Genomic DNA, 72089 nt, shown 5'->3' with positions numbered 1-72089 from the left:
CCTCCGATGCTGCCACTATACCTTTACCAAATTAAGGTACCTCCTTGCAGAACCTTTACCTTCCTTTTTAGAATAGCTATCGGCCTCTCAACATAGTTCATGTGCTCATCAACCTAAATATCATCCAATGATACCACTGCATCCTCGTCTGAAACTCATTTCCGCAACTACAAAATGTGGAAAGTGGTATGAATCTGACTTAGCTCTTCCGGAAGATCCAATCTATAAGCTACCTTGCCAACCCTGGCAATAACTCGAAATGGTCCAATAAATTGGGGACCCAAATTCTCCCTCTTATTGAAGCGAATCACACCTTTCCAAGGTGAGACCTGCAGCAACACCATGTCACCGACCTGAAACTCCAACTCAGATCATCGTTGGTCGACATAGCTCTTCTGCCGAGTCTGTGTAGTTTGGAATCTCTGCCTGATCTGCTAGATCATCTTTGTAGTCTTCAGAATCACCTCGGTTCGACCCATGACCCTGTGGCCAACCTTTCCCCAACAGACTCGGGTGCGACATCTCCGCCCACATAAGAGCTCAAAAGGCGGAGCATCGATGATGGAGTAAAAATTGTTGTTGTAGGAGAACTCAACAAGGGGTATGTAGGAGTCCCAACTCCCACTAAAATCTATAACGCATGATGAAAGCATATCCTTGAGGGTTTGAATGGTCAGCTCACTCTAGTTGTCGGTCTGTGGATGATAAGCCGTGCTGAAATGTAGCCTCGTGCCTAGTTCCTCATGAAACTTCTGCCATAATCGGGAGGTGAACCAAACATCACAATCTGAAACAATAGAGACCACAACCCCATGGAAAGCAACGATCTCGCAAATATACACACTAGCCAACTTCTCGTCCAACGAGCTCTCCCAAATTGCCATAAAATGGGCACTCTTGGTCAATCGATCCATGATGACCCAAATAACATCAAAATCCTTTGTCGTCTTCAGCAACTTGGTGATAAAGTCCATCGAAATATGCTCCCATTTCCACATGGGAACCTGCAGAGGATGCAACTTGCCATGCGGCCTCTAATGCTTGGCCTTGACCATCCTACAATTTAAGCACCTCTTGACGTAGCAGACAATCTCCCTCTTCATGCACGACCACCAATAACTCAACCTCAAATCCTGATACATCTTGGTGGCCCCCAGATGAATAAAAAATGAGACTTATGAGCCTCCTCCAACATAATTGGTCTGACTCCACCAGACACAAGAACCCACACCCACCCGCAACGGGTCAACAAACGATGATTGTCCGACACAAATCTAGTGATCTCACCCCTGATCCTCTTAATCTTCCAATTCTCCTCTTGAACACCCTCAGTCTAAGCCTCCATAATTAAACCCACTAGTGGAGAATCCACAAATATCCTTATACATGACACCGAAACAAAAAATCCAGCCGACTTGCGGATCAGGGCATCCGCCACCACGTTCGCTTTACTTGGATGGTAAAGCATCTTACCATCACAATCCTTGACTACGTCCATCCACCAGCGTTGCCTCATGTTCAGGTTCGACTGATCCATAAGATTCCTCAAACTCTTGTGATCCGTGTAGATAATACAGTGGACCCCATAAAGGTAATGCCTCCAAATCTTGAGAGCGAAAAACACCGCTCCCAACTGAAGATCATGTGTGGGATATCTCGTCTCATACGACTTCAGCTGCCTCAAAGCATAAGCTATCTCTCGTCATCTCTGTATAAGGATTACTCCCAACCCAGTGATGGACGCATCACAAAAAACTACAAAATCTTCGATTCCCTCGAGGAAGGTTAAAACTGTGGCCTCGCAAAGTCTCTGCCGAAGGGTCTCGAATGTTGATTGCTGATCAAGTCCCCGCCTGAAATCCACCTCCTTCCTCGTAAGACAAACGAGGGGTACTGCAATCTTGTAGCAATCCTGAATGATTCTCCGGTAGTACACTGCCAAAGCTAAGAAACTCCTAATACCCAAGGGAGACTTCAGAACCTCCCAATGCATCACGACCTTGATTTTATCCGGATTTACTAAAATCTCATCCTGGTTAACGAGGTATCCAAGGAACTAAACCTCTCACAACCAAAACTTGCATTTCAAGAACTTGGCATAAAGTCGCTCTCACCTCAAAACCCCCAAAATCTCACAAAGATGCTCCTCATGCTGCTCTCTGGTCTTGGAATACACCAAGATATCATCAATAAACATGATGATTGAGCGATCGGGCATCAGTCTGCATACCCGATTCATCAAATCCATAAATATTGCAGGCGCATTGGTGAGCCCAAATGGCATCACTACGAACTCGTAATGTCCATAAGTAGTCCGGAACACGGTCTTCTCCATGTCCTTCTCCGTCAATATGACCTGATGGTACCTAGACCACATATAAATCTTGGAGAACCAAGATGCTCCCTAGACTTGATCAATGATATCATCAATCCATGGGAGGGGATAACGCTTCTTCTCTTGATGAATTAAATTGGTGCACCCCACGGAGAACTACTCGGATGGATGAACTGCTTGCCTAGCAGCTCCTACAACTAGACGATAGCTCCTGCATCTCAGGCGGTGCCAATCGATACGACGCCTTGGAAATTAGGGCCGCACCTGGCACAAGGTTGATCCTGAACTCAACCTGCCTCACATGAGGCACACCGGGTAACTCCTCAGGGAAAACATCAACGAACTCCCTAACAATAGGATCATCAGCAATCGACACCTAATCCCCAACCCGCATATCCACTACATAAGCCAAATAAGCTACACACTTGTGCTGAATATACTGCCTAACCTAGGTTGCCGAACAAAACCCTGAAGCCGACCTGGTGCCCTCTCAATAAATAACCAGTTCTCCCCCACTTGGGGTTAGAACTACCACACATTGGCCATCGCAGTCGATCATGGCACCGAAACAGCTCATCCAGTCCATGCCCACAATCACACAGACATCCCCCATGGGAATCAAAATCAAATCGATCGGAAAGGATACCCCGAAGATCTCTAGAACGCAACCTTGATAAATTGAAGACGTAGAAACCATGTGTTTGTTGGCGATAGAAACTCGCATAGGACACTCCAACTCCCCTATAGGCAAAACAAACTCCCTACTGAGAATTGAGAAATAAAAGACCGACTCACACCTGAGTCAAACGACACTAAAGCAAGAAAGGAGTTCACTAGGAACGTAACTAACAAAATTACAAACATATGAGCATAAAATAATCATAATCAATAAGATAAGAGATAGAAATGTACCAATCACAACATCTGGTACCGCCCTGGCCTCCTTGGTAGTGAGTTGGAATGTGGGAACTTGAACCCTCGGGGGCTCCTCCCTGCCCTGAATCCCATCAGTGATTCTTAATGTAGATGGTGTGGGAGTCTGCATCGACTTGACGACGAGCAACAAACAGTTGACCTTCACATGGCCAACTTGATAACAATGATAACAAATCGACATACTCTAAACTGGGGCGGACTGGCGGCAGTACCTCATATCATGTCCCTCCTTTCCACACTTGTGGCACACACCAAGAGTTCGAAAAGCTCCAACATAAACCTTCTCGTACTTCCTACAAGTGCAGCTTTGCTGACCTATAGACCTAGAATCGGCAGCTTTGAACCGCTTTGGCACCGACTACGACTGTGTCGGGGCATGCCTTTGCTCCCCCAACTGAAGCTCTATCTCATGCTCATGCCGCCTGGCGACCTCTTGTAACTCCAACAAAGTTTCACACCACTGAGTAGAAACAAACTCAGGGCAAAACATCACCCTCTTAGTAAATATCTAGGTGATCTCCATCACTAACTCCGATCCCTGCCTCAGGTGTAAAAAACTCCTGAGCCAACATCTCCCGCTTAACGCAAGGAATGTAGCGAGTATGAAACACCTCTCTAAACTGATCCTTAGATACTGCAGCTCTCTACTCATTAGATTACGATCCCGTAACAAGTCTCCACCAATCTTACACTATGGACCTCAAAATGTTCAAAGTGCACCTAACCTTCTGGTCAGTAGGGCATGGACACTTGAAGAAACACCCCTCCAAATCAGATAGCCACCTCATGGCTACGATCAGGTCTTGGACTCCATCAAAACCCGCTCTGTCCCAACGCCTACAATTATCATGGTTGCGGAGGCTGCAACAACAGCCATCTCAGCAATGGCTGTGTAGCGATCATCAAAGAACTCCATCATTGCGGTCTTGATAGACTCGGACATCTCCGTAATCTGATCTTGGATGATGGCCATAACCTCCTCATGGAGGATCCTCCTGATCCTGGCATCCAACTCATCTGACTGTCAGACCCTGATCTTGACCCGAATCCAATCTCAACTCGCCTCGTAGTCACCATACTGAAAATAAACTAGGAAGATATTAGATAATCCACATAAATAATGGGGAACCAACTCCCAACAAAGCCCTAGGGGTTGTCATTTACTTGCTACACGTACGGGTCTTGTGCTTCAAGTAGTACGGGACCATACTACTTTCCACTCCTACCTGTATTTCTCTCACGGATCATCACCTCGCCCTAACAATACTCTTATGCAGAGACAAACACTCATTCCTGACTCTTTAGAGGAAAGGATAAGCATCCCACAACTAGCCGATCGACCCCTCACGACTCATCCATGAAACTTCTACCAATCCTACAACACTCGTGTATGCTAGCCATACATAACACTGGACCCTATATTCATTCGAATATCTGATCCTACCTTAAGCCCTTCATCAAACAAGAACAGGAAATAAGTCCAAACCAAACATTCTCAGGCTATAACATATTAGTTATATATAACCATGATGCATGCACTATGAAACTATAGTAATGATGTCAATTTCATAAAAAAGGCCCTAGGCTTTTAGGCATCATATAATCAAGAAATTTTATCATGCAATTCCTGAAGATCCCTAACCTATGACTAGCATGCTGTTCTAGCATATCACAAAAACAGTATGGTATTTTGGGGTCTACTTACTGGCTCCGACTGATCGTACACATCGCATCCTCCTTGAGTATTTTGAAAACCATTTAAAATCATTTTGAAAATCTTTTCCTTAGTTTAATACTGGATTCACATGAGGGTTCCTCCAATTCACTCAAACCAAGGCTCTAATACCAACCTGTAACATCCATAAAAGTTTGAAAATTTTAAAATGTTTACATAAATAAAAAAACCATCATTGTGTAAAAATTGTTTTCAAAATAAGTTCGACATCAGAGAAATCCCAGAAATCATGAAACAAAATATGAGGAGGTGCACGATCACACCTTCTCCTTCCCGTGATCCTTTGAGGTACCTAAAACATAATCCAAAAATGTAAGCCTGAAGCTTAGTGAGTTCCCCTAAAATACCAAAACAAATATAAAACTAGAATAATATCACAAACAACAAGCATTTAAGCCTTCAGTCTGACTGGAACGCCCTACCAGCCTACAGTCTACCTGATACACTCACAGGGACCTACAACATGATTGGTACGCCACCTCGGCCCTTCAGCCTATCTGGAACATTCTCAGGGCTTCTGCCTGATTGGTATGCCCCATTGGCCTTCAGTCTATCCAGGACGCCCTGTGTCTGTTGGCCTTTAGCACAAAGCAGGTCCGCCTCAACCCAACCACACATATCATGTTGCATGTACATAACAATTAAACATATAACTGGTCAATAGACAAATAGCCAGATCTTACAGATCACTAAGCATAACATCATCCTATTACTAGGATACAGATCTAACAGATCACTACAATACTCAATCATGCAATAATCAGGATAACAATCCAAAAGGGTCGGCCTTGGTGCCTACGACCCAACAAGTTCAGTGAGGAATACTCACCTCACAAGTAGTGCTGAAATGGTAAGATCTAACTCCAAATCTCATCTTCGTACTCAAATGCCTACAACCACCATGTGACCATTTCTATCAAAACTCCGAAATACCCAAAAATGCCCTCAAGAGTCAAACTTAGTCAGCCATAGTCAAAGTCAAAGTCAACAGTCAAGTTCAACAGTCTATGTTGACTTAACTAGTCGAGTGCACCTACCAACTCCTTGAGTTCCTACTGTATTCCGAGAATTGGGAAAACCCTAGCCAAATTGCCAAGTTTTCTATAAAACTCACCAAGTTTTCCCAGCTTAACTCATTCAGTCCTTTTTCATCAAGTATAACGCCTTAAAATATAGATATGATACCCAAGGGAGGCTTAATAAGGGACCTAAAGCATGAAGGAGGCCTAGAACTTGATTAAGCTTGAAACTTTAAGTCCAATGAGGCCATAAAACGACAAGATCTAAAGTGACAACTTCATGAAATGCTCAACCCATGAAAAATCCCAAAAATGAGCCAAATATGACAATACACTTCCAAGGAAGCGATGTAAGCAATAGATAAGCAACGTGTCGAATTTATATCTCAAAATGACTGCAAAAAAATAGCAGGTTCTGGATGTATAGAGTCCCTTTCAAACAAGCCACCTCAAACTTCAAGCTCCTTAAAAAAAATCACTCTTCAAGCTCTCACACACAAACATAGGAGAGGATGCACGAACTAGGGTTTTCTGGATATAGGAGACTGATAAGGAGACCACCCAAAGGGTATAAGGGATTTAAATAGGGTGCAACACCCTAAAAAGTAGGGTTTCTTAATCAGTCACCAACTCGTCTAGTTGTTCCAAAAATATCCGCGACCCAACAGTCTTCAACACGTCGATTCGAGGCCGTCAACTCAACGCGTTCCAAGGGCAATTTTCCTTTTAAGGAATAAATATCTTACCTGGAATCCAGGATGTTATAGTACCTAGTTTCAGGATCTAGTAAACTTTTACTTACATAGCAACTTAGGTGTTGATCGCCGTCAATATCCTTAGCCATGACTGCGCTAACAACATTTGATGATACTAAAAGATAAAGGACGAGTGGTTTCCATTTAATGGTTTCACAATAAAGGTTATGAACTTAAATATCTTTTACGTTCTTGGAAGGCATCTTCATGTTCTTTGGAGCACTTAAATCTCTTGTTCTTCAAGATATCATAGAAAATTTTACACTTCTCTAAGGATCTTGAGATGAACCTATTTAGAGCTACCACTCTTCCTATCTATCTTTGGATATCCTTGGCTGCAGTTGGGGATTTTAGATCGATTATGACTTTGATATGCTTCGATCTTGCTTCTATTTCGCTCTTTGTGAACATGTAGCCAAGGAACTTGCCTGCCTTCATTCTAAAGTTGCATTAGATGGATTTAGCTCCATGTTGTATTCATCTAATGTGTCGAAGGCTTCTTTAAGATACCTACAGTAATCTTCAACTCTTTTGGATTTGACCATCATGTTATCAATATATACTTCCATGGTGTCCCCTATTTTGTCTTTAAACATTCTATTTACCAATATTTAGTACGTTGCACTTGCATTTTTAGACCAAAAGGCATAATAACATAGAAATATATACTTGAGGGGGTTATAAAGGCAATATCTTCTTGGTTGGATGTTCCATCTATATTTTTTGGAATCAATCTGATACATCCATGAATGTTATTAATTCATTGCTAGTTATGGCATCTACCATAGAGTCAATATGTGGAAAATGGAAAGGATCCTTAGAAAAAGCCTTATTAAGATTTGTGCAGTCAACACATACTCTCCATTTACCATTTTTCTTTTGCACCACCACCACCTTGGCCAACCACCTTGGTAATTTGACTTATTCAATCATTCCTATCATAAAAAGTTTTTCACCTTCCTCTTGGATGATTTGGTTCCTCTAAGGTACAAAATTTCTTCTTTTTTAAGGTATAGGTCTAAAAGAAGGATCTATATTAAGCTTGTTAGTTATAATTTCGTTGCTTCTAACTATCATATCTTCATGTTTCCATGTGAAAGTTTTTCTTCTACCCTTTAAGAACTTTACTAGGTTTTGTTCAATTTCTTCGGATATTAAGGATCGTATAAGTACTTTGGCATCAGGATCCTCAATATCAAAAGGCACTTCTTTTACATCTTTTTCTTTTGTTTCTAATGTGTCTCGTGCCCGTTTCTTTAATTTTTATGCTTTTCTTGGTATTGTGGAGGGCTTCATCAAAGTTTTATAACATTCTTTGGACTCTTGTTGATCACCGCTGATCTTCATTATCCCCCAATGGGTAGGCATCTTGACGTATTGGTGGCATGTCGATGGTACTACTTTCATCTCATGGTTCTAGGGCCTACCTAATATGATATTTTAGGAAGTTAGAGCATCGATAACACAAAATCGTTTCATATAGTTTACCCCTTCAATGTTGATAGGTAGTTTTATCTCTCTAACTATGCACTTTGTTTCTTTGTTGAATCCTATCAACATTGAGCATATTTTGATAATATCAGATTTTGGTATGTTCATCCGGGTTAAACCATCTAAGAGTATGATGTTTACTGAGGATCCTCCATCCACCAGGATCCTTCTAACATAGTGATTGGTGATGCAAAGAGTTATCCCCAGTTCGTCATAGTGAGGATCTTAGATGTTCTCTCTATCTTGTTCACCGAAGGTAATTTCTTTCTCGTTTGTAATATATGTGTTCTTCTGGGGTTTTTATTTCTTTTCCGCTTTGGACACCTGAGTGTGTCTTTTTGCTGCAGAGTAAGAAGTTCCACAAATGTCAGAACCCCAAAAATAATGTTAATTACCTTGGCGTTTGAAGGAGGGGATCCTGGTTTTTCCAGGATCTTCACATGATCTTTCTCCTTTTCTTTGGATATTTCTTTCATTCTTCCTACGATTTCTTTAAGATATCCTTTATTCAGGAGATAACTAATTTCCTTCTTGAGGGCTATATATTCCTTAGTGTTGTGGCCAAAATCTTCATGGAACACACACCACTTAGATTTGTATTTCCAGTCACTTGATTATTCTCCTTTCCTTGGCCACCTTTCTTTCTCACCAAGATCATGCGTAGTGAACATCAACCCTAGAACATCCACAGAAAAATAATAGTCAGTGACCATGGGGAACTCGTCCTCCTCCCTTTCATTGTCAAGGGAATTAAATATATGATGAACAGGTTTGGAGTATAATTTGTAGGATCTTTAGGTCGAGGAGTCAGCCTTCGTATTAGGGTTTTCATAATAATTCAGAGTACCGCCCCTCTTCTGAATTTCTTTGTCATCTTCTAATCTGACAAATCTCAGTGCTCTACTTCTGATTACATCCATTCTCTTGAATAGGGTTGTCATTAGAATCGACTAAGTGGATTTCAACCAAATTGCATGAGAGGTTGTGGTGTTGTAGGTGAAGTGATTAATGAAATTAGAACAATATTGCACAAGAGATTTACGAGTAAAGCCATTGATCCTTGTTAGGATCACCGACATAAAACCTTGAGAGGTGATAATCATCAGTTGCGTTGTCTGATTTTAATGATTAAATAAAGAATTACAGAGATAAGCATGATAATACGATTACAAATGGTAATGTGATACTAAATGAGTAAGGTGTAAGAGAATTGTCTCCATTATGTGTGTGTTTTACATGGGTATTTATAGTCTAGATTAAGTAACTAAATGCATGATATTTTTGGGATCCCGTTGAACTGGTATTTAAAATGTTCTTTGACTTGGTATTTCCGGGTCTTAGGCTTCGTTGGACTGATTCTTCATTGTGAATGAGTCCTATGTTGACAATTTCTGCACATGTGACAAATAAATAAGAAATATAGTCATTAAACTTGTTAGGGAATAATAATGGCGTTGTTTAGTATCCTGATGTATGTTTGGGATCCTAAGACTCCTTTAAGACCTGAGATATTGGATAGGTTTAAGGTTCCTTAGATATCCTTTAGATTCTGGATCCTAGGAAGGATTAAGGATCTTGGCCATAACAATTGCCACAAAATTATTCCTACAAAATATTTGAATTTATTTCAAGTATTTAAAGTGTATAATTTAATTAATTGGAAATAATGGATTCTAAATTCAAACTCTAATAGATAGAGTTGTATCCATTAAAAAGATATGATTATATTGTCAAATCACTTTTCTCTCCTTCGTTTGAAGGTTAATTTGTATATCCTTTCTGTTTATTTTTCTTATTTGTTGATTATGGGTAAAGAGGCACTCCATTCTCGCTCGAGCATCCTTAATTTTCCGACAAGGACTTCATCGATCATCGGAACCTGTCTTGTTAAGGGACCTACTTTTTTGGTGATGACAACATTGAGTCCTTAAAGTCAATCAGGGCTTTTTCTTCTGATGTTATTTTCAAGCCTTTTGTTGCTAATGTTGGGTTTTGAGCATTATAACACTCTTATGGTACACATTCAACCCTAAATACTTTGGATCTATGTTTTCTCTAACTATACATGCATTTTGCTTTTCCAAAGCATTTACCCTAGCTAGCATACAATTGAAGCTATATAATAAAAAATTAGTTTGGATGCTTACCTCTTGAGTGTGGTAGAGATCTTGACCTTTGAAAGCTTGAGCACCTCAAGTGTGATGCCTCTAATGGTTCATAAACACCAATATGCAAGAGGAGGCTTAAGAGAATAAGTTACTTATCTCAAAAGATGGTGTAACCGATTTTGGTTCATGAGGGTTCTATTTATAGTGCTAGGGTTACATCTTTGCAAACCCTAATGACCTTTCACGTTCTTATGCTCCATGGGTTAACCTCCATGGACTATCCATGGATTATTTTATTGGTTTAGCTCATCTACATAATCATGGATCATTGGCCTACACTATAAGAATCATTGATTTACATAATCAATCCCTATATATTTAATTAGTCTCTTTTGACCACAAAATTAATTCCAAATTAATTCTTGATCAATAACCTTAAATAATTAGTCTCTTTTGACCACAAAATTAATTAAATAATTTCATATTAATATATTATACTTGTAATATATTAATAAACCATAAATAACCTTATTCTCAAAAATCTATCCTATCAAATTGTTGTGGTGAAGGCAACCCAAAAGGACCATGCTACAATCGGGTCAAGTACATCCTAGTTATAGTTATGGGCTTAGACACTAAATCCAACAGTATCCTACTTAGATAAGGCTAATAACTATAGCTGCCAATGTGACTTTAGGATCCGACTTAGCAATTGTAAGCTTTCAAAAGCCGCTGTCAACTTTGACCCAGTCAGTGACACATCCTTTAGATAAGGGATCATATAATTCTCTGTTCTCAAGATATCATCTGGAAAAATACATGGAACAATGTCATACTTATTGTCCATCAGTTTGCTTCCCGATTTCCAATTCGTCTGATATAGAACATAAATGAACACATCAATTTAGATCTAACCCGGCCCATTACATAAGTCAAAAAAGAATTATTGAGGGTCCCAAGATATCACTTTTAATCCTCTTAGGATAAAAGGGGACATATAAACATCGACATTATATGCTTGTACTAACTACTCATTAAATCATGCACAACGATACGTTTTATAACATTAAGTTACTGATGCATTTTCTTATCAGCAATGCATAACTAATTCATAGTCAACAACTCATATATCTAGGTTTGAAGACTTATATGATATTATCGTCTTACGATCACTCGTGATAAATTCCATGAAGTGATTCAAGCGAGAGCGTGTTGATCCAATACTTAAATATTATTTTAGAAGTACTCAAGAATGGTGTAGCAAACTGTTGCTATGCCTAATGCTTTAGACAATCTACAAGCCAACTCATGACAATCTTATTTCATACTTACTTCCAATGTATGATCAACTGTGGATGGTTTGAATAATCTTATTATTCAGGAAGTCAAAACATGCAAAGTGAAACACAAGAATAATACTAATCCTATATGGTTCCAAAACTTTTGAGTGTAAATAAATCACCTTTTATTTAATCACCATATTGATTACTCATTATTTATTGTATAATGTTTCAAGTAATAAACATAATACTTGAATTAAAATAATAGTTATCCCATGCTCCAAGTGAAATAAATCAATTGTAAACATTTCTGACAATACTCATTTCACAATTCCAAATCCTCATCGTAAGTGCAGGAATACCAAGTTCTTGCCACTTACTGTAAATTGTTAGATTCTAAACTTATATGCAGTGATCCTTTTGTAATGACTATGCACACAAGTCACAGAGACTTTGTCAATTTCAAAACTTTCCATTTGAGATTGTTACAAGACAATTCCATAGATCCGAAGTCTCATATTCAAAGCACATTCCTTTAAACATCCTTCTTGCATAAAAGTTTCTAACGTTCTCATAGATTCTTGATATCTAACTCCCATTAAGGAAACATTTACATATTTTCCATATGACAACTTATTGTTAATAGAATCCTGTCTATTCATAATAATGTTAATATGACCCATCCATTACTATACTTCTAACTATCCATATGCAACCAATCTTTGACGAACCTTGGATTGTTCTTAGCAGTTGTTTAATAACTTTAGTCATATCCAGTTCTAGTCCTTTTCCTTCTTAATGCCTTAGGCATTTGGAAAATTAGAGCACATGAATATTATAGCATATACAAATGATCCTCTACCTGAAGCATATGAGATACGATTCACAATGTCTTACATAAAGACCTGATACTTTACCAGTTTCTTGCTATAACATTTCAATAGAATTTCCTTATGTCGAATCTTTTCAATATAATAATATTCATATATATATATATATATATATATATATATATATATATATATATATATATATATATATATATCATTGACTAAATTTGAGTAAAATTATATATATATATATATATATATATATATATATATATATATATATATATATATCATTGACTAAATTTTAGTAAAATCTCAATCTAAACTTTTAGAATTGAAATGAAGTATAAGTTCTTCTCCCTTAATTATAGAAAAACAACTTTTCATCCATGCAACTTTACGAATTAAAACCTTTGTTTTCTATAATCAACACTGCTAACTTGCAACACTTACCATAATAATTATGCTCCCACTAGCATAACAGTTATTTTTGTTACTTGTATAAAATTTATGCTACTACTAGTTGTGACATAGATCCAGAAATCAACTGGACTTCTAGAAATCTATACTTTATTGACTTTCTTACAAAAGTTCATATTTCTGACACGAGATGCTTCAATAAACCTTTATCTAAGCTCACAAACCTTTTATTAGAAAGCTCATAAGTGTGTCTAAACACTTTTAGAACTTACAACAATAAGTCTCAAATGTTTAGACCTTTTGCCATTTCTCATAATTCGAACTATGAAGAGGGATGATGTAGTCATAATCGAATTTTGAGAATGCAAATATCACAATTGCTAACTCTTTAAAATCTACTTAGTGAAAGCATTTCCTCACAATCATTTTCATTAATTAGAGAGAAACCTTATGACACTTAGATTTTTATGGTGTATGTGTTCCTATCCATGTGAATTTTTCATAACCATAATCTTAAGACAAAGTTAGTGACAAGTCCAAACTCATATGTATTGAACTTGTTCAATCTTAATTCCATGCCACGTAGAAGCACATGGGCCTCCCATTGCTTCAAGGTTGTAATTCAATCAATTGAGAACTATAGAACCCACATGCATAGTCAACTAGGTGGAATGGGCACAAAAAATAAGAATATGTCAACACGATAGGTTACAAACCTCGAGTCGTGTGCTAGTGATTAACAATAGGTTTAATCTTGATTATTCCTTAAAATGTTTCAAGATCTTTAAGACTCCCACTGACCTTTTGACATATAAATTTCTCTTTGCTAAGAAACATTGCTTGACAAAAAAATATTTAAGAGTTAGTGTGATTTCTTATCAATACAAACACTTTTGACAATCGGTCTTAGTTGATCTTTGTTTTATCCAAAACATTACAACTTACCAATTTCAAATGCACAAGAGTAGAAAACATTTTACTCTACATTTGCTGACATGTCACTCAATATACAATCTTGGAGTATGACTCTAAGATTTTATTTTGGAATGAAGTATGATTCATCTTACTTGATTTAACCATTTCAATAATTCCTAATCTATCTTCTTAGACAAACAAATGCAGTAAGTCATCCTTAGATGATCATATTCTGATATGGTTTTCATGATCATTAAGATGATCATAAAACACGATACTCAAGTACTCTCCCATTTTTTTCAGATTGGAGAAACTTTTATCTTTCTCCCGACTTTGATTCTTCTTATTTGTTCTGCTATACATTGAGACTTTTCAATGACTCTGAATTATACTTAATCTTGTAAGCATAACCATATTTACTAACTTTAGTAAACTATAACGAATAGTCTTATCGTTCTTTGCGGTGGACTTGACCATCGCATAACTAAGTGTACCCGATCACCTAGTCCTTCACTTGACTTACATATACATGTGAACAAGGTATTGACTCACATACAATACAAGGTGCATGATCCAAGTTTCTGTCCAATTGAAACCTGGGTGATGAGAAACTTTCCTTATTTGGTGAATTAGACACTATCACAAACGAAAGAATCAAATCCATGTTGCTTACAAATAGAAACAATAGTTTTCACATATGTCATTGAAAGGATAGATAAAATAAGATAAAAATCAAAATTTTATTTATTTATAAAATGCGGAAAACATTTCCTTACATTGCAATTACAAACGAAAACTATGTTATTACAAATTTCTAAGCAATCTATCATAACTCTTAAGCAGCAGCTCAAAAATCTAATCATCGAACCATGTGATTGAAATCCATCTCTTTGCAATCTGAATATGTAGGCCTTTCCTTTAAGCTTACTTTGATCCTAAAATACATAAAAAATATAATCTTATCACATCATGTATTAATAATCTACAAACAGGAACTTAATAGAGTTAGATAGCGGACTTACCTAAAGTAAAGTCAAACTTTTGAATTTAACATCCTTATGATCCTTCAGGTAGACACGACAACTTCGCTACCAATATCCCCTCTTTTGGCAATAGAAACATATGGACTCCTTGGGTATGGTAGATGGGAAAATCTCAGACTTAGCCTTTCCCTTTCCCTTGGAAAGAGAAATCTTTTCTGGACTTCCACTGTTTCCATTGTCATTGTCCATGGAAGTTTGGGAAGTAGATCTTTCAATCAACTTTGCATTACCAGTGCACCAAATCATTGCTGATTCAACAAAAATTAGCAAATATGTGAGATTGATAAGGGACATGTCTAAATCTATCATATAGTAGTTTTTAATGAACTGAATATACGACTCGGGAAGTGACGAAAGAACCAAGTCAACATCCAACTTCCTTGACACAATGACTCCTAACATTACCAACTTGTCAATGTGTGACTTCATCTCCAAGACATGTGCACACATAGACCTTCCATCTTGGTGTTGGCTTGCCAATAGGGTTTGAGTAACCTTGAAATTTTGAAGTCTTTGAACTTGTTTGTTAGGGAGAATAATTGGAGGAGGTGGAGGAAGTGAAGTATGATATTGTGGAATATCATCTTCATGTGGAAATCCTTTTCCAACAGATTTGGGAAGACCATAGTTATCTAACCTAGACATCTATAAAGGGAGAAATTCAAGTTAGTTGATTTAGGTCCTTAATATAACACCCAAAACGAAATATTAAAACTAGTACCCAACACAATATTTTACAATTGCGAAGAGGGATGTCGTAATCCAATTGTAAAAGATTTGAAGGTAGGTAAATGAAGATTTACCAATTTCCACCATGAAAAATGAAATAGATTATTAAGTTTTAATTGGTTTGAAATTCCTAGATCTTTGAGATTCATTGAACTTTTCAATGGCATGTTTAAATCTCTATTGTGCCATTCAAGTTTGTGACTGGGATGCCGATGATCACAAACAAGGTATGAATAAACATTCAAGTTAGCTTGGCACACCCAATGTTATAGATCACCTAATTAATGTGCCGATTAACCACACACGCTCCATTGATCTATGATTAACATCAAGTTAACCCTTCCACACATTGTCAGTCCCAAAACAGTGTGCTGGTTAACCACACACGCTCCACTAACGACTTAACAAATGTGAAAAGTGTAATTTCATGGATTAGCACCATTTTCACATTTTTCCTAAAGTAACTAAGATTGGAAATTTAATAAAAGTTTAGTTACTTTATATTTATTATTATACTTTTAAGAGTAAATTACTGAAATCATCCCTATGGTTTGGTTAAAATTGCATACTTGGTCCGTAACTTTTATTTTGCATTCGGATCGTCCATGTGGTTTGATTTTGTTGCATTATTCGTCCCTGTGGTTTGGTCAAAGTTGCATGTTTTCTGCCTAACTGTATGTATCTAAGGGACAAAACACGCAAAAAAAAATAAACCACAGGGACGAAAAATGCAACAAAATCAAACCACAGGGACGATCCGAGTGCAAAAGAAAAGTTAGGGACCAAACATGCAGTTTCAACCAAACCGTAGGGACGATTTCAGTAATTTACTCTACTTTTAATGAGGGAGAATTAATGTCCTATCCTACCTGTTCGGCTAATGACCCTCCACCAGTCAAGGAAGCGGTGGGTGAGAGTGGACACCTATTAAACTGCCATTTTTTAGGCAGTAACCTTATACCCCCCCTATAGACCGCTTCGTGAATGACGCCTACTAACGGTAAGACTGACTTGTCTTATACACACACATACACATAAACACACACACACACACACACACACACACATATATATATATATATATATATATATACTTATAACATTATAAAGTATAATGGTTGAATTTTAACTTTTAAAACTCTAGGGTTTGGAATTAATGTTTCATTAGTGAGACTTTACAAATTCCAAAACTCAAGGGCAAGTTTTGAAACTTGTCAAAACTCTTCACATTCATAACTTATGAGTTAATGTTGGGTTTTATGAAAAGAATCTTGATTTCCATAACTTGATGACAAGTTATGGAGTTCATAAAAAATATTTATGATAAAACTGTTCAAGTTCCATAACTTGAGGACAAGTTATGGAACTCATTAAAACATCTAGATCAATTCTAACAAGGAAAAATTATCATATCATATTTTATTGATCTAATCAAACTCATATAGCAAGGCAATTCATATCAAATAATACAAATAACTAACCAATTATCTTAATATTTTACAAATGTCCTTTCATTTCCATAACTTATGAGTTTAATAGGATTTTTAATGTATGAGACCTTTCATTTTTCATAACTTGAGGACAAGTTATGAAGGTCATTAAAATTCATTTAGATAATTTTCTAACAACTAAAATTATAACATAATTTATGATCCTACTAAACTCATAATCAATATAATTTCAAGTCAACACTTTGAAAGCAATTTTGTTTATCATATAAAAAAGAATATTCTTAAAAATTTGAGAATTATGTTGTGGTTGGATAAGTACAAGCACTACCATATCATAAAAAACATTTCCAATGATCCAAAACTGTTTGTGGTAGTGTTCATAATCCAAACCAGGCCAAGAAACTCGAAATTATGCAAACAGAGCCTCCAATTCGTCGAGTGCATTATCTGGACTCGACGAGTTGCTATGTTACTGAGTGGACTCATCGAGTCTGTTCATGGATTAGGTGAGTTCACTAGTAAGAGGCCAAAAATTCGACATTTTTAGCTTTGAAAAACTAGTAAGCATCAAATATAACAAAAAAAAAAAAAAACAATCATAGGCTCTGATACCAGTGTTGGGTTTTGAGCACTATAACACTCCTATGGTGCACATGCAACCCTAAATGCTTTGGATCTATGTTTTCTCTAATTATACATGCATTTTTTTTCCTAAGAATTCACCCTAGCTAGCATATAATTGAAGCTTAATAATAAAAACTTAGTTTGGATGCTTACCTCTTGAGTAGAGTAGAGTTCTTGACATTTGAAAGCTTGAGCACCTCAAGTGTGATGCCTCTAATGGTTCGCAAACACCAATATGCAAGAGGAGGCTTAAGAGAATAAGTTACTTATCTCAAAAGATGGTGTAACCAATTTTGGTTCATGAGGGTTCTATTTATAGTGCTAAGGTTACATCTTTGCAAACTCTAATGACCTTTCACATTCTTATGCTCCATGGATTAACCGCCATGGACTATCAATGGATTATTTCATTGGTTTAGCTCACCTACATAATCATGGATCATTGGCTCACACTATAAGAATAATTGATTTACATGATCAATCCCCATATATTTAATTAATCTCTTTTGACAACAAATTTAATTCCAAATTAATTCTTGATCAATACTAATTAAATAATTTCATATTAATATATTATACTTTTAATATATTAATAAAACATAAATAACCTTATTTTCAAAAGTTCATCCTATCAAATTGCACTGGTGAAGGAAACCCAAAAGAACCTTGCTACAATCGGGTCAAGTACATCCCAACTATAGTTATGGGCTTAGACACCAAATCCAACAACTAAGACACAACTTGACTTCATATCTCCTACTTAGGTTTGGTCCTATCTAAACTACGCTCATGATATGGAGGCTCCTGCTTTAGGTTAATCGATTGAATCAATCTAAGGATCCGGACATGGGATTTAGCTAAGTTGGCTTATGTGTGTGATCTCCAAACTTTTAGGCCTTTTCGTTTCCTACTTAGAGTCAAAACAAGTAAATCATATCTTATTTTGAAATCAAAACAAAACAAAGGTTCTTGGAAAGAGAAATATGTCTTTGTGAAACGTGAATCCATTCCGCCGGTGAGCTGCTGCCAAGAAATCGAGTTAGAAAAGGTAGGATTTTATTTTATTTCATTGAGGATATAAAACTCACACTTTCTTGTTTTATTTTTTTATGCAAATTTCAAGCTCGAGCATCTCGTCCCTACTGTTGAAGATACCTCAGAGAGCATTGGGAGTTTCCTTGCTTCGCCTGAGACTGAAAGATCCTTTAGTTTCGAACAACCCAACTTTTAAGAGAGTAGATCTACTATTGACCCCATGTCGAAAGGTAAAAATCCTTTATTTGTCTATTTTTTATTCTCCATGATGGATCCCGAACTTATTGAGTTCCTTTGTTATGTTTAGGATCCAAGGCTAAACACTCTAGTGCTTGGTTCACCCTTCTTAATACTGACTCCACCATGTCTGGTGGCTAACTTGTGGTGAAGAAGGAGAAGAACTCATATTCTCTTCCTCTAGAGAGAACCTCAATAAATCTGACCGTCAATACGCCAGGATCCCGAAAGAGGAAGTCAGTTGAGAGCCTTGCGGCGAACGAGGCATTAAGGAAGCTGCTTTCTTTCTGAAAATCGGTAAGGATCTTTATGCCTTTTTTTGTTTGATTTCAATCCTCTTACCTTGGTCCTTTATAGGTCGATGCTCATGTTTCCTGATCCACTGAAGATCTAAAGGTTAAGCTTGACTAGATGGAGCATGCCTTGAAGGAGTAAAAAGGGATCAACTAGGAGCTTTTGAAGAGGGTAGAGAAACTAAGTAAGGAGGGAGTCGAGAAAGAGAAGGAGCATGAGTCGAAGATTGAGGAGGTGATTATAGAGAAAGAAGGATCCTAGAATATGGCTGTTTGGCATGAAAACTTGGCTAAGTTGATTGAAAAGCTTATAAACGTTGGTCAGGATACTGCAGAGAATAAAAGAAGAAAGAGACAGAGTATATTCCAGCTGGGGTGATCAAACATTGAATTAAGTTTGATAAATTTAAATTTTTTGTTTTATAAAATAATATTTTTCTTTTGTAGGATAGGAGTGTAATCCCTTTTAATAATGATGCTTTGGTTTATCTCTTTTCTTGTGTGGTTGATTTGGTTGTAAAAATAGGGTTAAAATAGGTTTTTCCAAGTGTTCTCAAATGATCAGGATCCTAATGAGTTTAGAATTTACATAAAACTTTTTAGGATCCTAAAGATCTAAGATAAAAAAATTACTTGATCATGATCTAGTAATAGTCAGGATCCCGAGGTTTTAGAAAAGGTATGTTTTGTTTTGAAAAGTAGGAAAACCATTATTAGAAAACCATATATATATATATAGATAGATAGTTTTAGGAACAACTTCGGTTGTAGTAAGCATAGAAGATAAATATAGATAAAATCTATAGAGAGATTTAGGTTTAGTTTTGATCTTCTGAAGACTTTCGACTTAGGATAAGTTTTGCGTTATAAGTGTTTCAAATCCATGTGATTTTGAAGCTTGTATCCATATGATTCTTGCTTTAGGATTTCATCATGGAAGATCCTTGTTCGGATTTTACATAGTGAACTGGGGAGGATTCCATCTTAGAAATAAATTGGAGATAACTCTAGCTTGGTAAATAACTAAGAAAACTCTTGTTTCTAACATAGTAATGCTACAAGTCTATCACATTTATGAGGGAGTGTCCCAATATTAGTAATTATTGGGAAAATCCCAAACCGTATGATAACACAAAAATGTTATAAACCTTAGGTATTTTATGGCGAAAATCCCAACATAAGATAACGCATTAATGTCATAAACTTTAGAAAAAAAATCCATATATAGCTTTTGCTGGAAAAAATCCCAACTTAAGAAATACTGGGGAAGATCTCAACTTAAGACATACTGGGGAAGATCCCAACTTAGGTAATATTAGGATAAACCCACATAGGTGATACTGGGGAAGATCCCAACTTAGGTAATATCAGGAAATTTCCCACATAGGTAATAACTAGGGAAATCCCAACTTTAGATAATAACTGGGGATAAATCCAACTTCATATAATAACTAGGGATAAACCTAACTTCAGATCATAACTAGGGATAAACCCATTTCGTAAGATAACATGATAATGTTATAAACTTTATAAATTTACTTCTGGATCTGAACGTATGTTTTTCATAATAAAACAAGTATAAAAGAATATGTTAAGAACTAATTTTCGTAAATCTAATCATTTTGAAATAGTAAATGATTTTGAAGTGATGAAAGTTTATAAATCAGCAATTAGTTTAGGATCCTGAAAACTTTAAGATCCTTAGTTTTACTTAAAAATTTTCAAAGTAAAGAACAAGGAAAAGTGGAACCTGATTGTCTTCGAGTTTTTCCTTAAGCTTCAAAAGTTCTTCAATCTTAGAATTTACTGAGGATAAATCTCAACTTAGGAAAGAACTTAGGATCGTTGTTGACTTATGATCATAAGATTCTTACTGATCAGGATCCTTACCGATGAGGATCCTTAATGACGACGATCTTTAAGGATGAGGATCATAAGACCATATGGTGGAATTCCCTTCTTGATATAACATGTTTAGGTTATAAACCTTGACAAAATTCTTGGGTAACACCATAAGTTCAATTGATAACATACTAATGTTATATACTAGGGAGGATCCCAACTTAAGAAATACTGGGGAGGATCCCAACTTGTGACATATTTCATGGGAAAGATACCCACTTATGATAACATGAAAATGTTATGATTCATATGTATTTTCTGGGGAAAAGTCCCAACGTGTAATAACATGAAGATGTTATAAACCTTATGTAATTTCTTGGGTAGGATCCCGATTTTTGATAACATGAAAATGTTATAAATCTTAAGGATCTCAACTTATGTTTAAAGATAAGAGGGTTGCCAAACCACCGAAGCGTGAAATGATCCCCTTATCTACATCCCATAGTTTGATATGTTGGATTATGTGTCTAAGCTCATAACTATAATTGGTATGTACTTGACCCGAGAGTAGCATGGTCCATTTCGGGTTGCCTTCACCAGAACAATTTGACAGGATGGATATCTGAGAAAGAGGTTATTTTTGATTTATTAATATATTATAAGAATAATATATTAATTGAGAAATCATATTATTTAATTGGTATTGATCAAGAACTTATTTGGAATTAAATTTGTGATCAAAAGAGACTGATTAAATTTATGGGGACTGATTAGGTAAATCCGTAATACTTTTAGTTTGGGCTAAAGATCCATGTTGATTAGGATTGGACTAAATCTTTGTGAGAGTCCATGAAGAACTGGTCCAAAAGGCTAATGCGTTATTGTATTAAAAGCCCGAGTGAATTTGGGTTTACAAGTTGAAACCCTAGGAATTCCAAACTATAAAATGAAATCCTAGCTTGCTAAAATCGGCCCCTAAGACTCCTAAGGTGAATGCATAGCCTATTTTAGGTTCATAACCTCTCTCTCATATTCATCTAATTATTATTGGTGTCTGTGACTTGTTTGAGGCATCACACTTGAGGTGTTAAGCTCTTGAAAGGCCAACAACTACAAGCTATAAATAAGAAGTATTCTTCTTACTAGTTTTATGATTCATGTACCAAATTTGTATTCTAGATAGGTTTCATGATTTGGATAATTTTTGTTGCATGTATAACTAGAGAAAACTTAGATCCAAAGTATTAGGGCTGTATGTTCTCCATAGGATTGTTATAGTACACAAAACCCAACAGTGGTATCAGAGCCTAGGGTAGTTTTCTGTTATATTGATGCATTGGTATTATTTTCAAAGTTGGAAAATTTGTCAATTTTGATTCTACATGATCACCACGATGTGGCAATGCTTGCCACAACGTGGTGATGCATCTGATGACAGATTTTGGATTTCATGGCTTAATTTGGATTTGGATAATTACTATAAGTTGTTTTGTTGATAAAAAAACATTCGATTTTTATGTTATGAAAATAATTATCCTCATCTTAATTAAAAGATACTTGTCAAACATTTTAAGATAATTGATAGTTTATATGAAAAACTAACTATTTGTAAAATTTAAAATTATCTTACTACACAAGTATTAGGTCAAATTGGTAAATGATAAATTATATGATAATTGCATTAGTTAATTTGATCTAAATGTTTTTTTTAAAGAATTTTATAATTTGTACTCAAGTTATGGAACTTGAAAAGTCTCATTCATGAAACAAATTAACTCGTTAAGTTATGGAATTCAAGAGTCTTGAAAGGTTACAAAACTTATCATCAAGTTTTGTAATCCAAATGGTTTTGAAGAGTTACAAAAATTGTTCTCAAGTTTTAGAATTTAAAATTTGATTAAAAAGGTTTTAAATGTGAAATATTAAATATTAAACCTTTTGACTTCATAACTTAAGTTTAGAATTAAAAGTTTTTTTTAGTTATGGTTTTGTTGATAAGTAATTAAAAGATTAATTAAAAGAGTATTAATAAATCAATAATTATATGGTTTAAGTTTAATTAAATTAAAAGTCTAGTTTAGTTAATTGATTAAACCACCTAGTATTTTAAATGTTTAAAATACACCCTTATATTATATAAATTTAAAAGTTTAATATATTATATATGTATAAGTAACAAAGTCAATCTTACCATTAGTAGGCCGCATTCACAAAGCTGGTCTATAAGGGGTGTTTAAGGAAGCGGCCTATAAAATGACCGCCATTGGGTATCCACTCTTACCTACCAACTCTTGACCAGTGGAGGGTTGTTAGCTGAATGGGTTAGATAGGACACTTAAATCCTCATTAAAAGTGTAATGAAATACCAAGTAACTAAATGTTTTATAAATTCCCAATCTTAGCTACTTAGGAAAAATGTGAATTTGATGCTAACCCATGAAATTGCACATTGCACCTTATTAGTCGTTAGTGAAACGTGTGCGGTTAATTGGCACAATAATATGGGACTAATGAAGGATGGAAATGGGTAGCTTGTAGTTTGTTATAGATCAATGGAGCGTGTGTGGTTAACCGGCACATTGATTAGGTGATAAATGACTTCGAGAGTACCAAGCTAATTTGCATGGTTATTCACACCTTGTTTGTGATCCTCAGTATCCCAGTCACAAACTTGAAGGGCATAATTGAGATTAAACATGCCATTAAAAAGTTCAATGAATCTCAAAAGATCTAGGAGTTTCATTTAAAACCTAATTCGTTTAAAAATTTTCGTTTTTGTGGTGGAATTGGTAAATCGTCCTTTACCTACTGACAAATAGTTTACAATTGGATTACGACATCCCTCTTCTGAATTGTAAGTTATTGTGTTGGGTCCTAGCCTTAATATTTCATTTGGGTGTTATATTAAGGACTTAAATAAACTAAACTTGAATTTCTCCCTTGTAGATGTCTAGTGCAGACAACTATGGTCTTCTTGAATCTTTTGGAAAAAGCTTTCCTCATAAAGATGATGTTCCACGATTGGATTGTGGAAATGGAAATCATACTTCACTTCCTCCACCTCCTCTAAGTATAAGATTGTCTCATGTGCCAATCCAAAAGAGCCTGTTTGTTCCTATCGCCAAGATAAGGGACATTGGATGCGAAGTTGTCGTATCTACCTGAAGGACCATAAGGATGGTAAAGTCACAATGTATGACTCTACTTCAGGTAAGTCCACTATCTAACTATATTAATTACTATTTGAAGATTCTTAATACATGATCTGCTGAGATCACATCTTGATGTTTTGTAGGATCGAAGATGAGAAAGTAAGCTTAAAGAAAGAGCAGGCTTAGTCTGCTCGCAAAGAGATGGATTTTTAATCGCATGATTCGATGATCAGAGTTTTGAGTTGCTGCTTAGGAGTTATGATAGATTTCTTAGGAATATTTAGAAACATATTTTTAATATGTACTTGCATTGTAAGGAAAAGTTTTCCACATTTTGTATATAAAAAATAAATTTGATTTTATCTTATTTTACATTTCCTTGCAATGGCGTTTGTGAAAATTGATGTTTGTATATTTCTATTTTTAGCAATATGGATTTGAGTCTTTCGTTTGTGATAGTGTCTAAATTTACCAAATAAGGAAAGGTTCTCATCACAAAGTTTCAATTGGACAGAAACTTGGAATCATGCAACTTGTATTGTATGATGAGTGAGAACCTTCATCTTTGGGAAATTAAGACTAGTTCCTTGTTCACATATAGATGTGAGTCACGTGAAGAATTAGGGGGTCTAGTACACTTTGTTATGCACTCATCAGGTCCACCACAAAGATCAAAAAGACTATTTGTCATGATTTAGTAAATATGATTATGCTTACAAGTTTAAGTATAATTCTGAAGCATTGAAAAAAGTTTCAAGGTATAGCAGAACGAATAAAAAGAATCAAACTAGGCAGAAAGATAAAACGTTTCTCCAATCTGAATGGAAAGGAGAGTACTTATGTATCGTGTTTTATGATCATCTTAGTGATTATGGAACCATATCACAATTGATCCTCTAAGGACACCTTGGTGCATTTGTGTGACTAAGAAGAGGAATCGTGAATTGTTGAAATGGTTAAATCAAGAAGATAAATCATACTTCATTCGATAATTTAGTCTTAGAGTCATACTCCAAGATTATACATTGAGTGACATATCTTAAGTAGGTTTAGAACACATCATGAAATGTGGAGTAAGAAATGGTTCTTGCTCATGCACATTTGGAATTGGTAGTTGGATAAGAGAAAGACCAACTAAGACCAATTGAGTGAAATGTTAATTTTGATAAGAAACCGCACTAATTCTTGAATATGTGTTTTTCAATGAATGTTTATTGACAGAGAATATTATATGTCAAGATGTCAGTGGGAGTCTTAAAGGCCTTGAAAAGCTTCAAGAACTAATCAAGAGTAAACCTATTGTTAATCACTAGCACACGACTTGAGGTTTGTAACATATCGTGTTGATATATTCTTGTTTCTGTGCCCATTATAGTTAAAGTTGACTATGCATGTGAGTTCTATGAGTTCTCAATTGTTTACTTAAGGCAAAACACCTTGATCAGTGAAAGTTCATTAATCAGTAAGGGTGATATGCTTAACAACTTGGAAGACATGGTAGGCTCTTATGCTGCCAAGTGGCAAGAGATTAAGATTGAACAAGTTCAGTCCATCTGAGTTTGAATTTGTCATAGACCTTCTCTTATGATAATGGTTGGGAATGACAGATTCACATGGATAGGAAAACATACACCATAAAATCTAAGTGTGATAAGGTTTCTCTCCAATTCATTAAAATTATTATGAGGAAACGCTTTCACTAAGTAGATTTTAAGGAGATAGCAGTTGTGTTAATTGCGATCTCAAATTCGATTATGATTATGACATCCCTCTTCATAGTTCGAATTGTGAGAAATGGCAAATAGTTTGAACATTCGGAACTTATTGCTGTAAGTTCTAAAATAGTTTAGACACACATATGGGCTTTCTAATAAAAGGTGTATGAGCTTAGATAAAGGCTTATCGAAGCATATCGTATCAGAAATCTGAACTTTGGTAAGAAAGTCAATAAAGTATTGATTTATAGAAGTCCAGTTGATTTTAGGTACATGTCAAAGCTAGTGGGAGCATAAGTGTTATGCTAGTAAGAATATAATTATCATGATAGTAGGAGGATGACTATTATGTGAAGTGTTGCAAGTTAGCAATACTGGTTATAGGAAACCAAGGTTAAGAAATTTCTAAGTTGAATTTTTTTGAAAAGTTGTATCGCTATAGTAAGGGAGAGGATACTTATACTTTATTTTGAATCTAAAAGTATAGATTAAAGTATTAATCAAACTTCATCATGGATATATGAATACCATGTTGAAATATTTCAACATTGGAAATTCTATATATGGAAATACTATAGCAAAATACTAGTTAGATATCATGTCTTTATGTAAGACATTATAAATCGTGTTCCATATGCTTCAGGTATAAGATTGATTGCATATACTATAATATTCACCTGTTCTAATTTTCCAAATGCCTAGGGCATCGAGATGGAAAAGGGACCAGAACTGGTTATGACTGAAAGCCATTAAACAACCGTCAAGGACAATTTGAGGTTTACCAAGGATTGGTAGCTTATGGATAGTTGGAAGTATAGTAATGAGTGGACCATATTGATATAATTCTGAATAGATATGATTTTATTAAGAATAGATAGTCATATGGAAATTATGGAAAAGTTTCTATAATGGAAGTTGGATATCAAGAATCTATGAGTAAGTTACAAACTTTTATGCAGGAAGGATGTTCAAAGGAATGCGCTTTGAATATGAGACTTCATGTATGTTGAATTGTCTTGTAACAATCTCCAATGGAAAGTTTTTAATTGGAAAAATCTATGTCACTTGTGTACATAGTCGTTACAAAAGGATCACTGCATATAAGCTTAGAATCTAACAGATTATAGTAAGTGGGAAGGACTTGGTATTCTTACACTTGCGATAAGGATTTGGAATTGTGAAATGAGTGACATTGGAAATGTGTATAATTGATCTATTTCACAAAGTAACGACCATCGGTAAACATGGTGTGCATGCTTGGAGCATGGGATAACTATTGTTTTAATTCAAGTATTAAGTTGATCATTCGAAACATTATACAATGAATATTGTGTAATCGATATGGTGATTAAATAAAAGGTTTTTCATTTAATCAGAGTTTGATAGTGGATTTTGAAAGCTACGATTGCTAGTCAGGTTTTGAAGTCTTACTTGCGATTATAGTTATTAGACTTATCCAAGTGGGAGACTATTGGATTAGGTGTCTAAGCTCATAACTATAATTGGTATGTACTTGACCCGAGAGTAGCATGGTCCATTTCGGGTTGCCTTCACCAGAACTATTTGACAGGATGGATATTTGAGAAAGATGCTATTTGTGATTTATTAATATATTATAAGAATAATATATTAATTAAGAAATCATATTATTTAATTGGTACTGATCAAGAACTAATTTGGAATTAAATTTGTGATCAAAAGAGACTGATTAAATTTATGGGGACTGATTAGGTAAATCAGTAATACTTTTAGTTTGGGCTAAAGATCCATGTTGATTAGGATTGGACTAAATCTTTGTGAGAGTCCATGAAGAATTGGTCCAAAAGGATAATGCGTTATTGGATTAAAAGCCCAAGTGAATTAGGGTTTACAAGTTGAAACCCTAGGTATTCCAAACTATAAAATGAACCCTTAGCTTGCTAAAATCGGCCCCTAAGACTCCTAAGGTGAATGCATAGCCTATTTCAGGTTCATAACCTCTCTCTCATATTCATCCAATTGTTATTGGTGTCCGTGACTTGTTTGAGGCATCACACTTGAGGTGCTAAGCTCTTGAAAGGCCAACAACTACAAGCTATAAATAAGAAGTATTCTTCTAACTATTTTATGATTCGTGTACCATGTTTGTATGCTAGATAGGTTTCATGCTTTGGATAATTTTTGTTGCATGTATAACTAGAGAAAACTTAGATCCAAAGCATTAGGTTTGTATGTGCCCCATAGGAGTGTTATAGTACAGAAAACCCAACAAGATGTCGTGCGCCCAGGCGAGTTGTATAAACCTGAACTCGTGTGAAAGAGGTAATTAACGCTTTAAACCTTAGAGGGGATAAGTACCCTTAATCGGAGGAGAGATGATCGGTCTCTATTTGTAGTGGCTAGGATCCTTGAGTTTTTGCATGATGCAAATGTTAGCATGGGGTGGGCGTTAGCTTGGCTAATGCCCCTCCGATGCTTAAGTTAGTATTTTTTTTGGAATAAAGATATACAAAGGAAAGAAATAAGAGTAAGGAGCAGGCATGTGCCTCACCTTGGTTGTGTTGAAATGTAACTAAAATGACTTACATAAAGTGCACTTTGAGGTGTATAAAATTCCAGGATCTTGGCAGGATGCTAGCCACTATGCCCCCTTTCTTGCTTCCGAATCAGTGAGATATGCATCACATTTCTGATCATGTAGGAAGGCATCTTTATTTATGGTTAGCCAATAGTATCCTGTTATTAACACTTTAGGACATATGGATTTGCCCCCAATATGGTTGCCACAATCCGCTTCTTGTATGCCTTTTAGAATTTTTGTAGCTTCATAATCTTCCAAACATCTAAGATATGGACCTACCATGGTTTTCCTATATAATTTCCCTTGGATCATCACAAAGTGTGAGGCCCTCCTCTTGAAGTCTCTATTGCATTTCTCTTCCTTTGGAATCATGCCATTTTTGAGATATTCCATAATGGAGTGGATCCAAGATCTTCAACTTTGCAAAGGATCCTGAATATTAGGATCAAGACCCTGATTCTTAGGATCTTGGTGAGGAGGCTGAGAATCAGGATCCTCGATTGTTTCTAGGTTGCTCATCTGATCATGTTCGTTGGGGTTGTCTGGTCTCTTGCAGGGATCTTTTATTGCTGGGACCATTATATAGGTTATTGGGATCCTGGTCTTTGGCAGGATCTTGGGGGAAGATCCTAAGTTAGCTGATGTGTCTGCCTCAGAGTTATCTTCTCTAGGAACTTGATTCAGACTTAAAGCTTCAAATTCGGAGGCTAATTTTTTAAGAATTTGAAGGTATAGTGCTAGTGTTTTCCCTTTAACTGCATAGGATCCATTAAAGTGGTTAGTTATTAATAAACAATTGACATATACCTGAAGATCCATGATCAGAAGATCCTTGACTAGCTGTAATTCCATGATCAATGCTTCATACTTTGCTTCATTGTTAGTTGCATTGAATTTATAAATAACTTCCTGGGTAGGATGCCCCGTGTGGCGATTTTAGTATGATCCATGGGCTTGCTCCTCTAAAGTTGTGAGTTCTATCTTAAAAACGTGTTTATTTTCCCATGCTTTCTTCTTTTTGGAGTTGTCAAATTTCCAATCTACTTCGAGTTGTAGATCATCACTAAAATCATCCACAAAGTATGCTAGTACGTATGAGCTTTTTGAGGATCCTAACTCATATTTGATGTCATATGTGATGAGCTTTATTGACTACTTAGTTATTCTATCTGAAATTTCTAGATTTCTCATGAAATTCTTGATAAGATAATTATTTGTGACATGTATAGTATGAGTTTCAAGATAATGTTTTAATTAGGTAAAAGTTCAAACTAGTTCAGTTATTAGTTTTTCAAAGTGAGAGTACCTGGTTTCATGATCCAATAGACTTTTACTTACATAGTAAATAAGATGTTGCTTGCCGTATAACTCCTTGGCTAGAATAGCACCTACAACATCTGAAGATACATAAAGGTATAGGAGGAATGGTTCCCCATTCGAAGATCCTTGGTCAGGACTCGCTTCATTAGGTAACAAAGGAACTTGCCCGCCATTATTCAAAAGCGACATTTGGATGGGCTCAACTTCATATTGTGTTCATCTAATATATTGAAGGCTTCTTTAAGATCCCTAAGGTGATTTTCAGGTTTCTTAACCACCATGTCATCAATGTAGACTTCCATGGTGTCCCCCAGTTTCTCTTTTAACATCTTGTTGACTAGCCTTTGGAATGTTGCACCTGCATTTTTAAGACCAAACGACATTGTAGTATAATAATATATACATGTTAGAGTTATGAATTTCGTATCCTCTTGGTCGGATGGTTCCATGTGGATCCGTTGGAATCCTGCTGATGAATCCATGAATGTTAATAATTCATGACTTGTTGTCGCATCTATCATGGAGTCATTTTTCTTCTATACTATGACCACTTTCGCCAGCCACCTTGGGAACTTCACTTCCCTGATCATCCCTATTTGAGATAATTTTTCCACTTCCTCTTGAATGATCAGGTACCTTTCATGTGCTAACTTTCTTCTATTTTGATGTATGGGTCTGAGAGAATGATCAATGTAAAGTTTCTAAGTTATAATATTCTTATATATATATATATATATATATATATATATATATATATATATATATATATATATATATATATATATATATATATATATATATATCTGTCTTATCTTCGTGTTTCAATGTGAAGGTTTTACTTCGTTCTTTCATGAATGTAATTAGGTCATTTTCGATGTCTTTTGGTATTGAGGATCATATGAGTACTTTGGTGTCAAGATCCTCAAGGTTTAGGGGAACTTTTGGTACATCTCATGCCCCCTTCTTTAATTACTATGCTTGCCTTGGTACTGAGGAAAGCTTCAGTGAGATCCAATAACACTCTTTTATATCTTGATCATTCACTTGTGGTACGTCTCGTGCCCCCCTCTTTAATTGCTATGTTTTCCTTGGCATTGAGGAAAGCTTCATCGAGGTCCCATAGCACTCTTTGGATTCCTGCTTATCTCCAAGGACCTTTACTGTCCCCCAATAGGTAGGCATTTTGACGCATTGAGGGTACATTAATAGAAATGCTTTCACATCATGGATCTATGGACCGCCTAATATAACACTGTAGGAAGACAAAGAATTAGTAACATAAAAGAATTGCATAGAGTTTACCCCTTCGATGTAGATAGGTTGTTTGATTTCTACAATTGTATGCTTTGTTTCAACGCTGAATCCAATTACTAGTGAGGGTCTTTTGATTGTCTTGGATTCTGGGATATTCTTCCTGGACAAAGCATCTAAGAGTATGATGTTCACCGAGGATCCTTCATCTACCAAGTTCCTTCTGTTATCGATGTCGTATTCTGGGGTCTTTTCTTCTTTCTCTTGGCATATGAAGGAAGGGATCCTAGTTTTTATAGGATCTTCGCAAGATCCTGCTCTTTTTCCTTGGATATTTCTTTTTGTCTTCATAGGATGTCTTTAAGATGTCATTTTCTTAATAGCTAATGTCCTTTTTGAGGTCTATGAAATCCTCATTGATGTGGTCGAAATCTTCATGGTAAGCTCACCATTTAGAATTATCTTTCCATTCATTCGATTTTTCGCCTTTCCTTGGCCACCTTGCTTTCTCACCAAGATCCTGCATCGCAAATATTAGGCCTGAAACATCTACAGTAAAACAATAGTTAGTAATCCTGGGGAATTCATCTTCCTCTCCTTCATCCTTAGGAGTATGACCAGGTTTGGAATATGGCTTCAAGTTATAGGATATTTGGGCTGAATAATCGGCCTTCATATTAGTATTTTCATATGAGTTCAAAGGGTCGGTCTTCCTTTGGATCTTCTTATATTCTTCCAGTCTGGTGAACCTCGATGTTCTACTTCTGATTTTGTCTGCTTTCCAGCTTGGGGTCATTACGAGATCCTTGTAAAAGGGAGGATCCTTCTTTAAACCTATCTTGAAGGCTTCCACGGTAGTGGCCATGTCAATATTAGGAATATTCAGCGCTTCCTTGCCAGACCTTCTTACAAAATCCCTAAGGGATTTCTTAGGATCCTAGACTACTTGATAAAGGTCACTAGTGATCTTTTTGAATGTCCTGCTACAAGAACATTGATTGTTAAAAAGATTAAGTAAATTGGAAAATGAAGTGATAGATTAAAGAGTAACATTAAGAAGCCATTTTGAGGTGGATCCTACGAGGGTCAAACCAAAAATTTTGCACATGCAAGCTTCCTTCAGATGTGAGGGAATGGGGATGATCTCCGTTCTTTACATGTATTGTGCCACATGTTCCTCATGATCCATAGTTCTATCGTGAGGTTTCATGCTCTTGTATAGGTTGGACCACTCTAGGCACACTTAAGATCATCTACCTTAACTGTTGAAGTTTCTTGGCCATGATGGGGCTCATTCTTGTATTAAGGTCCATAGAGTTGGTAGTAAGAGTATTATTATTCACGAAGTTACCAGGATCCTTGTTATCAGGAGTGATGAGGATTTTTTCCTAATCTTGGATCACATGGGCTTGCTCGTTTGGAGTTACACCCCAAGTGGGAGTAGGTGTTGGTGTTGCGGATCCTATCTCCCAGCATTTCTTGAGGATCCTATCTCACAACGATTTCTTGAGGACCCTACATCGTCAAAGTTCAGGATCTTGGATTGCAAGATCGAGGGTGCTGCTCCTTGGGGTTTATGGATCTCCTCTCTAATTCGTTTCATCTCCTTGAGTGTAGTCTTGTTTTCCTCCCGTTGTTGGTTTAGTTTTTTCTTTACCATCTTCACCATGGAGAAGAGTTTGTTGTTTGCAAAATAGGAGGATCCTAGAATCTCAGAGATACCAAATTCTCGTGGCTGATGATTGGAGAAGTGTACTTTTTAGAGGTATCCAGAGTTTTCCTCTAACTAGGAGGTCCTTTTGGAGGCGGTGGAAGATTTTTTTTTGAGGAAATGAGAGAAAGAGAGGAAGAAGATAAAGTCGGTTTGTTTAGACATAAATTTTGAGAATTAAGAACACGAAAGCCCCACGGTGGGCGTTGTTAATGTTACCATGAACAGTCACGTTAAATGTAATGAAAATCATAAATGAGACGTTATCTCGTTAGGAATCTAGCCAACACAGTTTAGGGCTGGGGTGGTAGTTCGTTTCCCTCCACGAGGGATAAATCCCCATAATCTTATCATTCACTCACGACCAATCAAGATGTGACAGAAAGCTTAGGTGATGCCCAGAACTACCATCACCGGGCAGTTATGTAACAACGTAAAATTTCCAATTTAACTTTTCATTTTTAAACCACAAAATGTATATCATATCATAATCTCAAAAACATAACAACAGTGTTTTCAAACAAATCCCAAGATCTCTCTAACATAAACTCCATCGGTGTGGGTGTGTACAAGTCAAGCCTTCGCCTTCCCACGGTCCTCGCTGGTACATGAGACATCAAACACAACAACTGTAAGCATAAATGCTTAGTGAGTTCCCCAAAATACCACATATCAAAAATACGCCACTCAAGGCTAAACCCGACCCTCCGGTCAAGATGTCTCAGCGGGACCCTCCAGTCCCGCAGCTCGTCGGACCCTCCGGTCCAGTCATAGCTCGTTGGGCCCTCCGGCTCGGTCAGAATCGTTGGACCCTCCGGCCCGGTCTATGTAACCATACAGCATACAAATAACACATAGCATGAAATCTCTAAGATAACACATAAACTCATACATAGCACATGAGGCCCTCTGGTCAACTCGAAATACCTACTCAAGGTAATGAATAGTGAGAAGACTCACCTCGCGTATCTCGGTAACTCGTAAATCTCGTAACTACTAGTGCTCGATCTCCCGAGCTATCGTCCTCCTACAACACAAGCATATCTCTACTTAATACCACCTTGACCCTGACTGACTAACACTACAAAGTCAAACTAGTCAACTCTGGGTAACGGTCAACGGTCAACGGTTGACCCGACTCGCCGAGTCTGGCTTGGACTCGCCGAGTCCCTACGGGAACCCGATCCCTCTGAATCTCTTCCAACTCACTGAGTCACTCACCTGACTCGGTTACTCAACCCCTGGTTCGTAATCACTGTACAACCCGCACCAACTCGCCGAGTCTGGGAGTGGACTCGGCGAGTGCATTGCATGCACAACCCCAAACGACCTTCTAAGGTCAGATCCACTCTACTAACTCATAGATCCAGTCCCCCTAAGCTTATTGACCACGTAAAGTCCAAGTCTTGGTGCTCATTAAGCATCAAATAGCTCATTAAGGGTGTTTTAGCCTCAAATACATTGATCCCAACCCAAAACCTCCATGGATGCATATAAAGCTTGGGCAAAGAGGTGCTCTGGACCTTTATGGGTCCAGATTCAGAGCCATAACTCGCCAAGGGACCATGAGGATACTAGATCTAGCCACAAATGGGTTCAAAAGCCCTAAATCTATATGAACATCACCATAACAAAGAAGAATTCGAAATGGTACCTCAGTTGTGATGTTCGGGACCTCAGTTCTTCAAGAATCCACCCCTATCTTGCTTCCTCTTGGCTAGATCTCCTCTTCCCTTGCTAGACAATAACTCCAAGATCAACAATGGCTCCTTCCCTCACTTGAAATCACTTAAATGCTCTAGGATCTCACTCTGGGGATTGATGAGTGCAAATGACGGCCATAAGGCCCTTTAAATAGGCCTCAAACCCGAGAAATTAGGGTTTCATTAAACAGAGCAGACTCTCCAAGTCCACCAAGGCGACTCGCCGAGTCCGGGCATCAATCCGGGTGAAAAATCGCGTCTCAACTCGGCGAGTCTACGCACCAACTCGCCGAGTCCTTCCACAAAACTCAAAATAAAAAGAATAATTAATATACCTAAAATCCCGGATGTTACAATTCTCCCCCACTAGAATCCGACTTCGCCCTCGATGTCTCATTCCTGAAATAACTCTGGTTGCTGCTCCCGCATCTCCCGCTCCGGTTCCCAGGTCAACTCGGATCCCTTCCGATGCTGCCACTGAACCTGCACCAGAGGCACTTCCTTGTTCGTCAGAACCTTGATCTTCCGATCCACAATCGCAACTGGTCTCTCCGCGTAGTTTAGGCTTGCATCCACCTGAATGTCCTCTAACGACACCACTGCCGACTCGTCGGCAATACATTTCCTCAACTGTAACATGAAAGGTATCATGGATCTGCCCCAACTCAGCAGGTAGATCTAACCGGTAGGCTACCCTGCCTACCCTAGCAATTACCCTGAAGGGTCCAATATACCAGGGTCCCAACTTGCCCCTCTTCCTGAATCGTATCACTCCTTTCCTAGGAAAGACCTTTAGGAGCACAAGGTCACCAACCTGAAACTCGAGCTTGGAATGACGCCTGTCCGCATAACTCTTCTGGCGACTCTGCGCGGTCAACAACCTCTGCCTGACCTGTTGAATCTGCTCAGTCGTCTGGAATACAATCTCTGTGCTACCCATCACCCGCTGCCCCACCTCTCCCCAGCAGATGGGGGTGCGACACCTCCGCCCATACAACAGCTCAAAGGGTGGCATACCAATGCTCGAATGATGGTTGTTGTTGTACGAAAACTCTGCTAAAGGTAGATAGGTATCCCAGCTCCCTCCGAAATCCAAAACACATGCTCGGAGCATATCCTTAAGCGTCTGAATCGTCCGCTCGCTCTGTCCGTCCGTTTGCGGGTCGTATGCGATACTGAAATGCAGTCTCATACCTAGCTCCTCATGAAACTTCTTCCAAAACCTGGAAGTAAAATGCACATCCCGATCTGAAACAATCGACATCGGAACCCCATGCCATGATACCACCTCTCTCACATATAATTCCGCCAACTTCTCCGCAGAAGAGCTCTCGCTGATGGCTAGAAAATGAGCGCTCTTCGTCAGTCTATCCACGATCACCCAAATCGCATCAACTCCCGTCGCAGTCGGTGGTAATTTGGTGATAAAGTCCATGGTAATCTGTTCCCACTTCCATTCGGGAATCTCCATCGGCTGCAATTTTCCGTGCGGATGCTGGTGCTCGGCCTTAACCTGACGACAAGTCAGGCGCCTCTCGATGAACCATGCAACATACCTCTTCATACAGGGCCACCAACACTCTTTCCTTAGGTCCAAATACATCTTAGTAGCCCCGGGATGAATCAAAAATTTTGATCGATGCGCTTCCTCCATCAAGATAGTACGCGCACCGCCCACAAACGGTACCGAAATCCGACCCTAAAAAGTCATAAGTCCCCGACCATCCGTAACGAATTCCGATACCTGACCGACAACCTGTTCCCTCTTCTGATTTTCTGATCTCGCAGCCTCAGCCTGAGCCCCTCGGATGGTGTCCAAAATCGGGGTCATCACTGTCAACCTCAAATAGATATCTCGCATCAGGGCACCCTCTTCCCTACAACTCAGGGCGTCGGCTACCATATTAGCCTTGCCCGGGTGGTACAGGATCTCGCAATCATAATCCTTTACCACATCTAGCCATCTCCTCTGACGCATATTTAGATTTGGCTAATCCATCAAGTACTTCAAGCTCTTGTGGTCCGTGTATATCGTACACCGAACCCCATACAAATACTGACGCCAGATCTTGAGGCCGAAAACCACAGCCCCCAACTCCAGATCATGGGTGGGATATCTCGTCTCATGAGGCTTTAACTGCCTCGACGCATACGCGATCACATGCCCTCTCTGTATCAACACCGCTCCCAACCCCGATATCGATGCATCACAGTACACCACGAAATCCTCCATCCCTTCCGGTAATGCAAGCACGAGAGCTTCGAACAATCTCTGGCGAAGGGTCTCAAATGAGTTCTGCTGCTCCGGACCCCATGAGAAAGTAACACACTTCCGGGTTAACTTGGTAAGTGGCACAACAATTTTGGAGAAGTCCCTGATAAATCTCCGATAGTAGCCTGCCAGCCCTAAGAAGCTCCGGATCTCCATAGGTGACCTCGGTACCTCCCAACTCATCACAACCTCGATCTTGGCCGGGTCAACCAATATCCCATTCTGGTTAACGAGATGCCCTAAGAACTGGACCTCCCATAACCAAAAATCGCACTTGGAGAATTTGGCGAATAGCCTCTCCGACCTCAGAACTCCGAGGAGCTCTCTCAAATGCTCCTCGTGCTGCTCTCTGGTCCTCGAATACACCAGGGTATCATCAATGAATACAATTACCGATCGATCCAACATCGGCCTACACACCCTGTTCATGATGTCCATGAATGCTGCGGGTGCATTGGTGAGCCCGAATGGCATCACCACGAACTCGTAATGCCCGTAATGAGTCCTAAATGCCGTTTTCTGGATATCCTCATTCCAAACTCTCATCTGGTGATATCCCGACCTCAGGTCTATCTTGGAGAGCCAAGACGCCCCCTGCAACTGATCAAATATATCATCGATCCTCGGTAGTGGATAACGGTTCTTAACCGTCAACTTGTTCAGCTCCCGGTAATCAATGAACATTCGGTGTAAACCATCCTTTTTCTTGACAAAAAGGATCGACGCTCCCTAGGGAGAGCTACTGGGACAGATGAACCCTTTCCCCAACAGCTCCTGCAGCTGTGAGGATAACTCTTGCATCTCTGGCGGCGCTAGGCGATATGGCGCCTAAGTGATAGGCGCGACCCCGGGAATCAAATCGATATGAAACTCCACTTGCCTCTCGGGAGGTACGCCCGGCAACTCCTCGGGGAACACGTCCCGGAACTCATGCACTATCGGCACATCATCCACTGAACTTGGCCTCCCAAGAACCTTTCGTACATCCATCACATAGGCCACGAATCCCTTGCAGCCCTGCTGCAAGCTCCGCCTCGCTCTGGCAGCCGAACAGAATACTGAACCACCACGAGTCCCCTCGCCATAAACTGTCAGCACTCCCCCACTAGGATCTCGGATCATCACCAACTGACGCTCGCAATCTATGACAGTCCCGAAACGGCTCAACCAATCCATGCCCACTATAACACAAACATCCCTCATGGCAATCAGTATCAAGTCAATCGGAAACTCCACTCCGAAGATCTCCAGTACGCATCCACGTATCACCTCGGTAGCACATACCTCATGCTCATCGGCTATGGAAACCTACAGAGGTCGACTCAATGCCTCCCTCGGAATATTAATGTGCCAACTAAAAGTCACAGATACGAACGACCGACTCGCACCCGAGTCAAACAACACTAATGCAGGTATAGAATTCACAAGAAAAGTACCTACGCATAACATATAATCATCACAATATAAACTCAGCATAAATAAATAAAGAATATGTACCTGCCACGACGTCAGGTGTTGCGCGGACCTCTTCCGCTGTCAACTGAAAGGCTCTCCCCCTAGCCTTCGGTGTTTCGGCCTTTGCTGGCCAGGTCTCAGTAGCTCGAACTGCAGGTACGGATCCCTGCACTGTCCTCTGAAGCTGGGGGCACTCGGCCTTCCGATGGCCGGTTTGGTTGCAATGGAAGCAAACCGAGAACCCCTTAGGACAATCCCTCGTGAAATGCCCTTCCTTCCCACACTTGTAGCATACCCCAGACTTGCATGACCCATCATGGCTCTTGCCGCACTTCCCACAAGTACGGCCCCTCGAACTACTTATCCTCGAATCAGCGGGCTTTGCCCGCTTGGCGGCTGGCTGCGACTGTGCTGGTCGCTGATCACCCCTCTGAGACTCGGCTTCCTCCCTCGCCTGCGTCTCAAGCTCAATCTCCCTCTTCCGGGCATTTTCCTGAAGCTCGGCAAATGTCCGGTAAGTCGAGCTCGCCACGAACTCACGAATGTCCCTCCTTAGTATACTCAGATATCGGCTCATGCGAGCCTGCTCAGTGGACACCTGTTCCGGGAAAAACAATGCCCGCTCATGAAACATCCTCATAATCACTGTCACCGACTCAGTCCCCTGCTTGAGGGTCAAAAACTCCTAGACTAAACGTTCCCTCTCCACCTGGGGAACATACTCGTCACGAAACATCACATTAAACCTCTCCCAGGTCACTGCAGTCAGCTCAGCTGTCGAATAGCTCGCGGTCACAAACTTCCACCAGTCCTTCGCCCCCAAGCGAAGCTGGTTGAGTGCAAATCGCACCCTCAAGTGCTCCGGACACGAGCACATATAGAAACACCCTTCTATGTCTGAGATCCACCTCATGGCGGCGATCGGATCCTGTATACCATCGAACTTTGGTGGTTTCGTGTTGCTGAACTCTCAGTACAGCAACGAATCACCACCCTGGGGTCTCGCAGCAGCAACAGCTGTTGTGGCTGCAACAACAGCAACATCAGTCAAAGCAGCATAATGCTCGTCAAACGTCTCGATCAGTGTGGTCTTAATAGACCCAAACATCTCCGGAATCTCGGCTCTGATGGCAGCAGCCACCTCCTCATGGATGATCTGACGGATCTCCTCATCACTCATCCCATTGCCCTCGATGGTATGGCGTGTCCTGAACATGATCAATCTCTGAAATACAACATAAAAACTATTAGGGACACTTTCGAGCATACTCACACTCGACAAATTAATCATCCTCAACTTCTGGTACCCCAAGGATTCTTACTTGGACTGCGCACCAATCCGGTGTCCTCAATAGGGGCCCAATACTATCATCCACACCGAATCAATATACAACCCAAGTCCTCCTCCTAGGATCCCAAGTCGTAAATACTCTACTCTCACTATGCATTGGCTACCCTCAGTAGACCTCTCACGAGCTCCTCACGGCTACCTACTCACTCTCAAAGTATCTCATAGCAGCAGCAATCTCCTAGGCTAAAGCATCACAAATCAGGCCACTCTAGTCCTAATAGGAATACCTAGCCTCTCTAGCATGCACAACATAATATCTCATAACTCATAACATATAATGTAAGGGTATTTTGGGGATTCACCGTTCGGGCGCTGGCTGACCTTACACACCTTCCACTCTGCTTGGTTCCAAAACCTCTTTTTCTTTTTTTAGAAAATTTTAGTTTTGTTTGAAAATTTCTCAAATCCTCGGTTTGAGTTCAAATACGCCCGAAGGTGCATCCGAATCCCTCAAACCAAGGCTCTGATACCAACTTGTAACAACGTAAAATTTCCAATTTAATTTTTCATTTTTAAACCACAAAATGTATATCATATCATAATCTTAAAACCATAACAACAGTGTTTTCAAACAAATCCCAAGATCTCTCTAACATAAACTCCATCGGTGTGGGTGTGTACAAGTCAAGCCTTCGCCTTCCCACGGTCCTCGCTGGTACCTGAGACATCAAACACAACAACTGTAAGCATAAATGCTTAGTGAGTTCCCCAAAATACCACATATCAAAAATACGCCACTCAAGGCTAAACCCGACCCTCCGGTCAAGATGTCTCAGCGGGACCCTCCAGTCCCGCAGCTCGTCGGACCCTCCGGTCCAGTCATAGCTCGTTGGGCCCTCCGGCTCGGTCAGAATCGTTGGACCCTCCGGCCCGGTCTATATAACCATACAGCATACAAATAACACATAGCATGAAATCTCTAAGACAACACATAAACTCATACATAGCACATGAGACCCTCTGGTCAACTCGAAATACCTACTCAAGGTAATGAATAGTGAGAAGACTCACCTCGCGTATCTCGGTAACTCGTAAATCTCGTAACTACTAGTGCTCGATCTCCCGAGCTATCGTCCTCCTACAACACAAGCATATCTCTACTTAATACCACCTTGACCCTGACTGACTAACACTACAAAGTCAAACTAGTCAACTCTGGGTAACGGTCAACGGTCAACGGTTGACCCGACTCGCCGAGTCTGGCTTGGACTCGCCGAGTCCCTACGGGAACCCGATCCCTCTGAATCTCTTCCAACTCACTGAGTCACTCACCCGACTCGGTTACTCAACCCCTGGTTCGTAATCACTGTACAACCCGCACCAACTCGCCGAGTCTGGGAGTGGACTCGGCGAGTGCATTGCATGCACAACCCCAAACGACCTTCTAAGGTCAGATCCACTCTACTAACTCATAGATCCAGTCCCCTTAAGCTTATTGACCACGTAAAGTCCAAGTCTTGGTGCTCATTAAGCATCAAATAGCTCATTAATGGTGTTTTAGCCTCAAATACATTGATCCCAACCCAAAACCTCCATGGATGCATATAAAGCTTGGGCAAAGAGGTGCTCTGGACCTTTATGGGTCCAGATTCAGAGCCATAACTCGCCAAGGGACCATGAGGATACTAGATCTAGCCACAAATGGGTTCAAAAGCCCTAAATCTATATGAACATCACCATAACAAAGAAGAATTCGAAATGGTACCTCAGTTGTGATGTCCGGGACCTCAGTTCTTCAAGAATCCACCCTTATCTTGCTTCCTCTTGGCTAGATCTCCTCTTCCCTTGCTAGACAATAACTCCAAGATCAACAATGGCTCCTTCCCTCACTTGAAATCACTCAAATGCTCTAGGATCTCACTTTGGGGATTGATGAGTGCAAATGACGGCCATAAGGCCCTTTAAATAGGCCTCAAACCCGAGAAATTAGGGTTTCATTAAACAGCGCAGACTCTCCAAGTCCACCAAGGCGACTCGCCGAGTCCGGGCATCAATCTGGGTGAAAAATCGCGTCTCAACTCGGCGAGTATACGCACCAACTCGCCGAGTCCTTCCACAAAACTCAAAATAAAAAGAATAATTAATATACCTGAAATCCCAGATGTTACAAGTTAGTTAACATGGGCGTAATCCTCCCAGTCAGAGGAGGCCATGTCTCATACTCATCAGACGAGGTCCCCACGACCTGTTAGAAGTAGGTATAAAAGGATCTCTTCCACCTCAAGGAAGGGATCAATCTTCTCTCCCAAGAATATTACCCTAAAATTACCTCTCTCAGAAAACTAACTTGATCGTTGGAGGGATGTCCCGGGAGAACACTCGGTCGTCCTTTAACGATTCTTCTCTGTGTTGTGTTCTCGGGACAACCCCCAAGATGTCCGTTAGTTGATGTCCAGGAGGAATTCCCGAGACGAAGCTCCGACGATCAAGTTAGTATGAGATATGAGAAAGATTGTTGAAGATTACAGGAAAGAGAGAATTCCGTCCCCTTCCTTGTGAGGGAGAAGGATCCTTTTAATACCTGTTTTAGAGGTGTATCCCTCAACCGATTCTGTTGAGGATTCCCTCGTGAGATGCGAGGTGGCAGACCCATATTAGAGGGTCCTCCGTCACGTCTTTTGCCTCATTCCCTCATTGGCTAGTAGGAGATCTTTTAAACGTTTACGAAGGTCGTGGATATCATCTAATGGGCGAGTGGGACTCTCTGATTGGTCCCACGTTTGTTGAGATGTGATTTCCTAGTAAAGGGGTTAATGTGCGGCTCTGCACCTTAACCGACATATCAGCGCTCTTCCCGTCGGCGAAGGCCTGGACTCGGCTTTAGACTAGGTTTTGACCAGGCCAAGCCCAGTGTTAGTTTGACTTCTTTATTTACGTTCCCATGAGGGATACGTTAATAGGTTCCAAATTGTTTTGGTAAAAAATTGACTAAGTGGATTTCAACCAAATTGCATGAGAGGTTGTGGTGTTGTAGGTGAAGTGATTAACAAAATTAGAACAAGATTGCACAATAGATTTACAAGGAAAGTCATTGATCCTTGTTAGGACCTTCGACATAAAACCTTGGGAGGTGATAATCATCACCTGCCTTGTTTGATTTTATTGATTGAACAAAGAATTACAGAGATAAGCATGATAATACGATTACAAATGGTAAAGTGATACTAATCGAGTAAAGTGTCAGAGAATTGTCCTGGTTGTGCGTGTTTTACAGGTGTATTTATAGTCTATATTAAGTAACTAAATGTCCGATATTTTTGGGATCCTGCTGAGCTGGTATTTAAAACGTGCTTTGACTTGGTATTTTTGGATCTTAAGCCTAGTTGGACTGATTCTTTGTTGTGAATGAGTCCTATGTTGACCATTTCTGCACATGTGACAAATAAACAAGAAATATAGTCGTTAAACTTGTTAGGGAATAATAATGTCGTTGTTCAGGATCCTAATATATGTTCGGGATCCTAAGACTCCTTTAAGATTCGGGATCCTGGATAGGTTTAAGGATCCTAAGATATATTTTAGATCTAGGATCCTGGATAGGATTGAGGATCTTGGCCCTAACAGTAGTGGCTATGTCAATGTTAGTAATGTTCAACGCCTCCTTGCCAAATATACTTACAAAGTCTCTAAGGGATTCCTTAGGATTTTGGACTACTTGATAGAGATCACTAGTGATCCTTTTGAATATCACTATGCAAGAGAACTGATTATTAAAAAGGTTTACTAAGTGAGAAAAAAAGTAATGGAGTAAGGAGGAACATTGAGAATCCATTTCAAGGCTGATCATGTAAGTGTTGAACCAAAACCCTTACATAAACAAGCTTCTTTTAAGTGTGATAGAATGTGAATGATTTCCATTATTTCTCTATATTGTGCTATGTGCTCACTGTGGTCGATGATTCCATTGTTGGGTTTCATGTTGGGATTTGGAATCGATTTAGAACTTTAGTGTCAACTATCGAGTGAATAAATCTAGAGATTTTATGGCTGGTGGAGGATACTTCTGGTATATGTTAAACCACTCATGGCATGCTCGAGATCATATGCCATAGTTTTTGAAGTTCGTTAGTCATGACTGAACTTATTCCTACATCAAGATTCACAAAGTTAGTATTAAAAGAATTATTTTCAAAGAAGTTGCATGTATCTTTGTTCTTAGGAATAATGAAAGTTTCGACAAGATCCTAGATCATAGGAGTTTGGTTGTTTGCGGTTTCACCCCAGTCAAAATAGCGGCAGATGTAGGGGCTGAAGTCTCCGATTGATTCCTAAGGGATCATGTGATATCCAAATTTAGGATCTTGAGTTGCAAGATTGAGGGTGTTGCTTCCTGAGGTTTTCAGATCTGTGCTCTTATCCTTTCCACCCCTTTAAGCAATGTCCTATTTTCTTCTTGTTGCTGAGTCACTTGTTATATCAACATCTTCATCATGGAGAAGAGTTCGTTGTTGGAAATCAGAATGGAAGGATCCTGGAATCCCATGGATCCTAGATTTCCATGGCTAGTGATCGAAGAGGTGCTCTTCTTGGAGGCATCAAAGTTTTTTTTTTTTTTTTTTTTTTTCCTGATTAAAAGGTCTACTTAGAGGTGGTGGCAGACTTTAATAAGAAACGAAAGGAATAAAGGAAGAATAAAAAATTGGTTGCGTAGACATGATTTTCAAGGATTACGGACACCACAACTCGACGTTTGGTGCCAAATTGTTTTGGTCAAAATTTGATCAAAAAGATATGAACCAAATTGTATGAGAGCTTAGGGTGTTATGACTAATGTGGATATAGAATCGAGATTTAGAATGACGTAAATGATTTACAAGGAAAGACTTTGATCCTTGCAAGGATCTCCAACACAAAACATTGGGAAGTGATAGTGATCACCTGCCTTATTTAATTTTATTAATAGAAAAGTAAGTTATATAAATGAGATTGAAAGTATGCGTAAAATTGTTTCAGTACCTCTAGATTGTCTATGTAGTATGATTTATAGCCTAGGTTAGATAACTAGAAGTCCGATATTTCCGCAATTGTGTTGAACAAGTATTTACACATTGTTTTGACTTGGCATCTCTGAGTTTTAAGATTGATTGAAATGATTCTCAGAGTTGATGAGTTTTTTGTTGACTCTTTCTGCACATATGAATAATAAACAATAAATATATTTGATAATTTTGTTTGGAAATAATAATGATAATATTTAGGATTCTAAGTATATATATATATATATATATATATATATATATATATATATATATATATATATATATATATATATATATATATCTTTACTACTTATAAAAGAAATCTAACTATTTCTATAAATATATTGAATATAATAATATTATTTTTTTAAGACGTACAAACCGTTAAACACATAGTACAAATAACCATCAATAAAATAATATTAAATTTGAAATGGTCCAGGCCTTTAAGTTGAATATACAACCTGCCAATGCAACATATTTGATTTTGATCGAGTCTTGATTTTGACTTCACCTTTTTTTGTTTGAATTCCTATTTTATCGGACTGATTTGTAGTTTGAAACCCATCAAAAACTGCTGAATGTTGTGATCATTAAATCCCCAAAACTGAATATATTCATGCTCTCAAACACGGTTTCAAATTTGATATTTTGAAATCATATTTCATATCCTCCTCTATTCATTTAACCTAGGAATTACAAATTTGAATCGACAATAACCTTTTATCTACCTGCTTCATGCTTTTTCTCCTCCCCCAAATGCTCATTATGCTCTCTATAATAACCCTAAAGATCATCAGCCAGTGCCATACCTCATCTCCTTCACCACCACCATTGTCCTACCTCCGTCGGAAATTTTGACCCCGCCTTTTTGAATCCCTAAAATGCAGGAAAATATCTTTCATGTTGATCCTCCTTCCTCGTATCTGGCATGTTTCAGTTTTTTTTAACTATCCATTACATTTCACTCTCTAAACATAGATCTCCTAACCTCTACTAGCCCTAAAATCGCTGACTGTCAGCCGACACTCTCACCGCCAGTCACTACCACCTCCACGAGCTTCATCGTCGTCCTATTTCCCAGATAGTCTCTATTTGTGTTAGGGCTGAACAAAAAACATGAAAGAAAAGAAATATCAAGCAAATAAAAGAGAAAAGAGAACGGGGCTGATGAGAGGATGCAGCAGAGCTATGTATGGATCTAAAGGGAACCAACCTGGAACTTTTTAACGATATCTGGTAAGATTCAATTTCATGATGTAGTTTAATGTATTCTTTTTTCTTCGTGGGTTTTTTCTCCAGATATGTTTCTTATCATCGTACCAGGTTATATACTTATATGTTATAGACTTATATCTGATTTTTAGTCTCCACTCGTTGCTGTTACTCAAGCTTCACAATGACAATAACCCTAAACCCACGATCTAGGTATATTAATTTGGTATTCTTTCTCTTAAATACTTCATTTATGTTGGGCATTATAACAATATTTTGGTGATTTGGCTTCCTGAAGACAATAAAATTGAAGTTTTTTGTTGTTGGGTTTGGTTTTTGCAAGGATAGGTGATAATCATCTAAACTGGCAAAGGTAACTATCTGTAAAACTTTGATAGTGCTTCCTGTTTAATCTTCATAAACATTATTTGATTGTGGGATATTTTCAAGTATTATCTAAAAAATGAAAGTAACCATTAGCATAGGGTTCTTCATAAACGTTTTTTATTGTGCTTCATTTTCAATCTTCAAATTTTTTAGAGTACATTTTTAACTTTTTTTTTTAGATTTTCCCACATTTTCTTTTGAGATTTTTGCCGAAACATGTCTGATGAAGGTTTGATTTGACAACTCCAAGGTACAAGGTTCTTTTTTTGTGCATTTTATATGTTTTCCTTCTTTTATGTCGGATTCTTACTACATTTTATCTTTTTGAGATAATACAAACAGAAAAATGAGGAAGAAGAATGAAGTGGCTTACAAAGTATAATAAACATAATCTATAAATGGTCTTTATGCCTTACATTTGTTCAACATACTAATTTTCTTCAATCTCTTAGAAAGGTAATATTTTTTTTCATTTCATTTAGTTTTTAGTTCGATATTGCCATTTTGGGGTGGATGGATCTTAAGGAATGCCCCAACTTGTAGAAAGGTTCAACCCATGAGGTTTGATAATATAATACTTGATTTCTTTTTTATATTTTGGTAAAGAGAATGCTTATAAGGATTCAGAACCTCATCACTATTTAATGTTTCTCTTAATTGTGTATTTTTTATATTAGTTTTTTTTAAAAGAATTAATTTATATTAATTAGTTGATAATTATTTGTTTTTCTCAGTTCATATTTTGCAGGATTGAAGAACATTTTTCAGAATGGCTTCAAAGGTAAGGAGAAAAGAGAAATTGCTCCTTATTTGTGTATTACTATCTAATTTTTACCAAAAATATCATAAAAATGTTTCATTCAGCCTAATAACTATACATATATTTAATAGTTGCCAACCATGTTTCTTTAAATGGTTTGAACTAAGCAGAAGAGGAAGAAGGGAGTGATGGAGGTATGATCTTGAAATTGTTTTTTTTTTTTTTTTTTTTTTTTTTTTTTTTTTTTTGTTATTTTTCATTTTTGGTAATGGCAATTTGTTAATTTGAGTGGTAACATTTAGCCCGAGACTTGCAATAGGAAGTATTATCCAGGTTTCAACAGTTAATCAAACTCTATATCCACCCTTACATCCTTTGATGTTATTTTTGTTGTTATTGATGTTCAGTTACTTGTTATTTTTAACTTTTATCTCTAATACATCTCCCTTGCTTCTTGTGTGTGTGTGTGTGTGTGTGTTGTTTTTACTTATTCCGTCTTTACATATATTGCCTTTACTTCTTGTGGGGTTGAACAAATTCTATTTTTTTGGCCTTTGCAGGTAAAAATGGATTGATTTATGTTGCAAGAAATATATTATATGCAACGGTCGCATGGATGACTTTGTTTTGATAATATATAAGCATTTTTCTGTTGATGACTTTTGTATTTATTTAAAAGACTTGTGATAAAGTTGTATGTTAAACAACTTTGAAGCACACATGTCACAAGGGAAAGTGGAATTATTATATATAAAAATGCAATATGGTTTTCTTGCTTAAAAGAAAACAATTTTGACAACTAATCTATTTATTTTATAATTGACATGGTCAATTCTATTTATTTTGACAACTACTCTTCATCGGCATTTTGCGTGGGTATGTAAAATTGGTACCGAAAAATTAACAATCCAAGAACCGACAACTTACCCAACTATATAAAACCAGTACCGGTCCAGTCCAGTTCTAGGTCTGGTCCAATGTCCTTCAAATTTTGCTGCAAACCCTCTATACCCCCTCCAGATCACCAGCCCTAATCGTCAAAATGTAAATATTGATCGAAAAAAAATTATTCATAGAAATGAAACTATTTGTAGATGTCTCTATATACAAATACTTTTAATTGTAAATCCAAAACAACATTATATTTTTATTTTTAATCAAAAAAATATATTGTTATTTTTAAACAAAAATAGTAAAATACTAACATTTAATCCAAAACAAAAATTTTCTTTTATTTTAACTTAAAAAAAACAAAATATTTTTTTATCACCAAACAACAATATATTTTTATAGCAAAAGAGTAATGTATTTTTATTTTTAACTAAAAACAACAAGGTGCTTTTTATATTTAACTTAAAATAACAATGTACATTTTATATATATATATATATATATATATATATATATATATATATATATATATATATATATATATATATATATATATATAGTCTAATCATAAATTATATTTGTTAATGTTCATTGACTCATTGGAATAACATGTTTCTAAAAAGGAAACAAATAACAAAACCTAACTATATCAGGTCCTCCAAATAAAATTTTTAGAAATTATTTTACCCCGCCGCTTTGCGCGGGTAGACGACTAGTATATATATATATATATATATATATATATATATATATATATATATTAGTATCCTGGTTATACTTCAAGATTTCGGGATCCTAGTAATGTATGAGGATCTTGACCCCTGAATCTATGGATAAATAATTATATTTTATCCATACAACCTTTTTTTTTTTTTTTAGATTTATCAATGAAAAACAAAAAACTTTAATTATTTTTTCTAAGTAGACAATTTTGGTCTAAAATAACAATGAAATTTAAAAGAAACATGCAAATTTTAAATTACGTACAATATAGGAAACATATTAAAACTTGAAAATATAAGGAAACAAATTAATTACTTTGTATAACCTAAAAATTAAAACAGTTAATTAAGAAAATAGAAAATTACAACAAAATGACAGATGAAAATTAATTTTTAAAAATTAACCACAAAATTACATGTATGTCATAATGCATGAAAATGTCACAAGTGATAAAAATAGTTTTTATTAGTCATATACTATTTTATAAAACATATTAATCATATCTTAAAATTTAATAGGTATAAATTACAAAACTTTTTGTATAAAACAATTATATGTAAACAATTCATTAATACTTGTCCAAAGTTTGAATACTTTAATTAAAAAATGTTATTAAGAAATTCAATTTGGAGCAAGATTAAAAATTTTAAATATTAAATTTATTTATATTTCTTAAACTAGATTAATTTACATCAAGAATGTAAATAAACAATATAAATATAAGCAATAAACATAAATATTTTATTTAAAAGTGATAATTTTTATTACCTAATAACTAATAATAAAATCTAATAATTTTTTCCCCGTAAGAAAGTATTTAACAAAAGAATTATTTATTGTCGCCGCTTTTAACGGCACACGTCTAATATATATATATATATATATATATATATATATATATATATATATATATATATATATATATATATATATATATATATATATATATATATATCCAGTAAGAAATTTTTTTTGGTAGAAAGGTAAGAAATTCTTTTTTGGCTTAGTTTTTTGGCGCACAAAATAAATGAATCAATAAATGAATAAATAATAGTATGATTCACCAAAAAAAAATCCCAAAAAAACATTTTGATGATTCATTTTTACGATGATTTTGTTAATATTCACTAAAATTGTTATAAAAGTGAACTTTTTTTTTTTAATTTACCTAAAAATGAAAAATGAAGGTGTTATTTTCGGAATTTTTTCTTGTGAATGATTTTACTTATGAATCATCTAATGATTCATTTGATTTTTTTGCTAAGAAAATATGTATATAAAATTTTTTTTACCTTCCTATCAAAATTTTCCTTCTTATTTGATCTTTGATTTTTTTTTTTTTCTCTCTCTCTATATATATATATATATATATATATATATATATATATATATATATATATATATATATATATATATGTGTGTGTGTGTACGTGAGAGAGAGAGAGAGAGAGAGAGAGAGAGAGAGAGAGAGAGAGAGAGAGAGAGAGAGAGAGAGAGAGAGAGAGAGAGAGAGAGAGAGAGAGAGAGAGAGAGAGTGTGTGTGGGGACCTTTTGGCCTGCATGGAGATTTACTAACATGTCTTTGCCATCTTATTAGGGTGCAATGTTTAGCTAACTTCTTTTTGATGTCGACTAAGGTCGATTATATTCCCCCGATCACACCACAATATATATTTATCACTTACAATCCCAAAATTACCTCCTATGGTTACATCATAATACGTCTATTCTTAAAAAACATTTTATACGTTTTTTTAGAACGATTTATACGCACACACAATACTCCAATTCTAAATACTCCTATTCAAAATGTATACATTTTTATACACAACGAGGCTAGAACATCGATCCAAGAACTCCTAATGCCGTTAGACCAAAACCTTTTATTAAAAAACATTTTATAGTAATATCATTTTAATTTATTAATATATATATATATATATATATATATATATATATATATATATATATATATATATATATATATATATATATATATATATATATATATATATATATCTATTCTATTTGAGCTATTAACAATTAGTAATTTTACTTCACAATTTCTTTTATTTTTTAAATTAAAATACGTAAATAAAATATAGATTGTTCTCTGCCTTTATAGTCGATACATCATTTTGTTCTTAATAATAATGTATTTATATTTATCATACATAAGTCTAATATATAACATTGCACTCGTAATATATATATATATATATATATATATATATATATATATATATATATATATATATATATATATATATATATATATATATATATATATATATATATATATTAACTTTTAAGTTAAAAAAACGTTTTTTCATATACAATAATTTATGTTTTAGATAATTATAGAATTTATATATCTTAAAACTTTCTAAAATATAAATTGTTCTGTTTTCAAAAAATTGTGTTAAGATAAACTCATTTTAAGTTATTTAGTACTAACCTTTATAAAACACATGTTAATTCGTAGACATGTTTATATATATATATATATATATATATATATATATATATATATATATATATATATATATATATATATATATATATATATATATATATATATATATATATATATATATATATATAACGTATCCCTCATGAAAAAACGTTAAAAAAGAAAAGCCAAAATAGCACCAAGCTTGGCGTAGTTAGAGTCTTGTCATACCCAGTCTGAGGCTAAGGTCGGGCCTCCGCCTGCATGGACTCACTCGTATGGCGGTTAAGTGGTAGAACTGTGTCTTACCCTCTTCTCCCTAGGAAAAATACCCCGACAAACGTGGAGTCAATCAGAGAGCTCCACTTGCCTATCTGACGACATCCACGATTATCATTATATCGAAGATTCCCCTCTAGACAATGGGGGAACGAGATAGAAAGACTTGATGGAGGATCCTTCAATACGGATTCGCCACCTCTCATCTCTCGGAATCAATTTTAACTTGATTGTTGGAGCTTCGTCCTGGGAACCACTCCCGAACGTTGTCTAATGATCATCTCTTTTCTTTGTACTGTGATATCAGGAGAAGGAACAATCTCGACACCCACCCTTGATCTCAATCCTACCATCTCCTACATATCACAACATTTGGCGCCATCCAGACGTATCTACAGAACGATACATCCACGAAGCAAAACCAAAGAGCAAAGATGGCAGGCGAAATTCCAGCGACGCCGGGGACAATTGAGAAAAGCCTGGTCAGTCCTTTGTAGCCGTTAGACGGAGGGCAAGTTCCCATCCAGGAAGAACACACTTCAAATCGCACAATAGTCTCACAGACATCATCTAGCTCTGTAGCTGAAATGGTGGCAACCTACATAGCCAGTTTATGGCGTCTAACAGTTAACCCATCTCAGCAAGCAACAATCATAACCACAACTCCACAGATTGTCGCAACACAGCAAACATAGATACATGTTTCTCAGCTACTATAATTTCAGTTCAGCCATCAGAACCTTGATCGCTCACAATATTAAACTACAATCACAATATTCATCGGTGGTCTACCCACATGAAACCATGGCAGGCATACCCTAGGTGCCGCTATTCATACATCAACCACTGATGTTTAACATGTTCGTACAACAAAGCTCAAGGTCCAATCCCGGAAGTGTCTCAGCTGCAAGTCACTGGTATGCAGAACTCGATCAACCAGGGATCTAGCTCATACGGACCTGGCTTCCATTTCTCAGCAGCACCAGAATTTACCCCTTTCATGGAGACTGCTCAATCACTCAACCCATCTGCCCAATAATGCATGGGAGCAAACCCATACATGGTTCACCCAACAGGGCAATACACATTTCAGCAATTTGGGTTACAAACAAACTTGCAATAATATTAACCGTACATCTCGTCGGCAGCCATGTACAACTAGATGTATGCAAACCCTTACCAGGCGCAACAACATATGGCCTATGGTGGTATGTCGTACTCGTACATGGACAACCCCATGCGAAGTGCAAGCTCTAATTTCAGCCATGAACTACTACAATATGAGATCCCACACACTGTGATGATATCGAACATGCTGAAATACGACAACACTTCTGACCCAGATGACCACATCGATAACTATGAGTGGACGATGACATATCTTAAGATGGATCGTCGCGTCTCTATTTTCCCTGCACCCTAACAGGAAACACAAGAAAATGGTTCAAGTCTCTAAGACCAGGTAGTATTTCGAATTTTGAGCAACTGAAGTTCCTTTTCCACAACAACTTCATGCAGTTGAGGAAAGGAAAAGGGGACGCCAACTCTGTGATGTCGTGTAAGCAAAAAGAAGGAGATTCGATATGTGCCTACTACGATCGATTTACGTTAGCTACCTTGAACGTCCAAGGACATGACGAGTTCTTGGTGATGGGAGACTTCGCTCAAGGTCTGCTTCCGGGGCCCCTATGTAAGAAGATGCAAGGGATAGTCCCCAGATCTAGGGAAAAGCTCAAGTTCCTAGTGGAAAATACCCGAGACAAATTAAAGGAGAATAGAGAAAGGAGGCCAATCTCAAAGTTGTAGCTAATGCGTACATCAAAGAAGAGGAGGTGGCATCCTGACCAAGTTCAACTCAACAAGAGAGACAAGAGGATAACCAACAAAAACACAATCGCCACTCTAGATACATGTCAAGGAGGTATAGGCCATTCAAAAAAGATGACAACAAGAATAGTCATGCAGATGTCCATGCAATCAACAAAACTCCATCAAAGGAGAACAAGGATAAGGCCAAGTTATGTGAGTACCACAAGAGCCAAACTCATGATACCACCGAATGCACGGTGTTGAAAATGGAGATAGATGAGAAGTAACATGTTAGAAACATAGTTGGCATCACCAAAGAGCTTAGAAAAAAAATTGATGAAGACCAATACCAGACAAGAAATCAAAATGAAGGCGGAAAGGGACATGATAAGAGGCCAGAGATACTAACCATCACCGGGCTTTGCCCATGCAGCAATTTTCAAGGCTAACAAGCCAGCGCAATGGGATACAATCAAAACATGCTTAACATAGCCTTTTCAACGAGTGATCCCAGACTAGAACATTGGGATTTGGACGACCCATTACACATCATAGGGTGCATTAGTCAAAAATATGTTAAGCATGTATACATTGATAATGGAAGCAGGGTTAATGTAATCTATGAGCACTGTCTTTGGCGGTTGCTAATCGAGTGGAAAAAGTACCTCCTACCACTACAACAGTGCCCGCCAGTTGGGTTTACTGGTCATGGCATCTGGCCAACTGTAACACCCCGACTTCCAAGGTATATTTTTAAAAGCTTTATATTCTTTTTGTTGAACGAACTCGAAGATTTGGAGTCCCTACCTGTCATATCGAACCTAGTCAGCCCGCGTGAATTCTGATTTCCACTCGATGAGTCGGAGGACCCCGACTCGACGAGTAGAGGTTCTGCATGGAAAACCTATATTTTAGGGTTTTTCATCCTATTTAAAGAACTTATGGGCCATTTCTAGCCTCCCTCATCATCATTACAGCTAGAGGAAACCCTAGATCAAGTCCTAACCCCCCATTGTGTGTGTTGAGAGCTTGAAAGGGTTGTTTGTTGATTTTGGAATGGAAACTTGAAAAGTGAGAAGCTTGGAATGGGAAGGAGCTTGTAGATCCATCATCTACAATGTTTTAGCTACCCTTTGAAGTTAATAAATTGTTACCTTGATCATTCTAGTGTTAAGTCTCATTATTCTTGGTTTAAGGCCATTTTTAGCATATTTGTGGTTCATTTCAGGTATTCGGCATGATCTAAAGTTGTAACTTTAGATCTAGACTCCTTTGAGTCCTTATAGTCATAAAGTTGTTGAATTTACCAAGCTTTGACCCTTCTCTTTGGCTTAAACCTCTCCTTTAGCTTGGTTTGGCATTTAGGACCTTGCATGCACGTAAAGTTTGCAACTATACGTGGAAACCATTCTTTAGGAGGATAGATCTGTAATTTGGAGCCTTGGTCTTGGTTAAAAGCGTTTTAATGAAAGATGGACTAAAGGGACTCGACGTGTTGCATGGTCAACTCGATGAGTCGAATGAAGATTGCCTGTATTGGTTCTGCATAGACTCGACAAATCAGTGAGATGACTTAACGAGTTAGTTAGGGTTTTTCCCGACATTTAGACACTGCATGGACTCGACGATTTTCCTGGAAACTCAGCGAGTCAACTAGGTTCTCACGATTTCTTGAGTTCCGGAAGGACTCGACGAGTCAGTGAGCTACACTCGATGAGTTGGGTCAACATGGTTTGTTGAGCTTGACCATTGACTTTGAATTTGACCAAGGGTTGACCAGTTTGACTTTTAGGGGTATTTTAGTAATTTCTGAATTCATGGAAGTGGATGTTTATTGGATGTAGATGTTTGAGTTGGAGATATATTTGGAGGAGTTTGACATTATCATCACGAGTTACTTGTGAGGTGAGTTGTCCTTGCTATACTAACATGATCGAATGCACCAATGCCAGCCCTTTTTGGATTTGTATCCGGGTTTATTGTATGATGTACTTATTTATTTACATCCTAGTAGTTAGGATGGTGATATGCTTAGTGACCTGGTTAGGTCGGTATCCTGGTATGCAGGATAATGCCATGTTAGTGACCAGTTAGGTCAGTATCTTGGTTTTCGGATGTTGCTACGATTAGTAATATGTTAGATCGGTTTTACTGTTATATATGCTAGCGTATGATCTTTATGTTGACATGATTGTGTGATTTGGGGGTTAGGTTGAGGCGGACTTGCTTTTTGCTGAAGGCCAACATACCCAGGGCAGACCGGATAGACTACAGGCTCGGGAGGGTGTACTAGTCAGACCGAAGGCCCGATGAGCGGTCTGGATAGGTTGAAGGCCCTGAGAGGCGGTCCAGATGTGCTGATGGCTCAGAGAGCGGTCCAGATAGACTGATGGCTCTGCAAGGTGGTCAGTGAGGCTAATGGCTAATTATGCATGCAGTTTGTTTATATGATATTGTTATGGTTTGTATGGCGTTGGTATTATGGAGGAACTCACTAAGCTTCAGGTTTACAGTTGTTGATTATGTTTCAGGTACTTTTTATGATCGCGGGAAGGCAAAGGCGTGATCGTGCACCTCCTTATGGTTTTATGATTTGATTATGGGATACTCTGACATTAAACCATTTTGAAAACATATTTGTAATAATTATTGGTTTTTGAATGATTTAAAAAGTTTTAAATTGGCTTGATTTTTATGAGTGTTACAACTTGGTATCAAAGCCTTGGTTTGAGTGAATTGGAGGAAACACTCATGTGTCTCCAGTCTCAAAATAAGGACAATATTTTAAAATGGTTTTTCAAATGGTTTTCAAAATACTAAAGGAGGATGCAAGTGTACAATCAGCCGGAGCCAGTGAGTAGACCCCAAAATATGTAACGCCCAATTTATTAAATAAATAAATAAATAAATCTATGAAAGATTAGCAGCCCTAAAATCCATAATATTCAATGAGATGTTTGTTTTGGGAACTAAATGTTATGGTTCTTGGAGTATAGGGGGTTAAATGTAATTAGGGTGTGATTATGTAAGGATTTTAGAAGTCAAGGGGGTGTTTGGTACCATTTGGATGGAATATGAAAGGATTTGTGGAGTTAGGGGCTAAAGAGTAAATGTTGGACCTAAGTCGAAATTAATTTATAGAAGTAGGGGCTGTTGAGTGAATTTGGGACCTAATTTGAAGGGTTTTTGGTTGGCTGGGGTTAAAAGGGTAATTTGTGGGTTTGTTTTGAAAGAAAAGGGAGACAGAGGGACCATTCCTATCAATATTGCCATGAGTTTCAAACACTAGATATTTAACTGTGTTATTGTTCTCATAAACCTAACCCTAATGTGCAACCGTCGTCACCCTCTCCATTTTCACTTCTGGTAGCCACCACCACCATTGGAACCCTTATCACCACCGGACATCGTGAACAGCTAAAAGACTACCACCAGAGTTAGAACCTTGGATGCGGATGCATGGGTGAGGAATGTCGGGAGCCGGTGATTCATTCCTTATCGTGATCCATCACCTCCATTCTTCTCCGACCACCGAAGCCTCATCACGATGTTGTTCCACTTTCTGACGTCGTGCCGCTGCCGTTCTCGTTGAAGACCATCTTGTCGTCGGGCGTTATTCTGTTGTGGCTGGTGCTCCATCCTAACTACCTTGTGCCACCACAAGAAGTGGCTGAGATCGGAGTGCGTTACCAGGTTGAGCTCGCGATGACTTGGTGATTTGTGGACGTAAGTTGCTAGGCAGGGAATCAAGGAGACTCGCCACCACCGTGAGGTGGTGGCTGTTATCGTAAAATTCTGTCTACCACCATCTTTATCGCGCCACTACTATCGCTAGGGTGCTGCTGCCGTTGCCACCCACCACAGGTGGGTGTTGGGTTCACTTTGCAAGCAGGAACGTGTGTGTGTGTTCCGGTTGTAGCGTGTGACTTTATTTTTCCGGAAATTGTGAGAAAGGTCACCACCACCACCATGAGGTGGTGGCTGTCAGCATGCACCACCGTGTGTATGTGTGTGTTAGTAGGTGTGTATGTTTATTTGAGATTTAGAATTGTAAAGTGTAATTACAAATTGTAATAATGAAAGGAAAACTGAAAACCACCATCTTGAGGTGGTGGTTGCCGTCTCCTGTCGCCATTGGCCGCCATGTCGGGAGGCGGTGTGCTTTGATGGTGTTTTGACTCGTTTGGATGGTTGGATAATGGAACTAAGAAACCCTAATGGGCCTAGTGAAACCTTAATGAGTCTAATGAACCTTAATTGATCAAAAGACATATCAATTGGGCCTATTAGGCTAAGATGGGGTTGGAAACCCTAATTAAGGTTTAGAAAACCCTAATATTGGATTTCTGGGCTTGGAATTATTAGGACCCACTTTTGGGCCATTGGAATGCAACTGTGTGATTAAGCACAATTACACCATATGACTTATTTAGAAGAATGATGGACTTAATGGATTAAGTCCTTAATGGGTTAAGTGAGAAACACTTAACCCTAATTGTCATTTTATGTGAAAACCCTTAATTCACATGGGTTTATTGTTGGGCCTTTTATTGGGCCTTGATGATTAGATTATTAATGGGCCATCCAAGATCAAGCAAATGGATTAGAATAATTAATGGGATTTGAGGTAGTGCCCATGTGAGGCGTTAGGCATAATTTGGAAAATTGGGCCATAGATGGACATATTTTGGGCCTTTATGATTATGTCATATTGGGCCATTAGAATGTTGAATGTTGGATTGGACTTTTGGTTGGGCCTTAGAATGAGACCATGCAAAGGTTTGGGGCCAATTTGGAAAATTGGGCTATATGTTGGGCTTTGATTCCTAGTTGACTTTGGGCCTATGGATTGGGGATTGGGCTTGAATAAAGCCAACCTTAAGGTAATGTAGTAATTATCCAAGTATGTATTTATGGTTATGTGTTGGGACCCAATTATTAATTGAGTGTTATTTTGGTGTTGACAGTTCGGGAATCTGTCATACAACAGCTGGGGTTGAGTCTACGGGACTTCAGCAGTGTGAGGTTGAGTCTACGAGACTTCAACAGTGTGAGGTGAGTTACCTTCCAGTAGAAGTGGGTCTAAGGCACCAAGGTCGGCCCACTAGTAGTTGACTATAGTTGAGATGATTGTCTTTGTGATAATTATCTGGTTTGCAACTACCAGGTATGTTTATGTGTTAGCGTGATATGTTATATGTGATAGTGGTAATAGGAGGCGAATAATCCCCAAGTTAGGTTGTTAGGACCGAAGGGCAGGTCGGGCACCCCAGATATGCCTGACAATATTATTATGCTATGATATGTTACTATGTGATAGTAGTAGGGGTGAAATAGTCCCCGTAACCGGGTGAGATAGACCGGAGGGTAGGTAGGCGCCCCAGAATGGTCTGACACGGGTAGTCAGCACCCCATAATGGCTTGACACGGGTAGTCAGCACCCCAGAATGGCTTGACATGGGTAGGTCGGGCACCCCAGAATTGCCCGACAGTACGTATGCTATGTAATTGTATGGTATGTGGTATGATGGGGGAACTCACTGACCTTCATGCTTACAACTTTTAGTTTTTGTTTCAGGTACTTCGTTTTCAAAGGAAATGAGCTGGCTTGATCGCAACGCATCACACTATGGTTTTCCGCACATGAGATCTTTGGGATTACACTTTGATATTGTTGTATGATAACATGTTTTGATTATTTCTACTTTGGTTTTGGCCTGAAATGATATTATGGATGTTTTATTATACTGTTGGTTTTATAATAATGTATTTAAAAATGAAAATTTTAGCCTGTATTTTTGGGATGTTACAAAATACCTTACAGATTATTTGATTTTGTGATATGATCGAACAACATGCTAGTACTAGGCTAGGGATCTTCGGAATTTCATGATAGGATTTCCTGATTATATGATGCCTGATAGCCTCGGGTTTTTCCTTATATGAAATTGACATCATTATTGTAGTTGCTTAGTGTATGCATCACAGTTGTACATAATTAAGATCTTATTCCTTGAGAATGTTTGGTTTGGTGTTGTTTGATGAGGGGCCTAGGGTAGGATTAGGTATTCAAAAGTCTATTGAGCACTCTCTATGCATATGTATATTGTTAGGGTGTTGTGATGATACTTGAGATAAGAATGGGTAGGTGTGGAAGGTAATATGGGCTCATACTACTGAAAGCACCGGACTAATACGTGTAGCAAGGAAGTCACATCCCCTAGGACTTGTTGGGAGGTGGTTCCTGGGTTATTATATGGAATATCTGATATCTTCTTGGTATATTTTTTAGCATGGTGGTTACTTAATGTTTTGTGACTGGATCCGGATCAGGATCAGGAGATGGCGGTAAGGAGGGACCGATAGTGCCTGAGGTTATTGGTCAGATGAGGTTGGATGAGCCGGATATCGGGATTTGAGTGATCCTGCATGATGAGGTTACTACTCTATTTTGGGTACACCTGTCGGAGATGTTTGGGTCTATTAAGGCTGCCATTGTTGAGTACTTTGATGAGCGTTGTGCAGCTATTGCTGAGACGGCTACCGTAGCAGCTACATCAACTGTAATGGCTGCAGGGAGAGGAGCTAGTCGGGATTTTTAGTATCGGGACTTTGATAACAAAAGCCCTGAATTTTGAGGGGATTTAGGAATCGATTATAGCCATGAGGTGGCTATCTGACGTGGAAGGGTGTTTCTTCACGTGCGCATGTCATGCTAACCAGAAGGTCATATGTGCCCTAAACTTGCTAAGGTCTGGGGAAAAGGACTGGTGGAGGTTGATGATTAGGTCATATACTGATGATCATAGAGCTGCGATTACTGGGGAGCAGTTCAAGGATATCTTCCGCACTCGCTACACTCTGTGGGTCGATCGGGAGCAGTTGGCACATGTCTTTTTGAATCTGAGACAAGGTACTTAAACGGTGACGGATATCACCCGCATGTTCACTTAGAGCGCAATGTTCTGCCTGGAGTTTGCTTTATAGTAGGCTCAGATGACACGTTATCTGACCATGCTCAAGGATAACATCTGTCAGTTTGTTGTTACCCAGCGTTGTGATATACTGCTGAAGTTATAGGAAGCAGCTAGGCGGCGTGAGATTGAGATCAAGTTACAGTTACAGGAGCAGATACAGGCCCTAGCGCAGTCACAGGCGATGCCAAAGCGATCCAATACTGCTAATTCCTGGATGAGAGGATAGTAGGGCCGCACTTGTGGCAAGTGCGGGAAGGGTCACTCGAGGGTTTGTAGATCGAGAAGTGCATGCCGAAAATGTGGAAAGAAGGGGCATTTTACGAGGGACTATTTCCAGACAATCCTGGTTCGGGATATGTGGATCTGCTACCACTGCCATCAGGTTGGTCACGTGAAGACCAACTGTCCACAACTCCCTGTCAGACCGACGCAGACTCCAACATCGGCTACATTGAGGATTAATGACGGGGGTCAAGGTAGAGCATCGTCCTCGAGGGCCAAGGGATGTGCCTTCGAGCTTACAAAAGAAGAGGCCAGGGTAGCACCAGAAGTGGTTGCTGGTATGTTTCTATCCCTTATCTCGCTGATTATATATGTTTTATGCTTATATGTTTGTACCTATGATTAGGTATGTTCTTAGTGAACTCTTTACCTGCTTTGGTATTATTTGATTCGGGGGAGAGTCGGTCATTTGTCTCTTAGTCATTCAGTAGGGAGTTCAGTTTTCTAGTAGGAGAGCTAGAGTGTCTGTTGTGAGACTCTATCTCCAACGAACACTGGGTTTTTGCTTCTTCTGTCTATCGAGGTTGCAAGTTGGAGATCTTCGGGGTATCTTTTTCGATAGAATTGATTCCGATCCCTATGGGGGATGTATGTGTTACCGTGGGTATAGACTAGCTTAGTCGCTTCAGTGTCATGATCGACTAAGAGGGTCAGCGAGTAGTAGTTCGAACCCCAAGTGGTGGATAACTAGTTGTCTACGATGAGGGCACCAAGTTGGGTTCAGGGTTCTGCTCAGCCTCCAGGTCTCGACAATATATTGAACGTGGGTGTGCGGGTTATTTAGCATATGTTGTGGATACGCGGTTCAGGGATCAGACTTCAGTTTCAGAGGTTCCAGTAGTTAGGGAGTTTGCTGACATGTTCCCGGAGTGCCTCCGGAGTGGTAGGTCGAATTTAGGATCGACCTAGTGCCAAATGCGACCCCTATCGATAAGGCGCCCTACCGGTTGGTACCACCAGAGATGCAGGAGTTGTCATCATAGCTGCAGGAACTGCTGGGCAAGTAGCTCATTCGTCAAAGAAGTTCTCCATGGGGAGTGCCGATTCTCTTCGTCAGGAAGAAGGATGGTTCACACCGGATGTGCATCGACTACCAGGAGTTGAACACGTTGACGGTGAAGAAACTTTATCCAATCCCGAGGATAGATGTTATTTTCGATCAGTTGCAGGGGCATCTTGGTTCTCCAAGATAGACTTGAGGTCCGGGTACCATCGGGTCAGGGTTAGAGAGGAGGACGTGGAGAAGACCGCATTTTGGACTCTTTATGGACATTATGTGTTCGTGGTGATGTCGTTTGGTCTCATCAATGCGCCATCGGTGTTTATGGACCTGATGAATTGGGTCTATAGACCGATGCTCGATCGCCCAGTCATCGTGTTCATAGATGATATCTTGTTGTACTCCACGACCTGAGGGAAACATGAGGAGTATCTTTGGGAGCTATTAGGAGTTTTGAGGTGAGAAGAACCTTATGCCAAGTTCTCCAAGTGATAGTTTTGGTTACAAGAGGTTCAATTCCTTAGACACTCGTTAACCAGGAGGGATTTTGGTCGATCTAGCCCAAATCAAGGTGGTTATGCAGTGGGAGGTTCCGAAATCTCCCTTGGATATCAGGAGCTTCTTGGGATTGGCAGGGTACTACCGGAGATTCATACAAGATTTATCCAAGATTGTAGCCCCCCTCACTCATCTGACGAGGAAGGGGGTGGATTTCTGATAGGGCCCCGAGTAGTACAGGACATTTGAGACCCTCATCCAGTGACTTTGCGAGGCTCCAGTCTTGAGTCTCCCGGAGGGAATTGAGGATTTTGTAGTGTTCTGTGATGCATCCATCATAGGACTGGGAGCGGTCCTCATGCAGAGAGGATGGGTGATAGCCTACGCATCACGACAATTGAATCCTCACGAGACAAGATACCCTACTCAAGATCTAGAGTTGGGAGCGGTGGTATTCGCTCTCAATATTTGGAGAGATTACCTCTATGGGTCCACTGTACCATACACACAGACCACTAGATTCTGAGGCATATTATGGATAAGCCGAACCTAGACATGAGGCATCGTATATGGCTTGACGTGGTAAAGGATTATGACTGCAAGATCCTTTACCATATTGGTAAAGTGAACATGGTTGCGGATGCTGTAAGCCGCATTTCAGCTGGATCTTCTACTCCAAAAACATGTATGAGGATATCAGTGGATTCTCCACTGGTGAGTTTGATCAGGGAAGCTCGGGATGAGGGTATGCGACAAGAGAACTGGAAGATTGAGAGGATTATGGGGTGAGAATCCACCGATATCCTCATATATGTCGCTGAGATATTAACCTGGTGCTCAACGATAAAAGGGATATATGAGATGGAGTTGGGGTTTATGATTATTAGATGTCAGAGAACACTTCTAAGCGAGCATGATCACTTTCTTGTGTCTGAGGACAGGGTGTTGAGAGTTCATTGTTCAAATGGATTCTAATTTTAGTAAAGTGGATGAATCCCTTGGGAGATATGACTCTTTTATTCCTAAGAGTATGATCTGGATCGTTTAGTAGATCTGGTATGATTGATCAGTAGCTAATTATTGGTTAATGACTTGGTTCTATCAGACGCAACAAGGGAATCAGAGGGACAATGAGTTATCGGGGTATGTTATTCGAGGATCTATGAGCATGATGATATCTCACGAGGGAGGTCTGGTAGGGAGCCAGAGCACTAGAGTTTTCAAATTCAGAAGAGCTAGAATAGGTACCGTAGTGGCAGAGGGGTATGCCCTTTTTTGTGAACTGGGAGTTCCTGTCTGGGTTCAAGTATCTTTGGAAAGGAAAATTATTATATGATATGAGATTCTTTCGATGGTGCTTCTCGGGTATTTAGGTTCAATCTTTGTATTGTTGCAGAGCGATTTCGAGGGCGAAATCTAATTCAAGTGGGGGAGATTGTAACATCTAGATTCCTAAGTATATTAATTATGTGTTTATTTTCGGATTTTTTGAGTGACTCGACGAGTTGTGAGTTCAACTCATCGAGTAGAGTAATGTTTGGCCACGTGGGATTAGTAACCAACTAGATGAGTCAGAGAGTCTACTCGCCGAGTAGACGCTGAGTGATGAAACCCTAAATCCCTAGGTTTGGGGCCTAGTTAAGGACACTTATAGCCTCATTTGCGGCTCATCAACTTCCTACCTTCACTGAGAGAAACCCTAATCGGCCTTTGAGCTAAGAGATAGAGTGTTGAGCTGATATTGAGTGTTTTGGTGCATGTTTGGAAGAGAAGAGAGGGATTTCAAGCAAGGAACAAGAAGAGCCTGTTAGATCCACTACTGTTTTATCCAAGAGCTTCTATGAAAGGTACAAAGTTCATACCTTTCTCATTTTGTTGGGTAGATATCGTATTATTGGAGTTTAGGGTTTTTTCCATCTAATATTGGGACTTTGAGTGTATTAAGTCCATATTGGGATTTAGACGTCAGATCTGGACCATGTGAGGTCCCTAGAGTCCAAAGGTCCTTGCTTAATTCAACCACAATAGAGGTTTTGAGTGAAAAACCATTAATAGAGCATGTTCTTGGCATTTCGAGCCCTAAGTGCCATGCATGGACATAGAGCTCGTGACTTTACGTGATAATCGAGCCTTGAGAATGTAGATCTAGAGTTTGGGAAGGTTTTCTACCTTGAAATCGTCGGAATGAGAAACGAGTCTGTATGGACTCACCGTGTCGATGAACCGACTCGACAAGTCGGTTATGGTTTGTCCCAATGAGCTTGAATCATGCGATAACTCGGCGAGTCGGGGGTCAACTCAACGAGTTGAGCTAAACCTTCACGAGGCTTCTGGGGGAACAAGTGGACTTGACAAGTCACATGGGTGCACTCAGCGAGTCGGGTCAAACATGGTCTGTTTTCTTGAGTCGACTTCTATGACTTTGGGGTTTGGTCAAACATGAGTAATGGAGACCATGGAGGGGTAAAATGGACTTTTACCCACTTTAAGAGTTACAAAGAGGAAGGATAACCTTTGGTTTACTTAGAATCGAGAATCGAGTATTTATTTGAGATATTTACCCTATGTGTTAGGCGGTGGCTAGTTCGAGATTCGAGTACGAGGATAATTGCTTGGTTGCTTTCGAGGTGAGTCTTCGCATTATGCATATCTGAGCAGTAGTTACTGGGTGACCAGAGGGTCTTGATAGAGATAATGGACCGGAGGGTTCAACCTCAGCTGTAGGAATAGATGGTCCTCATTATTGACCGGAGGGTTTCATTTGTTATACCGTGATATGTGTTATTGTGCATACTATCTTTGTGACTTATGTTGTTATGTTATTCAGTGTATATGTTTTTTATATGTGCTTACACCGAGCTATGTGATATATTATGCATTATGCTTTTTGATTATGCTATGCTTTGTGATTATGATATGCTTTGCTGAGTTAGGGCCGGAGGGTCCATCCGAGTAGCGGGATCAGAGGGTCTCCACTGAGACAGATTCACCAGAGGGTCTTATTTGAGATGTACATGGTAATTTGGGGAACTCACTAAGCTTCATGCTTATCGTGTTATGTAATATGTGTTTCAGGTACTTCTTAGGATCACGGGAAGGTGCCGACTTGATTTTACACATGAGACTAAGTTATAATTCAGAAGATCCTGGATATTGTTATTATGGATATGTGTTTTGATAAATTTAGATTTTGGAGCTTTTGTGACTTATGTTAACGAGATTAAGGTGATTTTTAAAATTTTTGTTTGAGAATTCATGGTGTTACAAGTTGGTGTCATAGCCTTGGCTTGAGGGATTCGGATGCACCTCCAGGTGTGTCTGAACTCAAACTGAGAATTTCAGAAAATATTTCAAAAGAAATGGCTTTTCTTAAATGACAAAGAGTTTTACGAGAAAATGAGTTGGAACGGTGTGCACAATCAGCCAGAGCCCAAACGGTGATTTCCCAAAATACCCTTACTTATTTGTGCTATGAGTTATTATTGAGATATTAGTGATGCATGCTAGAAGATACGCTAGGTATTTCATATATTAGGACTAGAGTTGCCTGATTTGTGATGCCTTAGCCAAGGATTTGTTGTTATCTGTGATGTGCTTTGAATATGTGTGGAGTAAGAGTATCCAACAAGGATCGTTTTGAGAGAGCTTTGAGTAAAGAAGTAATCTAGGAGAGATACCTGGATGAGCATTGGAGAAGCCTACTGAGAGTAGTTAGATACCTGCGAGAGGTAGAGTTACTTGATTTTTATGATACCTTTTGAGTGTGAGTAGAGAAAATAGAGTTCTAAACTAGAATGGTTTTACGTGTTAGTGGAGATTATTCGATGCCCGAATGCTGCTTTCTTCGTGCTTTGTGGAACTCTTGATGATGGGAGTCATCTACTAAGTGAATGTGATGATATTTAGGAGGTAGATGGCTGGCCTCATAAGGAGTACTTCATCAGATGATGGCAGAGAAGTGTGAGAACCTAGGAATAGCCTATGGAGTGACCTTAGTCAAATGAGTACGCTGATAGAAGAGAGTATTTGCTAGGGAGCGACCAGGTTTATCGGGATTGGTGATCGAGAAGGTTGAGCAGCTACTTAGGAAATCTGGGATGATCCGTGTGGAAAGTATGGATAGATGTGGTAGGTATTATGGGCCCATACTACTGAAAGAAGAGGACCCATACTCGAAACAGGGAGAATTCCAGAGGTTCTAGCGGATTGAGAGGAGATAAAATGGTTCGGGTACCATGATTTGTAGAAGATTGAGAGGAGATAACATGGTTAAGGTACCATGATTCATAGCAAATTGAGAGGAGATAACATAGTTCGGGTACCATGATTCGTAGCAGATCGGGAGGTGATCACATGGTCCGAGTACCTTGATTCGTGGCGTTTAGTGTTTCTGGTTTTACCAGTTATCCCGTTGTGATTGATTAGACTGAGAACAGAGGTGATAGAGTGTGGGGCCAGTTGGCAATGTCAAACAAGTTTCACTGGCGCATACCTTGAGGGGGAAATCGAGTTCGTTTTCGGTAAATTTTTGGTGACATACCAGTTGGATTCGCAAGACTCAGGGATGAGTAAAGATGATACTTATTGGAGGATTGTGGTCTGAGTTGAGCAGTCAACTGATAGATGAGGCGTCACCTTCTGTGGCAAGAGTTGCACTATCCCCGCTTCCTTGGAGAAGCAAAAGAGATGGCGAGCTTTCGGTTTCAGAGTTTGGAGGTAAACCCTGTGGGATAGCATAGGGTTGCTACCTTTTCACCAGAGTATTTTGGGCAATATGTTTGTTGCGAGGTATTTCTTATACCATGAGAGAGTTATTTGTGGGACTAAGATGGATAAGGCAGGGATATGCCTTAGTTAAGTATAGAAAGGTATATGTTAGCAACAATTTCGAGTAATCAAGAGAAGTACATGGGGCGGTGGCCCTCATTGCTCCTTTGGACAATAGAGAGATCCGGTAGTGTGTTGGTATGCAATTTTGGATAACTAAAGGTAGTCATGTTGGAAAGTTTCCAAGGATTTCATCTAGGATTCGGGATATTTGGAGTTTTTTGGTCTTTATCGGGAAGATCATTGGGTGTTATGTGGTACTTTCCAAGAGTAAGTGTGATGTACCTGGAAACAGTCTAGGGAGTATACTTTTGGTGTGCCAAATGGTGATGGTTCGAACCCTAAGTGGGGGAGAACCGGGTATTTTGTTGAGGGGATCAGGTATTTGTTCAAGTGCGGCTAGAGAACGGGGTATGAAGACCTGCAACACTGATGCATGAGACATGGGTTATTGGTGGTTTAGGCGGGTGAAGAGTGAGGTAATGCATGATGTACGTATTCAGGAATGGATGAGTGTCTCCACGCCGAGCGGCCATTTGTCAGGAACATTATGGTGGTTAGGAACTCTTCGAGGTTGTAATGGTGAATTCGAGGTGATTGGTTCGTAAGGATGGTTTTGATGGTTAAGAATATCTATTTAGATGTACGGGTTGTTATATGCATTTTGGGAAGGACATAATTTGATTGCGTAAACAACTTCAGATTCGGTATGAGTATTCTTTCATGGGTTTCGAGCAATAAGAGGAGGGAGTTTCGAAGTGTCGTCATCATGTTCCAAGTCATTGAAGATTTCTCTGTGTTTCGGATTGAGAGATGGAATATTCCGAAGTTATTAGTTGTGCGAGAGGAAGATCGGTTGTGAGATTCTGAGGGAGTACATTGTGGTATCTGAGTATGATGTCATGAGTAGGAGATCGGTGATTGAGGCAAGACATCGTGAGGCTCTATGATGGTGTATCGAGGTATCCGAGTTTGATCCCCTAAAGTTCGGATTATTTTGAGACTTGATTTATGAGATGGCAAGTGGTGTATCAAGTACCTATGGTTCCAGTGGGAGCCCTTCATCTAATTGACATCAAGCGAGATTATCTAAGAATGTGAATTGCAGCAAGGAAAAGTGTTTTGTCATTACGGTTGTTGTTAGGAGTAGTGATGCTTAATTTGGACTGGTGTGTGCACCTATCTATGTTGGGCCACGTAGCATGAGTTAGTGAGCGCAATGTGGTGTCGACTTGATGATGAGATTGTGGGGTGATAAGAGAAAGTGTTGTAGGACTACGGGGAGCTATAGCATCCATGAGTTAGTACGAGAGAGTGTGGTGATACTACGGGGAGCCGTAGTATTCACCGGTCATCGAGAGGGTGTGGTGATACTGCGGGGAGTTGTAGTATTCACTATACAGTGAGGGAGCGTTGTGAAACTGCAGGGAGCCATATATTTCACTGGTCAGGGGGAGGTTGTTGTGAAACTATGTGGCACCGTAGTTTTCACTGGTCAGCGGGAGAGTATTGTGGAACTGTGTGGAATCGTAGCTTCCACTAGCCAGCGAATAAGAGAGAAGTGTTGGGAATCTACGGGGATCCGTAGTATTCACTATTCAGAGCATGATACAAAGGAGTTCCTAGGCTTGGTTAGCCTTATCAATTGAGTCTGTGGGAACCTGGTGGTCGGGACAGGCGCGAGACTAGGATCTCCCTAATGGTCAGGAATCGTTGTATTCTGAGTTAAGGTGTGGTTATCACAATCAGTAGGAATTAGAGAAGTGATGTTTGTGTGAGTTGCGGGTGATGGGTTATGAGTTGAGTGATTCATTAAGGTGAGTGGTACCAATTTTGCATCGGACTAGACTCTCGAGTTTGAGTTGGCTCCAGTGGTGTATTGAGAAGGTGGAATGAGGTTCTAGATGTAGAGGTAGATTCCATTTCGAGGGGGTATTATGTGTCATCTGATGTCTTTGACATGAGTGGGACAATTCGTTTGTATGGGAAGGACCGTGAGATGCATGGGACTAATGAGGTAGTGGACGACCGAGGTCGAGGGTGAGACGATTTCAGTTGGGATTGTAGTACTCGCTTGGGGTAAAGCAAACCTCGTGACTTGTGCATCACAATGGGCCGAGATAGTTATTATGAGAATGAAGTCAGTGAGACGTTTTGCATGGGTAACCTTTGGAGGTTTAACGGTTGGGTCGTGAGTTGACCTGGTGCTCAGCGTTGAAAGGGATATTTGAGAGGGAGTAGAGGTTTATGATTATTAGATGTCAGAGATTACTTCTGAGCAAGCATGATAATTTTCTTGTGTCTGAGGACAGGGTGTTGAGAGTTTATTATTCAGATGGCTTCTGATTGCAGTAAGGTGGATGAGTCCTTGGGGAGATGTGATCCTTTAGTTCCTTGGAGTATGATCTGGATCGTTTAGTATATCTGGTGTGAGTGATCGGTAGCAAATTATTAGTCAATGACTTGGTTCTATTAGACACAACAAGGGAATCAAAGGGATAATAAGTTATCGGGGTTTGTTACTAGAGGATCGATGAGCATGATGATATCTTGCGAGGGAAGTCTGGTAGGGAGCTAGACCACTAGAGTTTTGATATTCTGAAGAGTCGGAATGGGTACCGTAGCATGGCATAACTATTGTTTAGACAAACATAGTGTGCATGCTTGGAGCATGGCATAACTATTGTTTTAATTCAAGTATTAGGTTGATAAATCGAAACATTATACAATGAATAATGTGTAATCAATATGGTGATTAAATAAAATGTGTTTTTATTTATATTCATAAGTTCTGAGACCATATTGGATTCGATTATTCCTGTGTTTCACTTTGCATGTTTTGACTTCCCGAATAACTAGGCTATTCAAACCATCCACATTCTATGATACTTTGGAAGTAGGTATTGAGGCAAGACTGTCATGAATGGGTCTGTAGTTTGTCTAGGACAAAGTGGATGCAATATTCATGAGTACTCCTGGAATAAGATTCGAGTATTAGATTCAACCCACTCTCATCTGAATCACTTCATGGATTTTATCATGAGTGATCATGAGACGATAATATCTTATGTTCTTCAAACGGAGACGTATGAGTTGTAGTTGTGCGTCGGTTGCACATTGACATATGTAAACGCACCGGTAGCTTGGTTGTTATAAAACATATCGTTGTGTGTAATATGATGAGTAACTACAAGTGAGCATTTGGGTCAAAGTTTATTCATTCCTTTTACCCCATGTGGATAAAAGTGATATTTGTGGGCCCCTCGATTATCTAGTGATGACAACCCTAAGTGCTCGGTCGGACCTGGACTGATTTGATTTGTTCAATTAGTCGGTCAACATAAATCATTAACCGGGAAACAACAGATGGACAGAGATAATAATTATAATCCATGTCTCAGTCCATATGATATCTAAGATGGAGGAATATATGATCCCTTATCTAATGGACACGTCATTGACTAAGTCGGAGTTCGACATCAACTTTTAAGAGCTACGATTGCTAGTTGGGATTTTGGAGTCGTATTTTCAATAATAGTTTTAGACTTATCCAAGCGGGAGACTGTTGGATTAGATGTCTAAGCCCATAACTATTATTGGTATGTACTCGACCTGAAAGTAGCATAGTCCATTTGGGTTGTATATCATCAGGACAATTTGTTAGGATGGACTTTTGAAAAGAGGTTATATATGATTTATTAATATATTATAAGTTCTAATATATTAATATGAAATCATATGATTAAGTTATTATTGATCAAGAATTAGTTTGGAATTAATTTAGTGATCAAAAGAGATTAATTAAATTAATGGGGACTAATTATGTAAATTAGTTATATTTATATGTGTTCGGCTTATGATCCATGTTGGACTAAGTTTATGTATGGATACATAAAGAGTTGGGCCACATGAACCATGGATGATAAAACACATGGGTATGGATTTTGGTTATACCCATGACCCTTGGAATCCTACATATAAATAGGTCACTCCGTAGCCAAAATCGACACTTCTAGTTCTTAGAGTTCATGGAGTTGATTTTGGTGTGGAACGAATTCTCTCTCAATAGTCACCTTTGTCCTAGATGTGTTGTGATTCCATTTGGAAACCATATGCATGTATAATTAGAGAAAACATAGATCCAAAGCTTTTAGGGTTGTATGTGCACCATAGGATGTTTTAGTATACAAAACCCAACAGATTCCCAGGTATATTAATTAAGTGTTTATTTTGAGATTTATTGAGTGACTCGATGAGTTGTGAGTCCAACTCATCAAGTAGAGTCGTGTCTGGCCACCCGGGATTAGTAACCTACTCGATGAGTAAGAGAGTCGACTCGCGGAGTAGACTCTGAGTGATGAAACCCCAAATCCCCGGGTTTAGGGCCTATTTAAGGACACTTATAGCCTAATTTGCGGCTCATCCGCAGCCTACCTTAATTGAGAGAAACCCTAATTAGCCTTTGAGCTAAGAGATAGAGTGTTGAGCTGATATTGAGTGTTTTGGTGCATCTTTGGAAGAGAAGAGAGGGATTTCAAGCAAGGAACAAGAAGAGGTTGTTAGATCTACTACTGTTTCATCCAAGAGCTTCTGTGAAAGGTAAAGAGTTTAAACCTTTCTCATTTTGTTGGGTATATCCCATATTATTGGAGTTTAGGGCTTTTTCCATCTAATATTGGAACTTTGAGTGTAATGAGTCCATACTGGGATTTGGACATCACATCTGGATCATGTGAGGTCCCTAGAGTTTAAAGGTCCATGCTTTATTCAGCCACAATTGAGCTTTTGAGTGAAAAACCCTTAATAGAGCATGTTCTTGGCATTTCAAGCCCTAAGTGCCACACATGGGCGTAAAGCTCATGACTTTACATAATAATTGAGCCTTAAAAATGTAGATCTAGAGTTTGGGAAGGTTTTCTGCCTTGAAATCATCTGAATGAGAAATGATTTTGAATGGGCTAGTCGAGTCGATGAGCTGACTCGACGAGTCGGTTAGGGTTTGTCCCGATGAACTTGAATCATGCGATAACTCAGTTAGTTGGGGGTCAACTCGATGAGCTGATCTGGACCTTCACAAGACTTCTGGGGAAACAAATGGACTCGACGAGTCACATAGGTGCACTCAGCGAGTTGGGTCAAACATGGTCTATTTTCTTGAGTCGACTTCTTTGACTTTGGGGTTTGGTCAAACATGAGTAATGGAGACCATGGAGGGGTAAAATCGACTTTTACCCACTTTAAGAGTTAGAAAGGGGAAGGATAACCTTTGGTTTACTTAGACTCGAGAATCGAGTAATTATTTGAGATATTTACCCTATGTTTTAGGCGGTTGCTAGTTCAAGATTCGAGTACTAGGATAATTGCTTGCTTGCTTTCGAGGTGAGTCTTCTCACTATACACATCTGAGCAGTAGTTACTGTGTGACCGGAGGGTCTTCATAGA

The sequence above is a fragment of the Lactuca saligna genome, chromosome 5 (genome assembly GCF_052625555.1).
Source record: "Lactuca saligna cultivar CGN05327 chromosome 5, ASM5262555v1, whole genome shotgun sequence".
Classification (NCBI taxonomy): domain Eukaryota; kingdom Viridiplantae; phylum Streptophyta; class Magnoliopsida; order Asterales; family Asteraceae; genus Lactuca; species Lactuca saligna.
The sequence above is the reverse complement of the archived record's forward strand: the minus strand, read 5'-3'. Positions refer to the sequence as shown.